Source organism: Hydra vulgaris, chromosome 13, assembly GCF_038396675.1.
Source record: "Hydra vulgaris chromosome 13, alternate assembly HydraT2T_AEP".
In the NCBI taxonomy this organism is placed as follows: Eukaryota; Metazoa; Cnidaria; class Hydrozoa; order Anthoathecata; family Hydridae; genus Hydra; species Hydra vulgaris.
This window is the reverse complement of record NC_088932.1, coordinates 20,256,939-20,322,710: the sequence shown is the minus strand read 5'-3', so window position 1 is coordinate 20,322,710 and position 65,772 is coordinate 20,256,939. Positions and strand designations below refer to the sequence as shown.

Genomic DNA, 65,772 nt, shown 5'->3' with positions numbered 1-65,772 from the left:
TATGTTAGGTGATGAAGTTGGAAAACGGACAATCAGTGTGGTACCTGAAAGAAATGCAATTGTTGGTGGGTTTAAATTAACTTTTATAATTTTGCCTACCCCCACATATTATTCCAGAAATAAATAATATACCTGTAATGTAAATAGAGGATATACTGTTGAAGTTAGTAATAAAGTTAGACAATGGTCAACACTAATTTACGATATAAAGTTAAAAAGAGCTAGATTTAGATCAAATTATAATGATATAGATAATGATACTAAATTTAGAAAAGATGACCATGGTGATATCTATTTTAAGTATGAAGTTGGTCTTACACTCAAAAGAAATTATTTGACATGGCAAAATGGTGCATAATGGACACGACCGTCAAAATTAACAGTAGAATATTTTAAAGCTTTAGGTATAACTTTTTTAGGAAATAAACCGTTTATAGCACCAAAAGAAATAAATGCTTTTGAAGCGTTAAAAGAATTATTTAATAATATTTTTTGAAATGTGGACGGGAGAAAAGTTACATCAAAGGATTTAACAGACACTACCAAAAATTTGCAGGCAATTAGCAAAGAGACAGCTATTTAGGTTGAAAAACAAGCACAGGAAGTATTAAATTTTAAGGAAAAACTTTTTGATGCTGAAGCGATAAATAATTTAGCATTTAATACTGTAAAAAAACTTGAAAAAACTGTGATATACCTTAATGAACAGCATTCTACTAAATGAGCTTAATAACTTTTTTAATGATTATATGAAAGAAAAGTTGAATTGGGAAAAAATATTTTAGACACATCAAGATCTTTTAGAAGAAGAAAAAAATGCTGGTGCAATGAGTACTGAAGCGGCAAGAGATTTAGAAATAAGGTTAAACAAGTCACAAATGAACAACTTGAAGCAGATGAAAGATTTGAAGACGCAAAAAAGAACTATCAAGATTTAAAAGCGAAAAATGAAGCTAGAACATCAGAAATTGAACCTCAAAAGGAATTACTAAAAAATGCAAGAGCAGGATTATCTAAAACTCAAGAAGACTTTCAAAATATACAAAATAGTTTTGAAAACATTCGTAGCACATTTAAAACATTCGTAGCACATTTTTTAAAATAAAATATGCTTTCATGGATAAAGTTCGATATATATTTAGAACAGAACCATTACCTGTTGCTATGTTACTTTTACTAACTATTTCAATAGGGGGTATAATAGGGGTATAATAGGGGGTATAATAGGGGTATAATAAGGGGTATAATAGGGTTTGTTATAGATTTTTTTTACTGAAAAACCAAAAAGATAACCATACCCAGATAATGGTGGTGAAAAAACAAGACAAAGGAGGTGAAAAGCCAGATAAAGGAGGTCCAGATAATGTTGGTCCAGATAAAGGTGGTGATGAAAAATCAAAAAAAAAATTTATTGACCATCTTGCAAATGCGTTATGGTAGATTGGTGATAAAGCGTTAAAATCAATTCCATATATTCGAAGTTTTATATGGTGGTTATTTGAAAAAGCAGCAACAGCTGTTATCTGGTTTGCTGATAAAGTACGGGCATTAATTATTGCATTTGTAGTTTTTATATATCTCATAGTTAAATGTTATTCACAGCGCAATGTTTGATTTAGAAGAAATTAACTTATATTATAATGACTTATCCAGGAATTTCTGACGCAGAAAATAATTCAACACAATTTGAAACGTTGAATATTAAAAATACTGGAAAGTCAGTATTAGATGTTTTAAAACTAGGTATTATAGCAACTTTTCAAATTCATTACGAACATCCACGCTTAACAAACGAACCTCCATTAGGCAGCAATTGGTCTTACCATGAAATGGGGAAACACTTATATCCCTTAAACTCTTATGATCCTAATTTAATTTACAAGCAAGAAATGCCACTACCTAACGTAATTTTAAGTATTGACGATGTAAAGCTTTCAAGCTCACCTGACCCAAAACTCACAAACGGAATTTCAGCGTGTCCTTTATCAATTTCTGCTTTGGAAAACCCAATAGTTTTTATAAGTAAAAACTTTATGTTTCTTAAACATATTTTGAACTGCAGAGTTTGTTCTTAGAGGTTATGAACCCAGTAATTGGATTGATGGAGATGGACCTACATACATTAACGAATACATTAACGCACTTAGTTTTACAACTAGCATGGCTTCTCCTGGGTGTGGCGAGAGCATACTTATGCTTTACTCTACTGACAGCTAAATGAGAGCTCTTTATAGATTTATATCTATTCACTGTTAAACGAATATTATGGCGCCTTGCGGTGCCGATTCCGAGCACAAACGGTTTAAATCCGTGGAATTTAAACCGTAGAATTTAATATTCCTAAAGAAGTGGGGTTGAAAAGTTGGAAATATTGCTACGACACACACCGAGTTGTGCAAGATTCAAAAACATTTGACTTACATGTAATTAACCTTGATATGGGTCAAGTTCATGAAATTACTTATAAAATTACTCTTACAAATGCAGGACTTGTAAACATTTCAAAGTCAAAAAGGTTTTATGCTGTTTCAGTGCTTTCTGCTCAGTTAGTTGCTCGGTCTTCGATTATCGGCTCATCAGCTTTTGCTCTTGACGCTCAACGCGAGTTTGTTGCTGCATTAGAAAGATACATCACACGTTCTGCAGATTTTGCGGGAGACATTACAAGATATTAGCAAATTCTTGAAAACGCAAACAGCTACTTGGGCTTTGCATCAGCTCCTTTGCTTTACCAAATCTCTAGTAATCTTGCATTAAAAACAACATCATCCACGGCTTGGGATAATAAGTTTTTACAAGCTCCAGAATCATCATTTGAGCTTACGACAAGCTTGAATGGAGTTAAAAAAGAAACAGAAACAACATAACCAACAAAAACAACAAAACCAACAGAACCAACAAAAATAACCGAAACAACAAAACTAAGTGAAAATAATAGTGAATACGTTGATACAAACAACCATAAAGAGGAGTTAACTGCTGTGGTTATATTTGGAGGTGTACTAGCAGTTTTATATTACGGCATACGATATATTATATATTGAAAAAGATGTATTTCTTATAAATACAAGATGGCTCAAACTCACATAGTTTATTGGTCTTCAAATTCTACTATAACATGTACATTAACGATTCTGTTAATGACATTAATCTATTCAGAAATTGCTCTGAAGCGAATGACTTAGCAGGGCGGTCCAAGCCCTTAGGCATTTCTATCGGTTTTATTGATTGTGATAAATTAGCTGGCAACACAGCAACATAGAAATTCAAAAAGAATATTTGAGACTTTACGTTTTGAAATCGAAAGAATAAGCACTTATCAAGTTTAAGAACCTCAAAATTTAAACTAGCATTTGTTACAACCATTTCAACTTATAGACCAACTTCAATTTAAGTTTTATAAACCTAATGGAACACTGATCTCTTATTCCGAAACTTTTCTTGTATTTGAAACTCGAGAAAAATGTTACTGCCAATTAAACAATAAAAATAAGTAATATAATATTAATAATGGAAAAACTTGAACAAAGGCTGTACCCAATTCTTATTAACGGAGGAGCGTCAGCTCCTCTATTAGAAGAAGTTCCGCTATTAGTTATAAACAAGATTTACATTTTTAAAATTAAAAATACAAGAGTTTTACTTTTATTTTATTTTTTTGCTAATTTTGTCTTTGATTCTTCTTCTTTAATATTCAAAACTTTTTCTTTTTGCATACTTAGTTCAGAGAGCAAAGCTTGTTGTTTTTCTTTCCGTTTAGCGACTTGTCCTGCTAGTATTCTTTTTCAGATTTTATTTTAGGTTAAGGTGTTTCTTCCATTATTATTTATAATATCATTGTTTACTTTCAATTGATAATTGCAAGCTATTTGCTCAGAATTGTTAACTATTTGCTTAAGATTATAAATTTTATTTATAATCTTAAGCAAATAGTTATTTATTGTTATAAATTTATTGTTATAAATTTCTTGAGGTTGTCGTTTAATAGTCCAATATGCAGGGGTAACGTCAAACATGAGTTACAGTTGATAACATAACAGTAAGAGGTGCAAGACCCATACCAAATTTATGGTGAAGCTCACCAGCTAAAATACATAAAGCTTGCTTAAGCACTGGATTGTTATCAAGATAAACTTTTAAACCTTCTTTTTTTTTTTTTTTTTTGTGCCAAATAAATTTATTGAAGTCGTAAACCATAATATAAATACAAATAGCAAGGGCAAGAAGAAGACATTATTGTTCTTATCACCAAGCCCCTTCGTCTATACCGTAAATATAAGACAATAAAAATCAAAAAACGTAACACTATATAGTATAAAACGTTTTTCTAAAGGCTTAATAAAATAAAAATCATCGGTCCTAAAGTCCTACATATACCTTTTGTTTTTGCATTGGTTAAGAAAAATTAAAAAAAAATTAGTAAAAAGAAACTGTATTACTAAAAAGCATGCAAGCAAATACGCATAATCCTGAAGCTTTCCTTTTACACCAGCATATACCTTGAAATATGTGAATAATTCCTATAAACCATAGTTTTTATATATACTTTAATAAAAAAAAGGAAGAAGAATTTAAGCAACAACAAGTGGCACAATCATGATCCCCAACGGGAAAAGATTTTTTTACAAGCTTTGTATAGGTTATTGTGGCCTTTTTGAAACTCCTGTACCCATGTGTTTACCCATCCGCATTGTATATTCACTATATAGTGAAACTATTTCATCTGCAGTCATATTATTTATTTCTTGCTGAGTTGATCCTCTTTCAAGAAGTTTTAAACTGTTTTCTTCTGAAACAAATACTGCTTGCCTTGACCTCTGCAAACTAACAGAGCTGTCCTCTTTTTCATGTTCAAGAGTTTTTTTTTCAACACCAACTCGGTCTTCAAAAATTGACTCTATGATACAATTTATATTTGAAACTTAAATTATTTATATATTTAAAAACTACCTTCCTCCATATAAATGTCAACTTATAAGTTACTCTACTTGAGTAACTTATAAGTTGACCTTTTTTTTTATAATCATTCTGAATCTTGATCGATCTTTTAGTGGTAATATACCAATACTGCTAAGCTGGTCTTGGACGACTCGAGGTATCCCTGTATACCTTTGAGCTAAAAGCCACCATAAATGCTTTATGTAGCAACTTGATATAGCAAGCTTAGCTAGTGGTGATCTTAGCTTACCCATACCATTTCCGAAAATCCAATCGTCGACAATAAAATGCATTCATCTCCTTCCATAACTTTACTAATATGTTCTAAAACACACTCAACGTCACATCAATTGATCCAAAACGAAGGTACAACGTGACACCTTTGGTTGTGAACAATTTTTTCATTATTTTTGTATGTTTCATTGTATCCAATGGTTTGACATATTAAATATATTATTGCATCTGGCCGTTGGTTGAGCAGGTTGACCACAAGCTCCGTTTTTCCTGAATTTGTTGCTCCTACAATAAGGAGATGTCCTTCAATAGTATTTTCCATCTATTAAAAATAAATTTGTATATATATATAGGTGAAGCTATTCTCTATGTGAAACTATTCTCAAAATGTAAAATTCAAGCCCATCACCTGCTCCTATACTAAATATTTATCAAGCAATTGAGTTTGCTGAAAATGAAAGAATAAATAATTTGAATTTTTCCGACATTTCCGTATTAACTTTACAGTAACAGAAAAGTGGCTTAAGAGCAATAACTTTTTTAAACCAAGCTGTGGTGTTACCATTGACCAACATCAAATGCTTGAAAAAATTCTTGGAGTAACATTTAGCTCTTATTTAGAGAAATGATAATAATAATATACGACAATTAAAACATGTCAACAACACCTGGAACAAAAACTGGAATAACAACTGATACAGTTTCCAAAACTAGTACTGAAAACCCTAATCATTTTAAAAAATAAGCTGCAGATGTATTATATCACAGCGTTGTTGTATGAGCTGCAACACTAGCAGTTTCTGTTATCTTTAAAAAGTTAAAGATTGCAAAACGGACTGAACTTGATTTCGAAATGCGTAATATTGGAAATTTATCTGCCTTTCTCGTTTTCAGAGAAGTTGTTAGACAAAAGTTAGTAGATTATGAATAGTCCAGTAACTTGATGAAAAATCCAAAGTTATTTAAAATGGCTGGTATAGGGATGGTTATCTTTGGAGGTGTTGCCAACGCAGTAGCATTCACTGGGTCTGGACTTATAGCACAGTCTTTAGCAAGAGATATATCTTCAAAAGCAGTTGAAAAACAAAAAAAGACATGATGAAGCTGTTGAAAAATTGCAAAAATCAACAGTAGATTAGAATCAAAAACGATCTGAAGTTATTGATAAAAATTAATGCTAGGCTCCAAGTTGAAGGAGAAAGTCGAGCTTGATTAAAAGACTATGGTGAAGCAAGCCGTCTCTATTGCAAAATGATTGTTGAGAAAGGCTTAACTGATAATGACGAAATTTCTTAAATTACTTCCACAACCAGAATTAAAGATTTTTATCAACCTAGCAATGAGCAATAAACAAATGAGTATTTATTTGTTGCAGGAGCTGCAGTTATGGGTGGGTTAGTAGGCTGGTATGTTACAAAAAAATAAGTGTTTTTTAAAATAAAACACTAAAGTCGATCTTACGCAACCCAGCCGGATTTTACGTAAAGTTAAAAGTTTTTTAATTTTTTTTATTTTTAAAATTTTTTTGCGCTTTTTTTTATTTTTTTAATGACCACAGCTTAGTTTTGCTGGTTAACAATAGAGTTGCAATTATCTATTTGAGCATAGATGTAGTTAGACCACAAATTTCTAAGCTTGAAACAAAAGCATATCTCTTGCTAAGGCGATAAGTTCAGGAACAACATAGTTAAATTGAGGTTCTTAGAGGGAGGATACCAAAGCAGGATCAGCGTTTACACCTAATGCATTCCTATAAAAGACAATTGATCAGCAAGATTAGTTTGATTGTCAGGATGTCCTACAGCAACAAGAGCTGCATTGATCAGTCCAAGGCGGGTGTTTATTGCTGATAGCCATGCTTGATGAGTTTGATCAAATGCATGCTTAAGACCATCTTTTTTGTTGAACTCAGCTTCGACTAGATTAAGGAAACGCAATTGCAAGTTTATTACTGCTTGAGCCATTTTGATTATTTTCAGATCTTTAATTGAAAGTTTATGGCATTATTAATAAAATGGGTATAACTCTTACTAGAGAAAACAATATAATAACCGTTGGTCCTCGAGAAGATATTTGCCGACTCGCTTGTTGAAAAGGAGTGCTTAGCACTGTTAAAATGATGCGGAAGATTATCTTCTCGTAATGCATCCAAACTTTCTTGTTAAAGTAATTGAATTTAACCAGTTTGAAATTGTAAAGTATCTTTACTATAGCTGCCCTCCAAGCAGAAAATTTGATTATACTTGGCAAGTTGAAGCTTTTCAAAAAGCTCTGTATATTGGGTCAGTAAAAATTATAAAATTTCTGACTGATGAAGAATGTAAGCGGGATTATGGCATTATTGCTTTAGCTGTAAGAAAAAAACAAAAAAAAATTAGGTAGCTTCACGCTAACGCTGGTCACCCGTAGGATAGATATACATACCTCGCTGTTAATGTTGGTGATCATACTGACATTACTGAGCGGACAACTAAATATGAATGTCTCTTTGAAATAGTAGAAAAATATTCTGACACTGTAAAATCACTTATTGAACAAGGGTATCTTTGTAGATAAAAGTGGATTATAAAGAAGCTAAAAATGATGTGGAAAAAAATGATGTGAACATTATAAAAAGAAATGCGTAGTATAATTTTTTAAGAGCTGATGCTGCTATTCGGTAAATATCAGCTCCTGACCAAGATATAACAAGAGAATTCATTGAAGGATATACTGAATCTGATATTTTTCGATGCAAATGTTAAAACTCATTTAAAAAAAGCCTTGATAGCTTCATAATTTTTTGCTCTTTCCTCAAAAGGTAATAATTCAGTTGCTAAATTATTTTTATTAGTTAAAAGTTAGTTAATTAAAATAACTAGTCAGTTAATTAAATAATTAGTTAAAAATAAATTAATTAAATAGTTAAAATAATTTTATTAGTATTAGAAATTTTTATTATTTCCGAATCAAGGTCAGGTACATATAAATATATATAACAAGTAACTCGTGCAAAAAAGGGCTTAAAATGTAAGCAATATGGCAAATTTATTTACCTGCCCCCACCTATTTACCAAGAGCAATGATTAACGAAACTCATCCTAATAAAGTACACCAAGCTGATTTGCTTTATCTACCTCGTGACAAAGTTGTTCAATATACTTATAAATATGCATTAATGGTTGTTGACGTAGCAAATCGTTATAAAGACGCTGAACCTAGTACTAACAAAACAGCTGCTAATGTTTCAGGGGCTTTTACAAAGTTATAACTAAGCATTGTTTGTTAAATCTATCAAAGCTATCAATGTATTCATAAGGGTAAAACCCCTTAGGCTTCAGCAGTAATAGCTCGCTATTAGTTAAGCCGACTCAATTTATATTCAATTCACCTAGTTCGAGATTTTTTGCTAAAGCATCGAGAGATGAGCTCAGGAACTGCAAACTGTCAATAAATTGCAATTGACCCAAACCAAACAGTTTTACCGAGAGCCTGAGAATCATAGCCACGCAAATTGTGGAAGACCACAAGGATCATAGTTACACCAGACCTGATTCAAAGCTTAAGATTATTAAGATTATGAGCAGCTCCTCAATATTTCCCTGTTACATGACAGTGATCTCTAAATTTATCATCACAGAGATCTTTATTGAAAATGTAGCAAACTGTTGCTTGCGCAAATAAAGTTTTTTCAGCATTACTTATAACCATTTTTTTCGAGTTCCTAAACACAGCGTTAATTCCTTCCAACTCAGTTTGAAGGCTAACTAGTAAGTGTTCTACTTTATTTTCTCCGCAATATAGTGTTGAAGCTTCTGTAAATCCATCGCTACGAAATTTTACGTAATAAAAACTGCATGGTGTCTGTTCTGAGACTAAGTGAGTAGAGTTTTTAGTCGGGTCGTTTTGTGCTCTATTTACTGGAATATTTATACATTCAAAGTCAGCATAAATAACGTTAGACACTCACATTTGCTTGTGGTAGTTTGTGAATTTAAAAATATTGTCTTTACATTTTTCAGGCGTCACTGTGCGCTGCGCATTTTCATCAATCCCAAGACAATCATCATGACGAGCTTTCATTAAGTCAGCAGTACTGAATACATGAAGACATCGACGACAAGGGTGTTTTGCGGCTTCATGTTTGCTATTATAGTATACCATACCAGCAATGATTTTAAGCTACACATTGTGAGATTTTGAATCTTCTTGGATAAGCAAAAGTTCAATATTAGTCTTACTCTTTTCATTACTAACATAAAGAGGGTGCAACCCTTTATTTCATGCAAAACATTAGCTGAAGGCGTTGGATTTCTACGCTCAAATTTTGCAATATCGCTTAATTTGACTGCAAAATCAATTCTACCAAAATCAAGCTCGCCGAGATGTTCACTATATTTTATTGTGCGGTCTGCATGCTTTTTCACATGCTTTTTCCCAGGAAGATCTAGAGGGTATAGTGCGCTAAGAATGGCCCACTCAAAGCAGCGGTTGTCTGTGTTTTTAACAGGTACAACACAGCGTTTCGGAATGCAACTTGGTGTTTTATTGTAAGACTTACCTTTAAATGAGCTGTATTTTGTAAATCCAATGCGTAGCAATTCACAACGACTAAGTTGCCAACCTAAACCATCGGAAATAAATTGTTCGAGAAGTTCATTAATTTTTGCTTGAGGTGTGTCAAGTAAATTCTTAATATTATCTTTATTAAGAATAGGTGCAACATCTGGTAAACAGTTGGTAAACAGCATTGGTAAACAGTTTGTTTTTTTGTTCTAGAATCTCCATCGTAAACATTTTCAATGAGAAATGATGCTTTTTCTAGTTCAGCAACTAAAATCATTGCTACTTTTTGTCCATTTTTTCCAATTTTAGTTTCTATCAACTCTTCAATTTTAGTTTTTATTTCGTTTATAAAAACAAGTGCGTCAGATTCAAGTCTGTGGCCTTGTGGTAGTTTAGCTATATAATTTGCAAGCTGGCTAGTTTGTTTGCTAATACAATAACAACACTCCGTTGTAAAATATAATTTTTTAGCCAATCATTACGCTTTTTAGTAGAATATTTTAGTTTAGGAGGCTCTTCAATTTTAGGTATAAGAAGAGGAACTGATAGTGTTGGTATTGGTTAGGCGGCTATTGGTTTAGACGCCTTAGGTGGTCTTGGAGCTGGTATAGGTTTAAAGAACTCCTTTATAGTAGTTTGACCCTTTGCTAATTTCTTTTTTGGTCACTTAACTAGTTTAGTAGATGCTGATAGCGCTTTAACTTGTTCTCTCCATTTATTGAGAGTAATCGCTTTATAAGGTAAAAGCTTAGATAGATCTTCGATTGCTTTATTTTTTAGAGCATCCATTTCATAATATATTATATAATCTTTTGTCTAATTGAAATTTTTTAACAGTTGTCTTTTTTAGCTCTCATAATAATCAAGTAATAATCAAGAATTTCGTTAGTTAATGTCATAATTGGCTCTGGTGTTATTTGAAGTTCTTCTAGTTTTACTTGATGAATGTCAATTTGTGTTTTTTCTTTAACTTTTTCTCTAATCCTTACGTTTATATGTTTAAATAATCCATTAGTATAAAGCTCTTTTTTTATATTTCTGCGTGAAATATATTTCCGCCTAATTCTAAGTAAAATATATTTTAATATACTACAAGATATTTATATATTTTAAGAAATTCATGTTTCACCCACAAAACTGCGAAAACGACTTCAAATTCCACCTCGTTTAATACCACTTAAAGTTTCCACATACTTGTCAAACTCTTCTCTATTAAACTTTTCGATTTTTACTAATTCTTTCGGTTTTTTATTTTGTAAAGAATTTTTAATAAATGTTTTTTGAACTCATTATCATATCTCATATATTTCCCTAATTAAAAAATTTACCAGTGTCTTTTTTTTTTTACTCAAGGTCTGAGAATAAATACTCTTCATCGTCTGCTATTTTTTCTACAATAACTGCTTTCGCATAAAGTGGAAATGAAATTCCTATAGGGCTTATGCAAATATTACCAAAATTCACGATTGTATCAATCTTACATCCTTTCTCATAAAAATTGTCAATATTGTCAATATTGACACCCTTTCTCATAAAAATTGTCAATTTGAAATTTTCTCCTCATTCTTTTTGCTAACTTATTTCTTGGTTAGTAAAATCTTTGTCATTGCGTCCTTGATACTGTTTAACCATGTTAACAATTTTAGGATTATGAACAACTATTCCTCCTTTTAATAAAAGGTTGTGATCTGATGGAAAACATTTTACTATTTCTTCACCCACTTTCTTATGGTAAGTAATATCTTTTACATGATTATTTTTTCTTACCCTTTCTAAATACCCCTCACCACGCTTAAAGCGTTGCTTTGTTTCACCTATAAATGCATTATTCAAAAGAGAAATAGATGAATAATAGTTACTCATTATATCATTATTACTTTTTCGAATAAGAATCATTGGTCTCTTTTTTTCATTTTTACAAATAACACATCCTATATGAGTCAACATCATTTTTACAAATAACACGTCCTATATGAGTCTCATCATACATTGAAATCAAATTTCCTGAAACATAGGGCCTGTATATGTAACATTTATCCAAATAATGGCATTATTACCTTTTTTTTAGCATAATTCCATTTAAATTTTAATTCTTGAGCCCACCAGTCCTCTGTACTATTATTTTTTAGTTCAGATAAATGGCTAACAATGCCTTTTGCGTTAAAAATCATTTTTGCATATGATAAGCTTTCTCCCTCTAATTAAAATTTTAAATACAAATAGCTTCCTAAAACTAAAAGTAGGCTACTTAGTAGACAAAACAAACTTGAAGGAACTTACGAGTGGGTATTGTGGTTTGTCCTCCTCCGGCTAGTTGCCATATACAGGCATAATTTCTCCGGCTAATTGCCATATTGATAGTACTAAACCATGGAGGGGAAAATTTTTCTGAAAAGTTATCATAAAAACAGCGTTAAAGCTGAGTGCCACAGAAGTAAAACCGTCAAGTGAAGTAAAATCGTCAAATCGTCTGCCTTTGTCTACCACTTGACGATTTTTTTTAGGCTGTCAAAAATTTTTCGGAGAGTGAAATCGCAGAGTGGTGTCGAAAAAATTTTCCGAAAGTTCGCGTAACAGTGAGTGCGTGTGACGGTGTGAAATCAAAGCGCGAGCGTGCGTGTGTAGTAGTAGTAGTAGCAATGTGAGCTCGACTGGCGTCAAGCCCCCATTATACTACTACTCTTTACTATTACTTTACATTATTACTACTACTCTTACAACGAAGTTCTACTTCCAAGTTTCCGGTTGGCAGGTATGTTTCACCTGAACTATTTTTAACTTATGAAAAATAGTTGTGAATTTATAACTTATTTAAATTTTTAGATTGCGTTTATCCCTAAAAAAAACCATCAATATATAAACACTTGTCCTTGAAATAATCGCAAAAGAATTAAAAAGGCCCGCCTCCAACAAAAAATTTTCATGGGTGTACATAACGGCGGAATCCAAATTAGTTATAAATTTCTAACCTGCTTTTATAAATCTCAGACTGTTATTTTCTATTTTCGGGCATATCAAAAAAAATAGGAAATTTCTTTTAAAAATCTAAGCCTTTTTCATTCTGTCCTACTACCTCTGTGATCTTGATATTGGTCTTTACTCCTGTATAGCTTTGCAAATACAGTTATCATAAAGCAAGTCCAGGTAATCGATTCGGCTGATAAGCAAATAAAAGTATTTTCGAAGCAGACATACAGCCTTTGTTTATGTTGTTTATTATGCTTAAGTAACTGCAACTAAACAGTATAAAACTATTTAAAATAATAATATTTTTACTATAATATACTATAAAATTATTAGTATTATTAATATTTGTATAGTTAATAGTTAAATTTTTAAAACTATAAATAAAATTTCATAAACTTTATTTTAAACTTTAAAGTATTATTATGTTTTTTAATTGATTAAGATTATTTATATTTAATTCTAGTAAATCTAGTAAAATTCAGGAAATGTTTTGTATTATGGCATTTTATCTATGAACTGTGTGTGTGTCTGAATGTGTGTTTGTGTGTGATGATGATGTAAATCTTTTACTTGTTTTCTAATCAAATTATGAACATTTGTCCAAAAAAACAAAGAATATTTTACAACATTAACAATCTGTCTAAGTTTTCATCATTCTTTGTTAAAAAATTAGGCAGAATCTTTAAAGTATAACCGAATTAAAAATAAAATAGATTATTGTAAAATTCTGAAATTATCAGTTTGTCATGATACCTAAAAAAATTCCTAATACCTAAGTAAATTAAAATTAAACAGCCTAAAATTCTAATTTTTCTGAACCAAGCATTTACTCAAATTAATTTAAATTTTAAGGGATACTATAGTAGACATTTTTACATGTAATGTTTTGATTTGAATATTAGGCATATTTATCTATTTTTAAATCATTTTTTTAATGCAAAACCTTTTCTAAGAAAAATTTGCAAAGCTCTCTATATCCTATCATGGTTCAATTAGTTGTTTTTTCTGAATCTTACTGTTCTCTTAGAATTCTTGAAATGTGTTACCTTGTCTAGTAGGGGTAAGTTGAGCAGCTTTGAAATAAATAATAAAACTGAACTATTGAACACAAAGAAACAGCTTTGGTAAGAAAGAATTTTGCAGTACATTATTTATATGCGTTTTTAAAATTAGTAATTTTTAAATCAGGCCTCAAAGTTCAATTTAGTTGTACAAAATAATATTTTTATATTTTATGACACTTTCTTACTATTTAATTTTTTTTCTCCTCTTACTTACATTGTTATATTTACATTATTTATAGTGTTTAAAATAAACGTTTTATAAATTATAGACTGGCTAACAATAGTAATAATGTTATTGTTAACGATAGCTTTATTGACACTTTATTCAAATTCCATATTATGCATACTCAATTATGTGTTGATTGTTTGTTTATTTAATTTTTTTATTGTTGCATGTTTTACATTTTTTAAATTTCTTTTTTTTGTAAATTGTTTAGTTTTTATTATTATTTGTCATAATTATTTTTAAATATAATTAATTCAATAATAATTTAGATTAAAAACAAGATGAGCTTAGGTTTTCACATATTTTTTTTGATGTTATGGCTATTTCTTATGTACACCTGTGCTTTGCTACTATTTACAAAAGGTTTTTTATTAAACCGCATAGTTATGAGTAACATAAGCACATGCGAAGAAGAGAATTGGTATATAAACAATTTATGGAGCGGAATTACAACAAATGTTGTTTTCGAAAGGGAAAGCATATCTGCTAAAGATACATGCAACAGGTTAATTTTCCCAAAATTCCACAAAGCTCTACTCATTGTAATTGATGGGCTGCGTTATGATTTTATGCAGTATAGAGAAGAAATTAATTTGACTTCTGCATTGCCCTATCAAAATAAAATGAAAAAGCTACATTCATTAATGCTTAAAGAGCCTTCAAATGGTAAATTGTATAAATTTGAGGCTGATCCACCTACAACAACAATGCAAAGAATCAAAGGTTTAACAACAGGTTATATATAATGTTATTGTAGTTAATTTAAATTTTTTTTTTGATGATTATAATTAGAGATTTTAATTTTATTCTCTTTCTCTCTCTCTCTCACACACACACAAACACACATACACACCCATGCACACATATATAAAAAAAATTATGTCACTTTTAATTACTTTGACTTTCATCCAACTAATCTGTGTTGTCTTAAAGTCAAACACATTAAATTATTTGCGAATGCAGATAAAATGAAATCTTTTTAAAATAAAACTCCAATCACAATATTTCAACAAACCCTAATTTAACCAGTGAGCGATTACACTCAACCAATACATCACTACTAATGCGGTAGTGGTATATTTGTAAAGCGGTTGCCTCATAAGCGAGAAGTTCCAATTTTGATCCCCACCACATTGCTGGTAGTAATGCGCTCAAATTGTTTCTCCACGCAGCGGCCTTGTTTGGCAAGGTTAATGTTTAGGAGTTATAGAGTTGAGAGAAGGTTGTAACCGCAATTATAGTAGCCTATAGCCAACAGCAAAATAGTATGTATTTTAGTTCTTCTAATCTTTGTAACTTGTTTATATTTATAAACTGCCCATTAGTTGGCACAAAAGTTTAATGGTTCAACTATTCCTGCGTTCTGATTAACCCCGACCTGACTAACTTTGTGTTCTAGCTAACCCAATGTTCTGACTAACCCCGGTCTTCCTTACAACCCATGCCTTGTCGCGTTTATATCTTTAAAACAACTATTTGAGAATTATTTCAATCATGATTTTTTTAAACAAAATCTTATATAAATGTACAAAGTTAAAACTCCGATGACAATACTTTTAATTACAATAGTCATTAAAATAATTATTAAACAGTAATTATAAATTAATGCATGAATCAACACATTTATTTACATAACATTTAACACATACAATTAAAATTCACCGACTTTATAGTAGAACAGCAGGTCTACCTATTTAAGTTAATGAATGTATGTACATTTATGTAAATAAAATAAAAGTAAATAAATTAAAAAAAAAAAAATGGATTAAGCAACTTTTAAAAGTTGCTTAAATGTTAAAAGAACTGTACATATATATATATATATATATATATATATATATATATATATATATATATATATATATATATATATATATATATATATATATATATATATATATATATATCAAGCCTTCTCTGGAGACGCGTGGCATTGCACACCTTATATGACCACGCATACAATAATTATTTTTTTTATTGTATATATTAACATGATTTTTTGTATATATTAACATGATTTTTCGCAAATGTTGATAATTTTTAAAAAATTCAGTGAAAAAACTAACCCAATTGAAAGAGAAAATTAAAAATAAACAAATCATATACTGGAAAGAAATTGAACAAATTATAAAATAAATAAAGAGTAAACCACAAAAAAGCTTAAAACTAATATATTTTTTAATTTAGAAGCATCTTAATCAATTGTCCAAGCTTAATTAATTTAAAAACATTTCGATTAATAGTTTAAAGCTAATAATTTTTCCTATATCACCACATTGATGTAGCACATAGGTTGATTAATTGTGTCATTTGTGAGGCGCGACTGTATATCAGCATTGGATGAGGGATGATTGTGTTTTATTTGTTTTATTTGTAGACATTAGAAAATTTCAAAGTCTCAAATTTTTAAATAAATAAGTTTCAAAGTAATTAAGCTCAGATTAAATAAACTTTGAAACTTTGATTTTTTCTAAATTCTATAGTGAAACACTTGATTTATGCTTTTATTTTTTCTGGTTTATTTTTATTCATTTATCATTCTTTAAGATTTTTATTTTTTTAGTTTAGTTTAGTATTTTTTTTTTTAGGTTTTATTTCTCTTTCCAGTTTATCATTTGTTTATTTTTTTTATATTTGTTTATTCAGCACATTTTTTAAATGCACTAACTTAAAAACATGCAAGGAGTTGTGGCCAAGTTCTCAAAGCAAATTAATATATGTGTGGTCATCTAAGGTGTGCGACTGCATACGACTCCTGACAAGCTTGATATATATATATATATATATATATACAACCCTCAGAATCAGAGTCGGCATTAAGCCTATGCCGTAATAATATAATGCCATCCTAACTGCCCACCCCAAAGTGTTTAAGGTCAGCAAAAAATTGCTGACCTCGTTTCAAAGTTTTATGGTAAGACCTTTGTATCAATTGTTTTTTGCCGACCTGATGCCGACCTCCTACAGTTTGAGGTCGGCAATTTTTCCCAATTCCGAGGGTTGTATATATATATACATATATATATATATATATATATATATATATATATATATATATATATATATATATATATATATATATATATATATATATATACATATATACACATATGTATATATATATGTATATATATATACATATATACACATATGTATATATATATGTATATATATATATACATATATACACATATGTATATATATATGTATATATATATATGTGTATATATATATGTGTGTGTGTATATATATATATGTGTATATATATATATATGTATATATATATATATATATATATATATATATATATATATATATATATATATATATATATATACACATATATATATATATATATATATATATATATATATAAAAATATATATATATATATATATATAAATGTTATTAAAGTCTCACCAATAGTTAACTTTTATCTGGTTTGTTTCCTCCTCATTCGGGTTTAGATGTTGAATGAAGTTAGATAGAAATACTCAAAATGTTGATTTATCAGAAAAGGAGTTTTCCAAGTTTGAGTTTTTAAGATCTTGGACATTTCACAAGTGCTTGGGCTATTCAATTTTGCACATTCTCTTCCAACTCATCATCTGCCAGTGCAAAGACAACATCCCGTGTCATTAATTGCACTCAAATCCATACTTGGCAATAAACTCATTAATAATGATTTCAAAAACCATATAAGATGAAGCAATTCGTGTGCCCATGTGCAACTTGGTGGACTGTATACTCTCTTTACTGATCAATTCAGGGACAATATCATCCATCTTGGTGGCTAGCAGTTCCATTGCCACATATGATAAACATTTAGCCAAAAATCTTGCCTCATATACTGCAATAGGTTTGTGAAAACTAATAATCTTTATATTTTCACTTTGCAACCAGGCCAACACAAGCTCTGCCAAATGATTGTAATCATCACTAGTAAACTGTTTTGTAATCAGTATGGCTTCAATATATTTCCTGATATTATGTGCCTGTAAACAATAAGAGTAGAAAATATGGTTGCAATTTAAAAAAATTAGGTAAGATAACGTGTTTAAAATAACACCTTGTTCTCTAGAAATGTTTCATTGTTTACACTCTAGTCAAATTTATTGTGATTTTTCTAAGAAATCTTGGACTTGATGCTTTCAAAATCAAACATTTTAAAATCTTTTGAATGTATGTTCATCAGTTTTCTTTTCAGAGACTTTTTGTGCCACAAGCTGAAATAACAGAACTCATGTAAAACAATCAGACCATAAATTTAAGAAATTTTGTAATATTTAACAAAAAAAACGTATTGATTAAAAATCTAACATCCTTTATGTGGAGTTAATTGACATAATGCCTACATCCAAACCATAGTAATGGTTTTTGCTTAATTGGTAAACCAACAAACTCAATCAAATGATCATTTGAAATAAGGTACCATGTGAGATGTGCACGGAACTGGTTGAATCAGTGCAGCGACAATTCCTTCTTCGCTATCAAGCAGAATGGTGACACTTGAAATATTGAATTTGTTTTCAATTTTCTGTTCTAAATGTGATCTTAATTAACTACACAATCAGAACATGATTTGGGAAATGAGTTTCATTATAAATCATATTCTGATTATTTATTCAGTTTCTTGTAATTAGTTTTTTTTTAACTATTTTATCTTATTATTAATTGTATACCTAATTGTTTTAATTAAAAAGAATCAGAAAAGATTGATTGATATTATTACCTTGATTAAACTTTCATAAATAGCGGTATACTATAGCCATGCAATCCTTGATTGATCTAAATTTGGTTTTGTCTATTAAGGAATTGTGATAGGAAGTAAGTAATAAAAAATGAGTCTGTAGTTTTTTCAGGAAAATAGTAAAGTGAAATTTCATGTGAAAACATCCATTTTTTACAGAAAATATAATCGAAGGTATCAGATTTTGCTAATTTTTACATGACTTAAAAATTTTAATAAATTACTATAACCAAAATTTTATTACTAAAACAGAAATAAAATCCAATTGATTTAATAGAAGATTTTGGAAATATTAATCTAATAAATCACCATAAAAAATATATAAATATTTTTGTTGTCGTTGTTGTTGTAATAGAAGATTTTGGAACTATTTTGTTAAATTGTTTAATTAAGTGAGTGTTTTTGCTATAAGTTTTTTTTTTTTTTTTTTCTTATTGTTTAAAAAATAATTTTGTATAATTTAACTTTGGTTATTTTAATGTAACGCTCAAGTAGGTTTTAATTTTTTTTTCTTTTTTAATAATTGTTATTATGTTACCAGTCTAATGTATGCATTAGGAGCAGGCAATAAAAAGGATAAAACACTTCCATATTTTAAAAATAAAACAGCCATTATCAATCAAAAATAATATACTGCATTTATGTGCAGTTATATCAAGCGCTATATAATAAAAGCACTAGTTTCTAAATAGTCTTTAAAATTAAAATTTTTGTTTTTAAAATTTTTTTTTTCATTTATAATTTAATATAACTTTTTTAAAATAGAATAAAACGCAATTAGTTATTAGCAGATTACCTGCATCAAATATAACAAAAGTATTAATCTCTGTTGGAGTTTTTGTCTAGTGAGCAATCACTACCTTATACTCCAACACAGTCATTTTTTAATGGTGCAAACATATGTATAACATCAAAATACCCTTATGCATAAATAGTCTCAAACATCTTTTAGCAAAATTTTTTTTGAACTGTCTTAATTAAATAACTTTGTAAATAACTCGCCCTTCATATTTTCTATTTATTAATCATTTTTTTTAATATAATAGAACCTATGCTTATAAGAAATTTACATTGTTTTCTACTTTAAATACTATTTATTTACTGTTTACACTTTACATAATTATTATTCAATACAAACTTATATCAATTAAAATATGTAAAAGACAGTGGGGTTTTTTTTCCAAATTTGATTGTAAATAATTGTTTGATTGTAAAAAATACAGAAAAAATGACAAAATATTTTAAGAAATACAACTTTTCACAACGTATTTTTAAATTAACTGTTGGTTTTTTATAAACTATAAAAATAAGATAAGCATTCTCAAAATGTTTTGTGTACAACTTTGCTCTCTCAAAAAAAACCATTATACCATGTGATTCAAATTGCCGCTTAATTACAAAAAGGTCTATTTTTTTATCTTAATTTATAAAAGGTGAGTTTTGAAAAATTGAAAGAAAAAAAATGTGGATAAAAAATTTCTCAGTTATGCAACTTGCAGTTTTGGTCTTATCAAATTATTCCTTTAATTGTTGTTGACTTGCTGTTGGTTTTTCCACTGTAATTTTATAAATCTGATCCTAAAATCTAAATGTTTTTTATATTTTCATTGGCGCAAATTAAAGTATATAAATGCAGATGTATACTTTTTTTCAGAAGTTATCTTAAATAGTTTTGTTAGAGTTATTGCAATAAACTGGAGTGTTGTTTTTCCTAAATCAGAAATAATAATCATTGTTAAATGTACTTAAATTTATTACTTATAAAACATGAGTTGCATTTTTATCAAATTTATCAGCTAAGAAAAGTAAACTAGCAGACTAGCAAAGACTTCGAGACAAATTAAGAACATATTAGAAACTCAAGATTAAAATTAAGATTAAAATTAAGAACATATTAGAAACTCAAGATTAAAATTAAGATTAAAATTAAGATTAAAATTAAGAACATATTAGAAACTCAAGATTAAAATTAAGATTAAAATTAAGATTAAAATTAAGAACATATTAGAAACTCAAGATTAAAATTAAGATTAAAATTAAGAACATATTAGAAACTCAAGATTAAAATTAAGATTAAAATTAAGAACATATTAGAAACTCAAGATTAAAATTAAGATTAAAATTAAGAACATATTAGAAACTCAAGAAACAAAAGTGATAAAAAAATGTTAAAAACTAAAAAAGTAAAATTTATTCTTTACAGTAATAAAATCATTCACTTTAATGTCACAGTTGAACTCATGTAATTTTGTTTGAATTACAAGAGTTTTTGAATTATAGGATTTCAATTCTAAATATAATAGGAGTTATAGGATTTCAATTCTAAATATAATAGGAGTTATAGGATTTCAATTCTAAATATAATAGGAGTTATAGGATTTCAATTCTAAATATAATAGGAGTTATAGGAATTCGGATTACAAGAGTTTAACTCTATATATTTATCATGATCTTGTTGTTGTGATATTGATTACTAGAGATATACAGGGTACCTAAATCAGTTCAAATTTTTTAGTGTTTTTTCGGAATTTAAGCTGGACACCTTACACATCTTTATATTTACTTTATAAACCTGTGGAATAATCCAAGCTAGATACATAGCACTTATTCTGGTTATCCAGAAAAAGCTGCTAGGTACCCCATCAGACCCGGGTACTCCTTATCTCTCTATTCTATCCATTTTCCTGGGTATATTTGACAATGGTATCCAAAAGACATTACTTAACTTAGATATCATTTGTAGTAATATCTATCTCTGTATACACGCCTTCCTGTTGTTTACATGTAATAAAATCATTTAGATTTGGAACAACCATATTATTAGATACTGCTGCTTTTGACAGTAAAACTTTCTCCAGATTGATGCTCACTTGTTTTTTAAAACAATTTCAAAATTTGAAATAGATATATAATGTTTGAACTTATGGCCTCTGTAACAGTTTTGCCCATATCAAATTTTTCATTTAGTTTTTGTTGACTTGTTGCTTTGATAATTTTTAAAAAAGTGATTTATATTGATAGTACAAAACCTAAGTATATCATTAATAGTCCGTATTTGGTTTTCCAATGGTCTTTATAAACTTGCTTTCGCTATTGTCTTCTTAATAGTACAACCCATACCATCACAAGGGGATTTCCCATTACTCACTAAAAATTACCCTTTTAGGTGTCATCTGAAAATTTTCTTTAGGTTGGCTACAGATTATAGTCAGCAGAATATCCATCAGAGAAGTGAAAAAAATTATTGATATTCACTAAACATTTTTAATGTTAGAGTACATTAAAAATATTTATTAAAATCAATAATTTTTTTTTTTTTAAATATTTAGTGAATATCAATAAGTTTTCTATTAAAATTCCTACACAAATTATGTATCATGGTAATTGATATCATTAAAAATAGAAAAACTTATGCTGAATTTTCGGTTTAGAAATTTCCCTGAATTAAAAGACAACTAGATGTCCAACTAGTTTACATTATACTCACTGTATTACATTGTTTATTCCAGTGGTAACTTTGTGTTTTATCTTCTATTAAAAATTAATAATTCTACAATAATCTACAAATATAAAACATTCATTGTAACCTAAACTATTTACAAGGTCTTTCAAATAACGAGTTTAGCAGAGAAATAATTTAAAGTTCAATGTTAAATTAAACGATTAATAACAATTAATGTGAGAAGCAAGTAGTTCATTGTACTCAAATAATATCTGAGTAACTGGGATCTATCTGTACTTTTATTGATTAAATTGAGTTTCTTCATCTCACTTAATTCCTCAATATTTAGTTTTGACAGAAAATACAAACACATACACAGTGTATAGATACTTAATCATATGTTAGTACATTAATTTGGATGCAAACTACAAAACGTTGAAAATCCTGTATTAAAATTAGGGCATTTAATTTCAAAATCAATAAATGTTTATGTAAGTTTCATAACAATAATTTTTGTTGTTGTGCTGAACTACCTTTAACTTTAACACACTCTTTTTTACCTAATAATGTAATATATATCTTCTTAAAAAAAATCTTGCCTTTCCCCACCTTGTATGAGAAAAGGCATCATTTGAAGACCCGCTCTAGATCTGGCAACAATATTCCATATAAAGATGGATTAGAAATTTACAGAGATAAAGAATAAAATTCAGAGTATACAATTGTCAAGCACAATAAAGAGATACAATCTTAGCAGATGGTTATTTTGCAATAGATTTTATATATGGTTTCAAAGTCAGAAGGAAGAGTTAATCATCGAAGGCAAAGGGTAGTTAACTCATCGAGTACATTACTGTTCATAAATATAGAAAGATCTACATTACTGCTATAACGATCAGCTAAAAAAAATTGAGTTTAATCTGAGTTAAAGTTCACCAGCTGCTGAAAGCCTCATGTTGTAGCAGAAGTATGATCCTTTTCAAGCTCAATTACCTCCTCCAAGTAATCAGAGAGTGTTGACTTGTCAAGACGAGAATTAATGGTAATATCATCAGCGAGCATTGCCACATTAGATGTGAAACTTTTTGGTAGATGATTCATACAAATTTAAAAAAGTATCGGACCAAGGGTAGAACCCCAAAGTTACAGGAAAGAAGAAAAGTGCTGTCCATCGAGGGTAACTTTTATCTTACAATTAATAAGGAAGGATATATTGTAAGAAAAGAGCTTATGGAGAAGACCAGCATGCCAAACTTTATCAAAAACTTTATAAATGTAGAGAAGTTATTATTATCAACAAATCAGCTGCAGAATGAGAAGATCAAAATCCATATTGATAATCAGAAAGTAAGTTATTAGATTTAAGATTAGAGATTAAGTGTTTTTTGATTAAAGCCTTGCTTATCGTAGGAAGAGGACTAACAGGACAGAGGTTAGACAAGTCAGATTGCTCTCCAGATTTTTTGAAAACAGGGATAACAAATGCCGTATTTTAGCAGGCTGGAAAAAAAGACTCTGATAAGCACTCCTTAAATAGTTTTGAAGGTATAGATGACAGCTTCTGATAACACTTATGTAAGACTATAACAGGCATGTTGTTATACAAGACTATAACAGGTATGTTGTCCAGACCACAAGCTGTAGAAGAGTCTAAGCAGGAAATCGCTTTAGATACAAAAGCTGAAGTGATATGAATGTCAAGCAATGGATCAACCTGTTTGTCGGCAATATCAGGTAGAATGTGATTAGTTGAATCAAGAGATGAAATTGATGAAAAGTTCTTAGCAAATAATTCAGCTTCAACAGAGAGGTAAAATACCAGATTCAGGATTAGAAAGGTAAAATAACAGATTATTATAGACACTGCTTAAAATTCTCCTGAAGCTTAAAGCTTAACTTCTAAGATAAAATGCGAGATTTTGTGACTTGAGAGATGGATTTTAGCATTGGGCAAAACCTTTTTACAATGGTTTTTAGCAATAGTAAACAAATGTCTGTTTTCTAGAGAATTGTTTTGGTGATGGATATGGAAGTAATGGTTACAATTGGAAATTGCAGCAGCACAATAAAGAGAAACCATAGAGAAGAGTGAGGCTTGACTTGGAATCATCGATAGGGAATAAAAAATTCCATGCCAGCCTAAATCCAAGAAATTACATAAAAAGCACTTTGTCAACAGGAAGACAAAAGACTTCTACCCAAGGGCCATCATTAAGTAAATGAGTCCTAGTCAGTTTTAAGGTAGTTATAAGAGTTACAATGATATGGAATTTCTGATGTTGAAGAAGAATGAGGAAATAGTTTTAGAGAGATCAAAGCGTGATCAAAAGCACGTAAAGGTGAATGTGGTGAAACTTGGTACTGACTAGAATCAGAAACAAGACATAATTCGAGTAGATGAGATTGTCTGGAAAGTGATTTGAAAAGTTGACTATTCGTTTTAGACATTAAGAAAGGCAACAGTTGTGGGTCTTAACGCCTTCAGAGTCACTGACATTAGAGCCAAACCATTTAGTGCGATGAACATTTAAGTCAACAACAACATTGGAGTTTCAGAGCTGAACCCTCATTAGGAGGTAATAGAACTAGTTGCCTAATCATAAAAACAGAGACACAAGCAAAACCCATGCAATATAGTCAAGAAGATCCAGCATTCGACATCTTAAACTGGAAATAATGTATTATAAATACATCTGCACCAGCTTTACAGATTAAGAAGGGGTGTGAGGCTGGTCAACAGATAGAATCGGTTTGTCCCTTAAGTCTTTGCCTTGGAGGTCTTATACAAGACAGTATCCAGATGCATTTAACGTCTGCTCAAGATGAGTATTTTTATCGAGACACCATTTCTAACCTTTACTCAACCATGTCAGAGTTGGCTTCTCCTAGCCTTTGCCTAAAATAGTGTATCCTAAAAGGCAGCAACACATAAAGCAGGTTGTACTGGGTTACAAGTAAACAGTAGCAGGATACCCTGAAATGACAAAAGTTTTATATATATACAAGCTATCCTAAGTAAATAATTTTGCAGTATGGAAATTTAACAGAAACCATGCTGTATATAGGCATTTCTTTGCACAAAAATACTATTTGCCATACATAAAAACAAAAACCAATTGTTGCCCAAATACATTCAATGCTGTTGAAAACGATGTAGATTTCCCCTTATATATATATATATATATATATATATATATATATATATATATATATATATATATATATATATATAGATAGATATATATATATATATATGTGGGCAATTCCATTTTTAATATATAATATATATATATATATATATATATATATATATATATATATATATATGTATATATGTGGGCAATTCCATTTTTAATATATAATATATATATATATATCAGGCCTTGTTAAGAAGCGTTACGCAGCTCGCATTTTGCTTGCGAAAAGGCGATTTGCCTACGCGTTCAGCAGTTTTGCGTTACGCAAAAACTTATATCTTTTAGAATTTTTTTAATTATCTTTTGATATCGTTTATGTGACGTTTATTTTGAAGAAATAAAGTCGTAAGTAAAAGCATCTAACCACAATTGTAAACTAATAGATTTTTTGTTAAAGAAACAGTTTGTTTAATAATTTTTTTTATTGTTGTTAAAAATTAGTTAAAAAAAATAAAGTGTTTTAAGTTTTTTTTAAGTATCTTAAGGAATTAAATATACAAATTCCTTTTAAATGTAAAAATTATTTTTTGTCATAATAGTTTAAAAAATGCACAATTTATTTTAATGTAAATATTTTATTAATAAGATATTTTGTTTATTGTTAATTCAATAACGTAAAGTTTTAATGACGTTCGTTTAATTGATGAAAATAAATTAAAATCACGAATATGTTATGGGTAACTGATAAATAACAAAAAAAAACTCTCTATTGTTTAAAAACATTATTAAAAAGAGTTCACAAATTAAATAAGAAAAAATTTATTAACAGTAATCAAAAACAATAATCAAAAACCAACTGTAAAATCATAAGAAAATAAACAAACATTATTTTACGTTTCATGAAAAAAATATTTTTTTCAAAATAAAATTTAGCTCATATTTGAAAAAAATAATAAAAATGATTTTTTAAATAAGAACTTAGATTTTATTTGTAACTTTTGTTCTAGTGAGAAAAAAACTAACTGTTTGTATGATTTTTAACGCTTTAATAAAATAACTTTAATTACAATGCGGTACTTGAAAAGACGCTAGTGACACTATATAACTTCTAACGATGCAAAATATATTTGCTGAGTTGAGTTACTTAAAAATGCGTTGCGCGTTTTCGCTACGCAGCGAAATCTCGTAACAAGGCCTGATATATATATATGTATGTATGTATGTATGTATGTATGTATGTATTTTATATATGTATTATATATATACATATATATATATATATATATATATATATATATATATATATATATATATATATATATATATATATATATATATATATATATATATATATATATATATATATATATATATATGGGCATTTTTAACTTACGTTACATGTGCAACAACTTTTCAAATATTTAAATTGTAGATTAAACTTTTATTTATTTTTTATGAAAGTTGTTAGTCTAAAGAACAAAATAAGCTAAAAAGTTTTGAGTCTGGCCAAAAGAGGACCAAATTATTACGAGAAATGCCACTTAACTTACATTACACGTAAAATAAGGTAAAAAATTGCTTTAACTTTTAGATCATATTTCTGCAACTCAGTAAAGCGTTTGTATTGGAAACTTTCACAAAATGTTAAGAATTCTATACCAATTTAAAAAATATATAAAAATTTATTAGAGGTGACCAGCTAAGGAAAATAAACTTATTTTTTTGATACTATATATTTAAATTACATTATATCCTTTATGTTACTGAGCAATTATTATCGTGGATTTTTTGTATCAATTATTAAGAGTTAGATTTTTTAGAGTTACGTAACAAAAGAATTGAACTCATTCATTAAAAATAATTAAGAAAGGAAATTTTTAAAAACTGGTGGTCACTCTTCCTGAGTGATTTTTCATAACATTTATTTATATTATTATTATTATATATTTATGACCACTACATGCTGGTCTTCTCCATAAGCTTTCTTCTTATGGTGTATCCGGCAATATCTTTAAGATCATTGAATCCTTCCTCTCCAATCGTAGCATAAAAGTTGTCCTCGATGGACAACATTCTTCTTCTTATTCTGTAACTTCAGGGGTTCCTCAAGGTTCTATCCTTGGCCCTATACTCTTTTTAATTTACATTAACGATCTTCCAGATATTCTCACATCTAAGGTGGCATTGTTTGCTGATGATACTACCATTTATTCTTGTTGTGATAAGAAACCAACACCCTCTGATTGCTTGGAGGGGGCATTTGAGCTTGAAAAGGATCTCACTTCTGCTACAGCATGGGGCTCACAGTGGCTGGTGAACTTTAATTCAGATAAAACTCAATTTTTTTCAGCCAATCGTTATCGCAATAATTTAGATCTTCCTATATTTATGAACGGTGATGTACTTGATGAGTCACCTACTCTTCATCTTCTAGGATTAACTCTTCCAATCTTTCTTGGAAACCATATATCAAATCGGTTGCAAAATTAACATCTGCTAAGGTTGCATCTCTTTATCGAGCTCGCCACTTTCTTACTCTGGATTCTATTCTCTATCTCTATAAATCTCAAATCCGGCCTTGTATGGAATACTGTTGCCATATCTGGGGCGGATCTTCTAATGATGCCCTTTCTCTTTTAGACAAGGTGCAAAAACGCATTGTAAACATAGTTGGACCTGCTCTTGCAGCCAACCTTCAACCATTATCACATCGTCGTAATGTTGCTTCTCTTTCTCTTTTCTACAAATACTATAATGGGCACTGCTCTAAAGAGCTAGCGTCTCTTGTGCCATCTACTTAAATTCATTCTCGTGTTACTCGTCATTCAATTAAGTGTCATCCTTTTTCTGTGACTGTTCCTAAGTGCTCCAAAAACGCTTATTCATCTAGTTTTTTTCCTCGAACATCAGTTCTTTGGAATTCGCTTCCTTCATCTTGCTTTCCTGATTCATATAATTTGCAATCTTTTAAATCGTCTGTCAATCGTTATCTTGCTCTACAAGCTTCATCTTTTCTCTTCCAGTAACTTCCAACTTTAATTAGTGGCTGCTTGCAGCCTTGTTGGAAGCGAAGATGTTTAAAAAAAAAAAAAAAAAAAAAAAATTTAAGTTATCAAATCAAAAAGAGTTTTTCCGCAAGACCGAGAGCAACTTTAGAAATTATTTTAGTTTGACAACTTTATTAATACTTATTTGAGTCATTTATATAAGAAAATCTTTGGTTTTGTTGAAGTTTTTACTTAAACTTTTTACATTTATGGCTATTGCCTTATTTTCATTAGGTTGAATTTTTAAAATGCTGCAATGTATTTTTATTTAAATCTTTTCAAATATTTTTCACGTAAAAACTGCTATCACAGTTTAGGAGGGAAAGGGGGTTTAGATACATGTGATCGTTTTTGACAGGAGGGAAACGGTTAAGTATTGACAAATATAGGGTGACGTACTTTATGGTTGACCCCTTTTAATTGCATTTACAAACGATTAGTTTCACTAAAACAAAAATAAAAAAGGTTCTCACTGATTTTTTTTTGTATATTAGGAGAATAGCAAATCTTTTTTTTTTTTTTTTAATGTCTAAATAAAAATATTTACATAATTCTTATTTTTATTTATTAATGTTTTTATATGTCAACCTATATAAAAATACATAAACAATTAAAAAAACAATAATATGAATAATTTTAATTAAACATAAAAAAATCGATTTATTTTTTAAATTCTCCTAATATAAAAAATAGATTTATTTTTAAATTCTCCTAATATAAAAAATAGATTTATTTTTAAATTCTCCTAATATAAAAAGTTTCAGTTAAAACCTTGTCAAACCAATGTGATGAAATAAGAATTACTTAATAATATAATTCATTTTGTCAACAAAAAAGCGCCAGAACTGTAGTAAATGCAAGTAGTTTTAACTTACATTACAAATTTAAAATAAAATGTGCTTTTCAAAACCTTATATGTAAAAACGTAGCATTTAATATTCTTTCACATATATTATTAAAAAACTTAAGTTTTTTAACTAAATTTTAGAAAAAACAAAACTTTATCTTTTTTTTTTTAACTTACATTACATGAAAATGGCAAAAGTTCTTTCTTTATTTCCTTTAAATATTTACATTTTATAAGGTATAAAATCTGACCAACAACAATTTGAACATGTTAGTTCCATTTTCACGCTAAATTAACTCTGAATATGCCAATAAATTCATGGTTAAAATAACATTTGACTAAAATTTATTTAACTTTTTTATCAGGCAGCAATGAGAAAAACCGTAACCTTCGGAAGCATAAAAATGACTTAAATTAATTAGTTTTAAAATTAAAATCTCATGTGTCTACATCAATATTCATTTGCTAAAATTTGAGGAAAAAGTAAATAAAATTTGACTACTTTTTCATTTTCCACCATGGAATTGCCCATAATTGTATGTTACACATATAATGTTATATAGACCAATCTCTAACTTTATTTTATGTTAACTTGACCATTCAGAAGGATTTCAGAGAAAAAAAAACTATAATTGAGCTTCATTTTCATTTTTGTGATTAAACTTGATGAAAATAGTAATCTTTCAAGAATTTTATTGCGCAAACTTTTCTTTGTATTATGCAATATCTAAAGAAGCTTGAAAAAAATATGAGGACCCATCATTGAAAAAAAACAACAGGTTTTCTGAGACCAAATAAATACCAATTTTTGCATTTTGTAAATCATTCCAAACTTTATGCAATTATAAAACATGTAAAAATAGCAAGTAATGCAAAGTGCAAACTCTGTACATATTTTGTTACACAATATGCAAAAAAATGTATATATTGATGTTACATATATGTTGATATATAAATGATATATTTTTCTTCAACTTTGTTCTCTTATCTCATGAAATATATAGTACCTATCAAATATATTTTTTTGATTACATATATATTTATATATAGGCAGTCTTCCTACATTTGTGGATGCTGGTTCCAATTTTGATAGCTATGAGATTACAGAAGATAATATTCTGGATCATGCTTTACGTTATAATAAAAATATATCATTTATGGGATGTTCAACATGGACTGAATTGTTTCCTAAACAATTTTACCGAAAGACTCCTTATTCAGGTATCCTTTGATAACAGCCAGGTTATACTTTGTATTTATGCTCACTTTTAAAATGCTGTGCTTTTCAATTTTTTCTTATTCTAAATCAATTTTTTACAGTTATACTTGTTTCAAATATTTTCCTAAAACTATTTCTAATAATTTCTCTTTCTCTAACTCTCCTATCACATTTAAAATAAGTTCTACTGCACCTGGAAGTATAATCTTCTAATAGCACTTGGATGTATTTTTAGCTCATATTAAGTTTAAAATGTCTCAGCGCCTCTTTTTATAAATATCTGTGCATAGTATGTTTTTAAACACTTTATTTCAACTTTTAGTTACAAAGAAGATTGCAGAGTAAATATATAAGTAGATAAATACTGTTTGTATATGGAGTAAGTAAATATTGTTTGTGAGCAGACCTTTTTTTTTTGCAGAAAATATTTGAACCATTAGGATCAACTATTGGAATGATTATCAGAAATTATTTTTTCTTTTTTATGAAATGGAATAAAAGGAACAAGAAAGTTTTTCATAATGCTATGCTTCACGCTATATATATATATATATATATATATATATATATATATATATATATATATATATATATATATATATATATATATATATATATATTTATATATATATATATATATATTATTTTTTATTACTTATATAAAATAAGCATATTTATATAATCATATCAAATTATTATTTTTTACTTATATTGAACAAGCATATTTATATTTTTGTGCATGTAATTTTATAATATATAATTTTTATCATTAAATAAATTTTAGAATAAATTTATTTATTGTGTGAAATTTTATATAAACTAATTTAATTTTAATGGGCATAAAATAAATTTGCCTTAAAAAATCATTGGCAAATTAAAAAAAACTAATTCAAACTATCTAACTAATGAAAAGCATTTTTTTAACTTTTTTCACTCTCAATAGTTTGTAAAAAATAAACACATGCAGTTATTTGGAAAAGTAACTTGCTTGCCTAGCCATCACATTTTAAATACAGATAAACATATATATATATATATATATATATATATATATATATATATATATATATATATATATATATATATATATATATATATATATATATATATACTACTGTGATCAAAAAGTAAGGTGAATTTTTTTATAAAATGAAAAATCTTTATTTATTCTTCCAAATCTGTATCGTCCCCCTCAAAAAAATCGCCCCCCCCCGGGCCCCAATGCACTTTTGCCAACGTTTTTTCCAGTCTTCGAAGCATGCCCAAAAGTCCTCGGTAGGGATAGCCTTCAATGCGCGTGTCGATTCACTTTGGATCTCTTCAATGGACTCAAAATGATTTCCCCGGAGTGGTCTCTTGAGCTTTGGGAACAGCTAGAAGTCACACGGTGCTAAGTCGGGCGAATACGGTGGTTGTGGAGCAACATGGGTAGAGTTTTTGGCGAAAAACTCACGAAGAACCAGTGCTGTGTGCGAAGGCGCATTATCGTGGTGCAAAATCCAAGAGTTATTGGCCCATAATTCTGGTCTCTTTTTGCGAATAGCTTCACGCAAACGTCGCATAACGCTTAAATAATATTCCTTGTTGACAGTTTGGCCAGTTGGAAGGAATTCGTAGTGCACAACACCACAATAATCAAAGAAAACAGTCAACATGACCTTGATTTTTGAGCAACTTTGACGCTCGCCTTTTCACGGTATTCACTCGATTGGTCGGTTGTTTCAGGGTCGTATGCGTAGACCCAAGTCTCATCGCCAGTAATAATTTGTTTGTAGACGTCTTGATAGTCAGAAAGCATTGCTTCACACGTTTTAACGCGACGCTCTTTTTCAAAGAAATTGAGAAATTTCGGCACCAAACGTGATTTGAGTCTTCTGAGGCCCAAATGATCCTTCAAAATCGCTTGCACCGACCCAAATGATATTCCAACCATGTCAACAAGGTCTCGAATGGTTAACCGACGATTTGCAAGCACCAATTCTTTGATTTTGTTGATGTGGCAATCATCAATCGAAGTCGATGGTCGTCCGGAGCGCTCCAAGTCATCAACACGTTCTCGGCCTTCTTTGAAGTCTTTGTACCACTTGTAAACATTTTTTTGAGACATAGTCTCTTCACCAAAGGCCTTTTGCAACATTCGATACGTTTCAGCAGCAGAAATATCATTCCGCAAACAAAATTTAATAGCACTTCTTTGCTCAACAAAATTAGACATCGTGAAAATCGCCGAATGCACTTTTGGTACTTCAGAAACAAGCGTAAACAAAAAAAAATAATTATGAGTTTGACATGTAATTTGGCGCAAATGTTAATGACATTCCTACCAACTTAAAAATAAAAAAGATTGGACGATTCGAATAAGGCGGGAAGTTTAAATTAAAAACTCACCTTACTTTTTGATCACAGTAGTATATATATATATATATATATATATATATATATATATATATATATATATATATATATATATATATATATATATATATATATATACATATACTCAGATTTCTTTCAAATTTGAACCAGTGATACCTATTAATATAACAAAAAAAAATGTGAAAAAAAAAGTTTGAGCTCCCAAATCCAAACAGTTCAAAAGTTGTGACATTTTGAAATTCACCTTAAAACGCCCTATTTTTTTTCCACTTTCGCCATTATGAACTTTGTAGTAGTACTTTTAAATAATTTAAGATCTAGTGGAAGAATGTGGCTAAAAATTGGTACCTGACCATTTTTGAGGGTGCTGAATTCAAAAATGTAGATAAAATAGTGAAATTTAAGTTTTTTGACAGTTAATTTTTCATTTTAAAATGGTCAGTCAAATTTTTTGTTCTGTTACCATGGGTTTCATTAATTCCCGGAGTTGCCCAAGTCTCATGGATTCAATTTTTTTTCAAAGGAATTTAGGTGATCCTAGGCTATCTTTTTAAAAAAGATGGTTTTGGTTTCTTTAAGCATAATAAAGATTTGTCATTTTGAAATTTACACAAAAAATTTCTTTGCTTGGCCACTATCCTCTATTATAGATTTCATAGCGATACTTTTGGTGTGAATAATTTAAGTTCTAGGAGAGAAATATGACTGAAAATTTGTACCTGGCCATTTTTAAAGGTATTGAATACAAAGATGAAGAGAAATTAACCCAATTCCTAATATTTTAGAAAAATTTTTGAATTTTAAAATGGTATAATATTATTTAACCATAAAATGGGGTAACATTTTCACAAATTACCTGATTCTCATGGGTTCAATTGTGGTGTGTAAAAACAGTTTGTTAAGGTTGGTTTTGATTTATACATAAAGTTTTGTGAAGTGAATTATCATGAAAAATATAGTTTTGCAACGCCTGCTGTGATGTATAAATATAGTTTTGCAACGCCTGCTGTGATGTATAAATATAGTTTTGCAACGCCTGCTGTGATGTATAAATATAGTTTTGCAACGCCTGCTGTGATGTATAAATATAGTTTTGCAACGCCTGCTGTGATGTATAAATATAGTTTTGCAACACCTGCTGTGATGTATAAATATAGTTTTGCAACACCTGCTGTGATTTATAAATATAGTTTTGGGATGTCAGTTATGTCTCCTAAATATAGTTTTGAAACAACAGTTAACAATTACGAATTTCAATAAGAAAAAATTTTTTAATTTTAGATGAAATAATTATTAAATCTTGTTTGGTAATTCAGTTTCTTAGTCAAGGCAAACAGCCAACAGTGCTTCATTGGAATCAACCTAGAAAGTGAATGTCATCTCACAACATATACGTCGTTGCTGGGAATTGAACGTTTTGAAGATATTTCTGAAAATGAAATAGAAGTATTAATGTGGAGGACTGGGCTCTCAATAATAAATGTCAAACTAACAACTTGTCTCCATCATAAACATGTTTATTTGAAGCGTTATACAACTAAACTAACACGGTTCTGCAATCCATGTAATACTCATAACAAAGTTATAAAAGGTATTTATAGTAATCATAACTTTTAGTTTTGTGAAAATGTTGTGACTTAAATAATGAAATTATTGGCAGCCAAATTCTATTTTAGCTATATTTAACCTTTTAGCTGACTTCTTAAAGTGCACTATTAAATGCCATACAACTTTAAACTTTAAAGTTCTTCCTTTTTTTAGGTAGTCTTCTTGAAATCAACTTTTTTACAGCAAAGTACTTATGCAGTAAAGGCAAATTTGTAGTTCCAGGTGCAAAACTTTGTCCACAATGCAGACATAATTTAGCATCAAGTGAAGAATCAGAAGAGACTGAGTTGGAGAACTGAAGATAATATGGAAAAAGAAATTATACTGGAATCAACAAGATTATTGCTCAACAGTACTTTATGCAAACTTGAAGTGTCTCCTCTAAAAGTTCATTTACCCAAAACCTCTAACAAGCCTTCACTTTGAGAGAGAAAGATAGAGCAAGTTGAAGAAGCACTTATTAAGAAGCTTGCAACTGCTCTGGATGTAACCAAATCCGATCTTGTTGCACCAAAAAATGAAGTTCTAAAGGAAATTCAAACCAAAGCTGGCGATCTAGACTTCCTTGTAGAATGCATGAAAGAAAAACTTAAGGTTTCTAACAGAAGGCAGCAACTTCAAATTTTGACACTACCCCCAAAATCTTGGTCTATCAGAAAAGCAGCAAAAGAGTTTTCAGTTTCCAAACACAAAATTCAAAATGCAAAGTTTTTACGCGACCAAAAAGTCATTATAGTATACCTTATGTGCTCGAACGGCATCGAATCTGTAAAGATGCTATAGAACTTGTAAAGCTTTTTTACTGTGATGATGAGTATTCAAGGCAAATGCCAGGTAAAAAAGACTGTGTAAATGTTGGGGGAAAAAATACAGTTCAAAAAAATTGATTTTGTGTAACTTAAAGGAACTCTATGTGGCATATAAGACAAAGTATCCAGGCCATAAAATTGGATTTTCTAAATTTTGCAGTCTTCGGCCTAAATGGTGCATCCTTCCTGGTCCAAAAGGTACACATTCTGTTTGTGTGTGTTTAGTACACCAAAATGTTAAATTAATGTTAGTGCTATAGGCCTTGAAACATCTTACCATGAAATCATTGAAAAGATAGTCTGCAGCAGAAAATCCTAAGTTTGCAGGATTCACCGATGCAATTGTTGTCCTGTCATACAAGCTGCCCAAAATTATTTCCAGCAATGTTTCATACAAAATGATGATCCAAAAAAGCAATATGACAGTGATGAAAATGAACATTCAGTGGATTTCAAACAGTGGACAACAACAGATAGAACTGAACTATTAACAATAAAACTTCCATTAAATAAATTCATAAAGCTTCTGTGTGAAAAACTTGATAATGTTACTTCTCATTCATTTATAGCAAAATCACAATCTAGCTATCAAAAAAGTTTGCATTTTAGTTTCTTATTTTTTAACACAACATTTGAGCATGTAACCTAAAATTTTAGCATGCAACTAATATTTTGAAGTAATACCTAATTATTAGAATAATAATAAAAGAAATTATTATTTCAATGTGTTGTATAATAAATAATATTTCAATGTATACTTTTGAAAATATTGATCATAAATATGCAAGTTATGCAAAGCAATATAATCTTTTATTTTCTTTCAGAGACCTAAACTTTCCAAAACATTTTATTTCACAATGAGAGTAAGGCAACTCCGGAAATAAGTGAAATGCAAATTATGATTACAAGAAGAAAAAAAAAGGACTGTTGACATTTTAAAATTCAAAAATTATTCTAAAATATTAGGAATTGAGTTAATTTCTCTTCATCTTTGTATTTAACACCACTAAAAATTTTCAGTCATATTTCTCTACTTATTCACACAAAAAATATCGTTATCTATAATAGAAAATAGAGGCCAAATAAAGAAATTTTTTGTCTAAATTTTAAAATGACATATCTTTATTATGCTTTAAGAAACCAAAACCATCTTTTTTTTAAAGATAGCCTAGAATCACCTACTTCATTTGAAAAAAATATTGAATCCATGAGACTTAGGCAACTCCGGGAATTAATGAAAGCACAACCCATGGCAAGAGAACTAAAAATTTGACTGACCATTTTAAAATAAAAAAATAACTATCAAAAAATTAAAATTTCACTATTTTATCTACATTTTTAAATTCAGCAAAAAACAGTATATTATTTGTTCCATCTCAAACTTTTGGGCAAGTGTGATTTTATACTCTTGTTATAAGCTGAATGAGTAGTCACTGTTCTCCAAATTGACCACCAGGTTGAAACTCTCCCCACTCCCAATTTTTTTGCATTATATCAATCATATGCAATAGTAAACACAATTTATGTTGCCAAAAAAATCTGAACTAAGTGCTAAGTATGTAAATTTTAAAAATTAAAACATATCATTTTTTGCTTTTTTTTTACTATATTTTAAATATAGTCAGCCATTATGGCATTCAAAGTAAATTATTTACGGCTTCTTTCCAGATATAATTATTATTTTCCAACATGGCGACAGAATTTAAAATGTGTACTTGTGCAGTTTGCTTGACAAATAAAGGTATCAGATCAAAATGTCTAACGTTTATCACACCCTCAGTATGCAAAAATATTCAAGAATACATTTGGCTAAACTTTGATATTGATGTTTGTCCTTCAGTAGTTTGTTCCAACTGCAGAAGAAATTTGTTTAGTCTAAACAAATGAGAAACTGCATATCTTTCCAACTGGTTAGAGAGTATATCAAAGGTACTTTTGTATGAGTTAATTATTACTTATATATATGTATATATATATATATATATATATATATATATATATATATATGTATATATATATATATATATATATATATATATATATATATATATATATATATATATATATATATATATATATATATATATATATATATTAATTAATTAAATTAGTAAAAAACACTTATCTAACTTTTTCTTCTACTTGAAGTTTCATCATTGCTGGATCATCAGGAAGAGTTCCTTCCTGATACTCTTCCTGTACTTTTCCTGATGATCCAGCAATGGTGAAACTTCAAGTAGAATAAAAAGTTAGATAAGTGTTTTTTACTAATTTATTATTGCTCTGAGATACATGTTGATACAGAGCCAAATACAACTGAGAAAATCTGTAGTCTTTGCTATTTAAATCTTGATATGAATAATAAATATTACGGTTTTATAATTGAAATAAATTTTATTGAAATGTATTTTTCCTTTATTTTTTATCAATCAAATCTGTTATATAAAAAAGTTTATAATGTAGAAATAATCCACAACTATTTAGATTCTTTTAACAAGTGCAAATATTTTGCACTTGTAGATATTGTTAACTTGTTTGTTCAAATAAATTTTTAAAAATTTATATTGTTTTTAATAACTTTAAAATTCTATATTGTTTAATAAATTTTAAAATCAAACTGTAAAGTTTGATTTAATAGTTTTATTGTTTTATTTCTTATTCAATTATTAGTTATTTTAAAATACTTGTTAAATTATCACTGTTAATTTTAGGCAGAGGAGTTCCTCATACTTGTTGCAAAAGTAGCGCTGTTAGCAATATCATAGATATCAGTGAGTCGCTTGGAGAGAAAAATGCAGAACAAATAGTTTCTGGATTGTTAAAACGCAAAATGGAATGTGAAAACATTGTAAGCGGACAGCAGTTCATGTTGTCTTCAGGTGGACTTCTTCTCTCGGTTACAGTTGGAGTTAATAAAATTAAGTCAAAAAGAAAGAAAGTAAATCAGATCTCATTCCAAACTATTATGGAGCTAGCGAATGAATTAGAACTTTTTAAAAACAAAACAAAAATTATGTTCTACTTTACGGAGGAACGTAACTGGTGTTGTAGAATCAAGTATTAATATTAAAATGACTGAATTAGAGGAAACTCTTGATTCTTTATATGAATGCAAAACAGAGGAACTGGTTGACGGAAATCAGACAGTTTTTAGAGATATAGTTTATGTAAAAAATACAACAGAATTTATTAAATTTACAACAGAAAAAAGAGGTATCGATAACCTTAATGCAATGGTAAGAATTTCTATAGATGGTGGTCAAAACTTTTTAAAAGTTATCATTAATGTTTTTGATCCAAAAAATCACTATTCTTCATCTGAAATATATAAAGAATCTGGCATAAAACGTTGTTATATTCTTGCCATTATGGAGTTGGTTTCAGAGGACAATGGCAATCTCCAAAAATTATTGGCTCCTCTAAAACTTGAAGAAGTAAATTTTAGTCTTGCATTTGATTTAAAGTGTGCAAACAGTATTTTTAGACATTCAGGTTACTCTGTTAAATGCGCCTGTTTGTATTGTGAAGGAGAATGCTCGCTAGAAACAGGAAAACTTAGAACTTTAGGCTCCATAGACCTGTGTTATGATCAATATGTATGTGATGGGAAAAAAAGATTGAAAATGCAGGAATACAAAAATGTTATGAATCCTCGTTTAATTTACTTACAAGAAAAACAAGAAACTCTTCTTGAACACATTGTTCCTCCACCTGAGCTCCACATTTTGATGGGAGTTGTAGATAAATTTTGTACTTTACTTTTGTGTGTTTGGCCACCTTTTGAAAATTGGTTGAAAACACATTACATACTAATGAGAGGGTATCATGGTGTAGGTTTAGATGGAAACAATGCAAATAGAATAATGTCCTTGTTAGATGTTTTAGAGAGAGATGTCACCTTTACTGCAGCAATTAATATTTTACCGATAGTTAATTGTTTGCATAAATTTTTATTAATAAAATCAGCAGTGTTTGATTTGGAACTGGGTATAGATATTTCTGTTAAAATTGAAGACTTCAAAAGTTCATTATTTAATCTTCAACTGTATACCAAAGATATTTTTGACTACAATTTAACAGTTTCATGGAAAATTCATATTTTAGTGTGTCACATTCTCCCTTTTGTAGACCACAATAATACTAGCTTAGGTAACTATGCAGAACAATGTGGTTAAGCTGTTCATCACAAATTTAAAAAAACTTGGGTGAATTATAAAAGAACTATTGGACACAAAAATTATGGAAAAAAGCTAAAATCTGCTGTAGTGAATTTCAATTTAAACAAACAATAGTGAAAATATCATTTGTGTTATAAATATATTTGTTGAGTGTTTTTTTTTTAAATATAATAGATAAATATTATTGTGTTATTTTGACAACCATAATGGCTGACTTTATTTTAACTTTAAAAGAAAAAAAGAAATGATGTGTTTTAATTTTTAAATTTTACTTAGTTCAGATTTTTTTGGCAACATAAATTGTGTTTACTATTGCATATGATTGATATAATGTAAAAAAATTCGGAGTGGGGAGAGTTTCAACCTGGTGGTCAATTTGGAGAACAGTGTAGTGTTTATCGCGCCTAGAAGATTTAAAAATACGGGTTTCACGAGCAAGGCATGATCGCGCCTTGATCACTTCATCACAAGCCCTGTATGTATATGTATGTATGTATATATTTATATATATATATATATATATATATATATATATATATATATATATATATATATATAATTTCACAAACAAAAAAAATACAACTTTTTATGGTACTAATATTTTCATGCCTAAATGCAATCATCAGCCATATAATACAAAACAAGAAACAAAAAACTGTTAAATCAAAAAGTTACAGTAGAGTGTGCTCTGTTTTCAAAACAAAACAAAAAACAAAAAGATAAGAAAAAATCTAAATATAAAAATGGCTAATTACCTATATCAAATTTAAAATTAGCTTTAAAATGCTAAGAGGGTGATTGGAATGAAGATGTATATAACTTTTTGTCATTTGGTTTACAAAACAGTCTAAAAGATTGGTCATTGAGGTAAAAGTGATACATTAAGAAAGTTCACAACTTTTATAATACATTTTATAGAGATAAAAAGGCTGTTATTTTAAAAAATTTGATTATTATGTTTTTTTATTGTATCCATGAGGTGGCTACTAGCATTTTTACAAACTACTAACCCATTGTCTTGGTATAAGCCAAAATTTGTTTTGTTATAATGCTGGGATAGCTGAAAAATAAGAAAAATTCAGACAAGCTCACGTACCTCTGCGCCGTCAAAAGCACCCGTTGCAACATTAAACAAACTACTGTTCTTTTTTATCAAAGGTTGCTTATTAAACAGCAAATGATTTTCGGGCTTGTTTAATTATTAGTTTATTTTTTTATTTTTAATGGTTACGTAATTTTCTACAAATTTATTTGTGTCTTTCAAAATATATGTATATATATATATATATATATATATATATATATATATATATATATATATATATATATATATATATATATATGTATATATATATATTGTTTCATTATTCTTCATTTTTTTAATTCTTGCTCTGAAAATGCCGTATAAATTAAAGTAACAAAAATGGGGGTAACAATTTGTTATCTAAACACTCTATAGTAGATATGTTTATTGTATCTGCTTCTGCTGACATTGTTATCTCCATTCAAATTTCTCCATTGTTATCTCCATTCCAATCTCATTGTCCATAAGTAGATTTTATGCTTTGTTTTATAAAGCAAAAAATTTGATTTAATTTATGGAGGTATTATGTTTAAGGATTATTTGAAGGTTTCTAAAAGAGCGAATAGAATTAAGAATAAAAAAGAGCAAATAGAATTAGTGTATATAAACTGTTGGAACTTGCTGTAAAGAAATGCTGCAGAAGACATCAAATAAGAATCCATACATTTTATCATGAAATAAAAATCACATTTTTGGAAGGAGTTTCTAGAAATGTCAATTTAGTATTTATTATTAGTCAATTATATAAGTCAATTTAGTTTAAATTTGTTTTGATATTTTATTAATTTTTTCTCTACTTTATATACTTTTTTTAGTTATGATCAATATGATCATAACTAAAAAAAATTTGACTTTATAAATTAAAAAAAATGCATCATTGTTTGTTGTAAATATTTTGTTGCATCAAAAACAATCCATCAGGATACATGTTTCAGAAGATTTTAACCATTTTTATGCTGTATGTTTGTTTCCATTTTTTGACTTTGAGAAAGAAGCAAAGCAAGGCATATAAAGCAAGTTAAATATCAGCAGAGTTATGCATCAAAGAGCAAGCATCAAAGTTAAATACCTGCAGAGTTGTGCAAGAATGATTTACATTATCTAAGTTTTTCAAGTTATTTAAAATTATTGGATTTGGTTTTAAAGAGCTTTCTCTAGTTCAAAATTATGCTCTTCTACCTCAAATTTAAATCAAACATCAATATACTGTTTGTATAGCAACAGTCTTAACACCTAACATTTAGTCTTGATTGATTGTTATTGTCATGGTTAGTTGTCATGGTTTTTCAAAAGTTGTTTTATTTTTATAAATCATGTTTTTGATCTATTTTATAATTCGCACTTAAGATGCATCTCCTTGTTCTATAGCATTTACATATTTTATGATTATAAAGCAATCAGTTTTATACCAGTAAGTCATACCATGTGCCTTATTTGCATGCTAGAAATATACAGTTGATTTGCATCTGTTTTTCTAAAAATTATTAATTTACTGTATTATGGGTAATCTTTTGTTTTTTACAAAAAAGTGGTATTACCCAAGATGGGCTTCAAATATGCATAAATATCCACACAAAAATTTTTTTATAAACTTATAGTTGAATTGCTATAACAATCATTATCATTCATAAGCTTTTCCAAAAACTTTTTTTTGTGTTGTAAGCTGTAAATCATAGCTATAGCACCAAAAATATTAAACATTAAAAAACCCACAGATACCATCAATAAATTTTAATCTTACCTCTTGTGAAGTTTATTAAACTTACTTGCTCTTTTTAAGACTAATTTAAGTTGTGCTGTTTCATCTTCATAATCCGTGGCTTTACTGATTTGCAAAGGTTTTAATACTCTTTATGTAGAAAAATAGTCTTCTTACTATTGTTAGTACGATAAGTTTAGTCGTAACTCTTTGACTAAACTTATCGTTATATTCTGATATTTTTTTCATGTGACAGCTTTGCAGTGGCTGGTGAATTTTTATTGCAAAAATAACTTGCTATTTGCTTTTGTTATTGCAATAATGGTGATAAAATGATGAATGACAAACTCATAATACTGATAAATGGCAAACTCTTTCTAAGTTCTCTACTTGACGTTTTAATGGATTATATTTCACTACTGACTTTTTATAAGTCAAATATCCATTGCAAAGTTGGCATCTGCTATGGTTATCTTTATTTATTATGGTTGGCATAAATTCTTAGAGGCAATGTGATATGGTAGTCCAGAAAACAGATTAAACCTAAATACAACTTTATAGAAACTTATTTTCACTAGGTAAGTAATTGAATCCATTATATGATGTTTTTGTTTATGTATGATGAAAATAAAGTTATCTAGTTGTTGTTGGATTAACTTATCAGATTTAAGTATACTTCAATTGCAAAAGATCATGATGTGAATTATTAGATTTAAGCATACTTCAATGGCAAAAGGTTTTGGCAGTTACAATTATTGATGCAATATTGTTGTAAAGTTATAATATAATACATTTAGTAATGATTTCCAACACTAGAAAAATGAGTTACTCTCACTTGCTTCTCACAAGTTTGATGTCTTGATTAAAAAACTTTATTTAAAAAATTATATTGTTATACCTTTATTGTAGGTTTACTTTGTAATTTCATATTAGGCACATTTCAGTTTGTAATTTCATATTAGACACATCCATAAAGTACATACGCAGTAAAACCGCTGATTTAGGACCTCATCTCCTCTTGTACATATCTGCATGCTTTTAACAACCTCCTCCCTTCCCCTCCTTCCCTTATGCATATGAAAGCATTATTAGCAACACAATCACTTCCTTCCCTTCCCCCTTCCCCCACCCTTCCTTACCCAATCTTATATTTTCAAAACATAAAAAACAAAAAAACTTTTAGTTAGTTTGACATTTTTTTGTTACTCAGCGTAATATTGGTTTTTTTAAACTCATGAAATTCAATGCTTATGTTAAAATAAAAAGAAATCAAGATAGGAGAGATGTAGAACGAGAAATATACAAACTGCATACTTACTTGCTGTCTTTAACAACCCCCCTTTTGTACCCATTCGTATGTTTTTGAATTACCCCCTCTCCCTATACCTGCATACAGACTTTATAAAAGACTTTATAACATACACAAAAAAAACGCAAAAGTAAAATAATATACAAAAAGATTTTGCATTCTGTAATTTTGTAATTTTGATTTGATCAAGACTAGCAATAAATAACAAATTATCAATAACACTGCGGCTTTAGTGCTAACTTTTTGTTTTGTTTAGTTTAAATTCAAATTTTTATTACTATGGATTATTCAAACAATCATTCTTTTTTGTACTTCTAAATCTATCTATTATCTTAATCTTTATCTATTATCTAAAGACTTGTAAATCTATCTATTTTGTTTTCATCTGTTTTGTTGCCCCATCTCTTTTCAAAGAGGAGGCTGACATAATGTTTGCTATTTCATCTTGTCTTTTTTTATTTGTTTGTTTAGAAAATTATATGTAGAAAGTTTATTTTTCTTTAAAGTATTTTTCTTTTAGTATTTCTATAAATAGAACCTTTAAATATTTTTTTGTGTGTGCAAAATATAGCTCTTAATGTGAAGGATTTGGATACAATTGATTATGGCATAATGAAAAGTATTGGTGCTGAAGTAAAGCGATCCGATTGGTCTATTATAATTGCTCATTTTCTTGGAGTAGATCATTGTGGGCATCGTTATGGTACTAACCATCCAGAGATGACAAGAAAATTAAGTGAAATGGATTCAGTGATAAGGTTGGCAACTAATATATTAGTAAATCCAGTGGAGTTATTGTAAAATTTAAATCATTCTACTGAAGTGTATATGGAGTATGTGGAGTAGTTCAATGCATATTTTTTTGACTTTATTCTAGCGATTTGACTGGTAATATTGATAATGACACAATTTTATTTGTAATGGGAGACCATGGGATGACAATAACCGGTGATCATGGTGGTGATAGTGGAGATGAAGTTATGGCTGGTTTGTTTGCTTACAGTAAAAGGTCAATTTTCAAACCATCCCAGGTGAATTGCATTTAATAGAGTAAATAATCTAATAAATCTATTAACAATCTATTAACTATTAAAACTATAAACAATCTATTAATCTAATAATATCGAGGGGGAGGGGGCAGAGAGCCAAAATTAACTTTACTTTAGTAGTTTAATAACTTTTTCATAATTTTTTATGCTGATTCCAAATTAATTAATACTTTTTTTTTTATTATTATAAATATTTCTTTTAATTGAATTTGAATAAAAGTGATTATTTTGACAATACAATTAATTGTTAAATTGAATGGAAAATAATTATTATTTAATATAAGCAAAGTAGAATCAATGATAAATATTTTTCTTTACATTTTATTAATAAAATACGTAATCATTATGTGTGGTTAGAAATAAATCAAAAAATTAGGCATTTCACATGAAATTAGTCCATGTAAGTAACAATTGGTAACGATTATTATTAACGATTATTAGCGAGAAAATGCAAAATAACTTCATAGCACTGTGGCCCAGTGGTTTGAGTTCTTGCATAGAGCAAGGTCTTAGGTCAATGCTGGCTCTGGCTAGATGTGCAACATTGGTAAGGAAGGAGGCATGAATTTCTTAGTTAAGTTGCTCTTCAATGGTGCTTTGTAAGTGCTTTCGTACCCTTAGTTCTTCTTCGAGCATTTAATAAGAAAAATTCGTCTTAGGTGATATTGGGTTGTTGTGAAGACTTTCCAAGTACTCAGCGTAGCTAAGGAGAGATCTGAAGAAAAATATTGCATTTAGGCCTTTTCGTTTTCAAAAAATGCCGTTTTATATGTGTGCGTTTTTATTTATTTTTTTTTTAAATCACGAAGCTCGTTGTTTTATTTTGTTTACAAATATTCAGTGATTTTATTATCTACAAGTTTAAAGGTTTAGCTTAATACTATGGGGCAGAAGTTATATAAAAGCTGAAACGTTTTTCTGTTTCTGTTTAGTAATTTATTCAAACGGCTATAAAGAGATTATGGAAGTTAATTTGAAAACTAATGTGAAAACTTTGATTTTAATTTTTTTACTGTTTACAGAAAGATAAAATAAGAAGTTTTTAGTCATTTATTTAATATTTTAATGCTGTTAACTAGAACACTTTTTACTTTCGAATAAGAGACATTTTTGGAATGTAAATATTTATTACATTTACTTCAGCTGTTTTTATGATGCTGCACCATCGTGTTTTATGTATTTTAGTGGTAGTTTTGTTTTGCTTTATGCTTTGGTTAAAAAAAAATTTATAAAAGAGCAATACATTATATACAAAAAGCTTAAATTATACTTTTCAAAAATATATAACAGTAATAGTCGAAAATGAGCGGAAAAGACAAAAAATTGAAGTTTAAAAATTTTTGTTTTTAAGAAATGCAAATCGATCAGATCTCTCCTTAACTACGCTGTGTAGAAATTTTTTAACATTAAGACATATTTACAAAAATATTTCTAAGTTATCTAAATTTTCATTTCTTAAATGGTGTGGATATTTAAGTTTATTACCACAATGAATTGTTGTAATTAAGGGCATTTCAGAAGCTGATTGCAATGAGTGCCTGATGTTCAAGGTCAATGTTGTTTGTAATTTTTTTATCAACTCAGAAAACTTGATTAAAAACATAATACTCAATAGTTATTCCATTTCTGTATCTTTTTCTAAACCCATAATACTTTTATCTTTTCTGTTGAAAAAATATAGCTAAATTTTGCCAAACTATATTTGCTAAAATGACACAATCAAAAATATGTTATTTAAAGCTACACATTAAAAATTTATTTTATTGGATAAAACAAAAAAGTTTGTTTAATACCACATTTTATTTGTATATATAATTTATACACACAAAAATATACAAATAATGTTTGTATATATTTGTTTTGCATGATGTTTCAATTTTGCAGATTACTGTCAACGTGGGTGACTATGAACGCTTTTTAAACATTTTTGCCTCATAGAAGAAAACTGTTAGCCTAATCGCTAATTTTTTTTAACAGAACATTATACTGTCCAGCTTCCTGCAAAAACCTAGGCCTGATTAACACTGCAGTAAATACATTAATCTAATTTTGTATTTTAAAATAAGATGAGAATGAACAGATGATTTGCAGTGACAATGAACACTGCATGTTTTTATTTTTTTAGATTATGCATTGATTTGTTTTGCTTTTGGATATGTGCCTAAGCTTAGATTATTTTTTAGAATATCTAAAATGGATTTGTTAAAAACCACTAGAGCGTCGTCACAACCTGGGTCCTAATTATTTTCTGGAAGGCATTTTATCACCTCTGTTTTGTTCCTCCAGTTGATAATATAAGTAATTGCTTAACAAAATTAATTTTCTGTTGAACTACCAAGTGTGATTTGCCCACCTTGCTTTGATCCACAAGTTTTACTTTTTATGTAGTGTTCCTAATAGAATCTTATAAGTTTTAGAAGCCTTTCTTATAATAAATTCGTGGTTTTTCACTTTATTTATAGCTGTTTTAAGGTCTTCTTAAGTGTAACTTGTTTTATAACATAATTTCTTTTCTAATTTTAAGCCATAGTTCCTTTAATTAGAGAAAAAAAATAATTAGATACAGACAAGCTCTACTCTTAATTTTGATTTTATTAGAACATTGTACCTGAACTTAATGTTTAGCAACTTATATGGTGTTTTGATATGCAGTGCTTGTGATGTAGCTTGATAAGTCACTTAACTACCCAAACCACATAACTCTTGCTGTTTATATGCAATTAAGAAAAGCTAAAAAAGGCAAATTTTTTGTGCAGCCAAAAATTAACTTCTATATATTTTATTTAAAGCCATTGAATTAAAATAACACAACTTGTTTCTGCGAGTAGCGGCCTTGGTCGTCAAGGTTCATGTTTTAGAGTTATAGAGTTGAGAGAAGGTTATAACCGCAATTAAGTAGCCTCCTTGTTTGTAGTGGCCTTCTCAGCCTTGGGGAGGTGAAATAACAACAACAAAAAATTTAGCTATATCGTGTCTTTTTTCACCTTTTAGTAAACTTGGTACTAATATTCGTTTTGACAGTACATGTTGTAGTTGATATAAAATTTTAAAAGCCTGTAGAATAGACAGATAAGCATGAGTATTATTTTTAACAAAAAAATTGTACTCGTGAAGTACATACAAGTTTCCAACATGTTCTCTCATCAAATGAGCAAATATTTTGCAAACTTTTATGCACATGGTATTGCATGTTTTAAGCTTACATGCGTTTCACAAGTACAAGGCCACACCCATAACAGGGTTAGTCATGAAAAAGGTACATATTTTTTTTGTCTGACAAATTTCCACCGTGAATAGAGTATAACAGTTTTTATACATAGTTTACTGCTTGTGGCCTTGTGTTGAGTACCTACATAATTTTGCAGTTTTTTTAAGTATAACAAACTTTATGTAATAAAGATCTTATGTGAGTATCAAATTATATATCTAAAATGTTTAGACATTTGAGAGGAAAGATTAAATAACTAGCAATTTCTTGCATTTTGAAATTTTGTTAATTAAATGATATTTATTTCCTTTATGAGCATTTGAACTAATTTGCCCTAATATTTTAATATATATTACAATAATATTATTCCAACTTGCTATCTAGTTTAAATTAATAAATTACTAACTTGCTACAAAAAATGGTTGATCAGATTTTGTATTATTCTGAAAATAGTTCAAGCTAAAGAGTATATTCACTGTAAATACATATAAAAACCATTTTATATATAAATACAGTCTAAACAAGTTTATTTACAGTATAAGAATTACAGTTTGTTAATAAATTTAAAAATTAATAAAGGAGTTATAGAAACTAAAATTTGATTTATCAGTTGTAAAATAGAACATTTTTTTAAAAAAAATCTAAATTTATTTGGATTTTTTTAAAGTGGGTTTTTTTGGGTTTGGTTTTTTTGCCAACCTTGGGTGGTTGAACTGGTTACTTCAATTTGGTTTGTTGCAAACCTTTGTTTAACAAGTTTAGGTGTGTTTTAGGTCTTTGTCTTGTTGAAATATCCCTAGAAAATGTATCTTTCAACATGAGGAACCATCTTTTCCTCAAGAATATAGTGAAGTGAATATAGTGAGTGAATCCTCAAGAATATAGTGAAGTGAAGAGTATAGTGAAATTGGTCTATAATGCTATTTATTTGATAAATAGACCCAACCCTACTAAAACTAGAAAAACAGTTCCAAATTATTTTCCACCACCATGCCAGACCATTTCTCTTGTGTATTAAGGATCCAAACCTTTACCTTTAGATCTATGTATCTTCAAATTGTCATCAGGACCTTTCATATTGTACTTTGATTGATTGCTCCACTCTGTTTCTATCATTAATAGTAAATGTTTAAGAAAATTTAGAAATTCAAGGCTTTTTTCACTGCTTTGAAGCTCAGAAGTCCTAAGAGTTGTTGTTGTCCACCAAGTGTTTTTTTGAACAACTAAAGTTTCAGTTTTTGAATGGTGTCATCAGCGCTTTTCTTTTTGAAGTAACAAAGTATGTTGAAGTAACAAAATATGATTCTTTGTGAAGTAACAAAGTATGTTGCTTCATTGGCAGAAAAATCTGTCAGTGAAGTAACATTTTTTCCGTGGTTTTCCACCATTATGTCCCATTTATAAAAGACTGCCTTTATTAAATTGTTTGAGTATTCAACATATATAAATGACTTGTTAATAGAGTCCTTGATAGTAATATCTTTTTGTTTGACTCCTTTCTTATAATCTTTGATAATACTTTCTCAAAATACTAAATCATACTTGTTTCTTGCCATTATAAAAGACCCCAAAATGCCCCAAAATTTAATGGTAAGACTGAAATCTTTAATATTTTAAAGTTTTCTCACCAAAATAGCACAAAGCTGTGATCTCAAGTCCATATCATTCCTTATAATATGACACGGTCTGCAAAAATTAACACTCAGTCAACCTTTAGAATTAGGGTCGACATTCGGTAATGTCGAATATTTTTCCTGATTCCGAGGGTTACTTAATTGTTTTTTATTAGTGGTTTTAAAAAAGTTTTCTATATATATATAAACAACATTCTTACATTAAAATACCAATACATGCAAAACAACAAATTTATTCATTTTCAGATAATCGTATTTTGTAAAACTCTTTTTCTTATATGTAATATTAAAGATTTGATTCCATTTAAAGATTTTTTTTGAGAAAGGAAATCCTTTATTTAGTAATTGAAGTTAAAAAAAATATTTTTTCATAAAACCAAATAAAATAATTTTTTTTTTGGTTGTTTATGTTTTGGAAGACATATATTTAATAAAACTGTAAAGATTTAATTTTATAGCTTACAATTCTAAGCTTTAAAAATCATTTTTCATTTTACTATTATAACCAATAGGTTTATTTCAGTTTTCTCTTGAAAAAAACTATTCAGCTTATTTTCCGTTTCTTTTTTTATTCTCACGTGTAGCGTTTTATACTAAGTTTCTTTAAGCTGGTTTAGAAGATTTTGCAGCCGTGGCGCAGTGTTTAGAGCGCTTGCTTTATAAGCAGGATATCCAGGTTCGAAACGAGCTCTGGACATATTTTCGCGTCACAGTAAGGAAGGAGGTGTGAACTTCCTGGTTAAATGCACTTTCGCTCTGTGACAAGACCATTAGGACTTCTTGGGGGACCTAAAAAAAATAAAATAATAAAATAAAATAAAAAGATGTTGAAAAAGGCTGTGTCATTGACACATTAGATTTGAAAACGTTTAATTAAATGGTTCTGAAATAGCTCATGCTTGTTGATGAATGAGATGACCCAGGATACTGAAATCTAGCAATACCAATTATAGCATATAACACTCACCACTCCTATAGATTAGTCTTACAAAAAAAAGTTTTTTTACTTTTTGTCTAATTTTTAACTAAAAAAATTATTCAATTAGAATACGAATTCAATTTTTGACAAAATGGTAACAAGATGGTAATAAAACTATTTTTAAATAAGATTTGGTTCCTGAGTTATCACAATTCTGAATGAAATAAAAAACCATAAACTCGCAACTTTTTCAAACGTTTATAAAAAAAAATTTGACTATAAATAGACTATTTGACTATTTGTTTTATAAATAGACTATTTGGCTATTTGTTTTATAAATAGACTATTTGACTATTTGTTTTATAAATAGACTATTTGGCTATTTGTTTTATAAATAGACTATTTGACTATTTGTTTTGTCATATTCAAATAAAGGAGAAAGAAAATTTTCATTTATGAAATATTCATTTGGGTTTCCATTTCAATATTTTAATCATTGATTGAAAAGATAGTTTCATTGGTTTGCACTAGTTTACTTATAATATAGTTTATTTTTTTTAAACTTAATAATTATCAAATAAAATCTATTATACATATTATTGCTATTTTAATTTAATATTAATTTTATTTTTAAAAAATTTTATATAACATGATTATGCTCAAAATTAGTATATATTATTTAAATTTGATACTATAAATACTTTTTTTTTTTTTCTAGATATTTTTTAATTTAATACTATAAATACTTTTATTTTTCCAAAAAAAAAGTTTTTTGTACTGTATGCAATTTTGAAAAATTTAAAAAAAACTGCATTATATTTATTTTATGACTAAATAAAATAAATTTGATGCAGTCATGTTGCACATTATGTTGCACTTGCACCCATGGTGCATGTTATATTATTGATGATTTTTATTTATTTTAAATTAGTTAAATGGTCAACATCTGCCCACTGTTTCTCAAATTGATCTTGTACCAACATTATCACTGCTTCTTGACCAACCAATTCCATTTTCCAACCTTGGTTCAATAATTCCTGACTTTTTTGACGGAGATGTCGAAATGTTTATACCTGAAAATTTAAAGCAAAGAATAAAAGGAAAAACATCTGTCAATGTTTTTAAACAAATTAACAAAGTTTATTCAGCTCAAATTAACTGCAAGCAAATCCTTGCATATATAGATCAATACCAAACTTTCTCTGATGAGCTTCCTTCAGATAGAATTGAAATGGCAAGAGCAAGTTATGAGTACAGTGTAGATAAATTTAATGAGTTGTTACAGATTATAGTCACTATTGACTGGGAAAACAAGACACTGATTACACTTCAGTCTAAAGATATTAGCGAATATGTTAAAGAAATGCAAGTTTTAGATCAGTCATTTCAAGATGTGCTTCAATCAATAAAAAAGTTATGTAGAAATGCCTGGGCACAGTTTGACTTGTTTTCAATGTGTTTAGGGTTGTCACTAATGGGATTTATATCTGCTACTTTATTTATCATGTTTTATTCAACTAACGTAAATTTGAAAATGGAGACTGGAATTTTTAATACATCAATATGCATCATTGGTCTTATTTTTACCTTAGTTGGGGTAGCGTATTTAATTGTACCGATGCATCTAAGTAATGACACATCAGCATTTATAGTTTTCGGAGCTATTTCTTTCTCATTTAGTTTATGGCTTACAGTATGTGGTAGTTTCAGCTTGTGGCTTACAGTATTTGGTAATATACTTTTATTTAGAAATTTAAATCATGTTTTTAACTTTCAAGTTTTAATTCAGCAACTCAGTAGTAAAGGATGGATATTTTTAGTTGCTTTTCTGGCATATTTAGGATCCCTTTTTTCTAATAGTTTTATTATTTATGAAGATGTCAGCACAATGTTCTTACTTCAATCCTTGGTTTTGTTTTATGCATTTTCATGTTTTGTCAACTCTCTAAAGTGTTATAAAATTCAAGCTGCAAAAGATCTGAGATCAAAGTGTTACATGCAGTTAAAAACTGTCGTGCTTAACTTTTGCTTTAATAGTGAAGCATTAAAGATTACTGCTATTTTTTTGGTATTACTGGTTTGTATTCGATTAACTAAAAACTTTTGGTTTTGTAGAGAGATGCAATTAACTTGTGTTGTTTCAACATACTCTCTGCCATTATCAGCTTTAATAACAGACTTTACAGATCATTATGCTCAGGAAAGAATTTTTTTAGCTATTGCATCACTTTTTTCATTATTGTTAATAACACGATGGTATTTACAGAAGCGTGGTAATTTGTATGGCTTTAGTTCTATTGCTTTTGTTATGAAAATTTTAGCCGTTTTATGTTTCTCTTTCATGGTTTTACATTGGATTTTTCTTTTGATATTGAGTCATCCTATAGCCTCAGTGTTTAATGTACTTTATTGGCAGCAAATTATTTTCCCTCGGATTGTTTACACTTGTTTTATTTTATCTGTTATTTTGCTTACTATAAGTCCGCTTGGTTTGGCAGTTGTTTTTCAAAATCAAAAGAACCTTTATCGAAACATTTCTGTACCAGAGTTACTTCGAGTTCTTAAAGACAACATCTCTAAAAGGTTATCAAAAGAAGCTTCAGAACCTCCTTTGGTATATGGACTTCAGACTGTGTATTCTTCTGCGTTTATTGTATTAGCTTTTAAATTAACAGTTGTTATATGTTTAGTTTTAAGTGATGGAATGATTTTTTCTGTATTGTTACTATGGGTAGCAGCATATTGTGTGTTAGGAATTTTCGGCTTTGGTTCATCTGAGAAGCCATGGGAGTATGGTAAGATATTTATTTTTGATATTAAAAAAATTTTGTAATGGCAGTTTTATAATGACTTTTTATTATTTTATTTTAACTTGTTATAATATTTTTTCTTTAAGTTTGTTTTGATTTGTTGATTAATTTGATTCTTGTTTTGCATAATAGCAGTAGTAACAATCTATTTTTAAAATTTTAGGAGATATGTTTTGCAGTGTTCTTGTTTGGAGCTTCTTTTCAGTTTATGGATTTTTTGGAACTGGTCATCAGACAACAATTCCTGCAATACGTTTTCCTGCTGCTTATATTGGCTTCGAAGGCTCTTCTACAGAGATAGTTCCACAAGGTAAGCTTAAACATATGTATGATTGTGTAATTGGGAAAATATAAACTTTAATATCAATTTTATATGTATATATATATATAAATATATATATATATATATATATATATATATATATATATTATATATATATATTTATTTATATAAATATATATATATATATATATTTATATAAATAAATATATATATATAAATATATATATATTTATATATATATATTTATTTATATAAATATATATATATATATATATATATTTATATAAATAAATATATATATATAAATATATATATATTTATATATATATATATTTATTTATATAAATATATATATATATATATATATATATATATATATATATATATATATATATATATATATATATGTATATATATATATATATGTATATATATATATGTGTGTGTTTTATATGTATATATATATGTGTGTGTTTAATATGTATATATATATGTGTGTGTTTAATATTTTTTTATCGTGATTTCTTTCACTAGTAATGGTTATATTGTTGAATACATTTGCTTCTCAAATTGTTTGTTCGTTGGCTCTGCCTTTGCTTTTTTTAAGTCATAAAAATAATTTCTTTCGCGTTGATGAAAAAGATAAAGTGGCGGAAGTTCATCTTATTGACAATGGGCACAGTTCTCGAATAAATCTTTTTCGATTGTCACTTCTCTACATGGCTATATTTATGTGTAAAGTAGGTTGTTTTTTTTAAAAAAAATTTTCTTCGTTTAAAATAGTTATGATGCTGGCAATATGGTGATAGAACTTTAATTAGGGAAGTAGGAGAAATGCTAAAATGTTTTAATAAGTTTTTCAACTTAATCAAATTGATTTGTTTAGGTTTTTATCACGGCATCTTCAGCTACTCTTCACCGCAGGCATCTCATGGTTTGGAAAATTTTCGCTCCAAGATTTTTATTTGAAGCTGTGTCATTTCTTATCAGTGTTCCAATATTGCTTCTGGGTTATTGTTTTTATCTTCGCATTGATAGCTGTTTATGCACACGACTTGAAAAATTAGAAATTGAAGTCGAACAAAACAGAGATTTCTAAATTTGTTAGAATATTTTAGTTTTCTTTCATTCCTTGTATTTTCGAATGATTGTTTTTCACGTATTTTATTTTGTAAACCGACATTTTTATCATATTTATTCAATTTGTAGTCATGATTAAATAACTTCATATATATATATATATATATATATATATATATATATATATATATATATATATATATATATATATATATTATATAGATTACTTGCTAAATAAGTTTTATATGGTATATATTGCTGGTTCTACGTGATGTGTCTGTTAGTTTTACATCTTGTTGCTGAATCTCGTTTTTTTTTGCATAAATCAGCTCAATGATATCATACTACTTTATTTTTAGTTAACTAATATTTAGAATGACGCAGAAGCGGGAAACACAAGTAAAACAAAAAATTAATCAACGGTTGACTGAGACCGGTGAAAAAGAACGTCTACAGGACATGTTACGAGCTCGTCTAATTGAGAGTGGCTGGCGAGAAGAGTTAAAAGAATATGCTCGTCAAATAGTGAAAGAAAAAGGAATTGACAATGTTACGGTTGACGAACTAGTAGCCGAGTTAACGCCAAGAGCAAGAGCCCGAGTTCCAGATGAAGTGAAAAAAGAATTGTTACATAGTATTAGAGAATTTCTTGCAGACAAATGATTTCTTTAAATCCAATTTTTTTAATGTATACTCTGCTATTTTAAATTCATCGCGTTTGGCTGATGTTGATGTAACAGTTAAATTTACTCGTTTCCGTATTGGACTGGTTATATTTAAACTATGGTATTGCAGATTGTGTAGAGTTATAAAAGCTCGCGTTATATATTTTTGTGAGCATGGCTGTAATATAAATAACAGAAAGAAGCCATCAATAAAGATTTAAGCAGTAGGAAATAATGATTTAGCTGAAACTGCTCCGAGACTTAAGATTCTGTTTATTACAGTAATGTCTGTGTGTTTAAATATATGCATGTATGTGTGTTTATATATATATATATATATATATATATATATATATATATATATATATATATATATATATATATATATATATATATATATATATACACACTTATACTTTCTGTTTAAAGTTGTTTTTTTCCACCCTAACAGTTCCGTGTAAAATTGTATTAACATCCTGAACATCATCCCAATTTTAAATATAATATATAGCTATTTTTCCGATATAAAAATGCAAAATTATTATTTTATAAATAAAATTTTCTTACCACGAGTCATGTTAGCTTGGCCGAGTGGATTCCGCTTCCGGCTAGTACACCGAGGGTTTCAGGTTCCTCTCTCATTGACGAATTTTTTTTTTTTTTTAGTTAGTACACAAAGGTTATTTTTTGTTAGACCATATAAAATCAAAGCGCAGAACGTGCACTGCACATAGACTGTTACACGTAGATGCAATGCGCCTACGGCTGTAACACTGCTTATTAACGGACTGTTAACAGGCATTGACTAAGTAAGATTTAGGTGCAGTTGAGTTTACAATCAACATGTAGATTATTAAATTTAAGCTTAAGAAAAAATTGTTGCGTCGCAAAATCGGAAACACCCATCCTCCCTTCGTAACAAATCGTCACAAAATCGTCTAGACCCCCTAATACCCACTCACCAACCCCCTTCCCTAAAGCGTGGCGTAATTTATGGGCGACCCTTAAACAGTTATTAAGAAAACTTCTATTATTTGGGTAGAGTGTGAGTTTTGATTGTTACTGTTTTATTGCTTCATTTGTTAAACTTACATCGTCAGAAAGTCGTAAGTCAAGAAATTTTATTTTAGTCAGAGAAAAGAAATTAAAATTATCTGGTTTATTTCTTTTCTCTGATTAAAATGAAATTTCCCTTTATTTCTGATTACCCGGTTTATTTTAAATTATACTATACCCGGTTATTATTTAAAAATTAATCACAAACTAAAATCACTTCAGAAACTACTTTAACAAAATTCACCATTTAATATATCAAAACCTTATTAAACGGTATTTTCATAAAAATCTATAATGGTCCTTAGCTACACGAACCAATTACTAAAAGCAAACAACAACTTCGGGTACAAAACAATCCCATCAAAGGTAGTGAGATTCGATTTCGAGTCATTTAACAAAACCAAGTTCGTAATCAATTCCGACCAAGCTGTCACGAAAAGATTTTCAGTAACAGTAGCTTCCACTACGTCAGACAACTTTTTATCCAGCATATCGTATGGCTTTAAGTTTACTTACTTAATTGCTGCAGTAAGCATATGCTCACTGAGTATTAAATCACTAAGCAGCAAGTTTGATAACTACTTAAATTTAACCATTAAAAATCTTTTTATTTTTAAAGCTGCAAAACGAATGGTTAATTTTCTTGTTAATTCTAATCATACTTTTTAAAAAGTTCTAAGAATTGTTTATATCGATTCAATAGTATATATGTATTTTAGTATCAACAGTGTATATGTATTTTAGGACCATTGTTGTTCATAATTTTCTTGAATGTCTTAGCACACTCAGTCATTCGAGTATCATAAAGTATGCGAACGATACGGTAATAAACTTTCCAGCAAGGAATACAGTTGTATTAGACAGTAGGCTTTCAGAAGACTTAGAAAACATTTCTCATTATTTTGACACCAACAAAATTGTTATCTAAGTAAAGGAAAAACTGAAATCAAACTGTTTAAAAATCAAAGATAAAAACATCAAAAATTAAAAATCATGTATTGAAGTAGCGATACAAAAGTGTACGGATAAATTTTATGTGATTTTATAAATATTAGGGCAATATCTTAGACAATGTCCTCACATTAGATATATATTTTGTATCTTCGTACAAGAAAGTTAGTGCGCGTCTAAGATTATTAGCCAATTTAAGACCAAATATAAGTCAAGAAGCTACCAGAAAAACTTATATTAGTATAATAGTACCTTTACTTACTTACTCTGGATCAATTCAATTACTCTATACCAAAACGCAAATGCAACAAAATTCCATCAAAAAAAGAGCAAGCAAAACTGTTGTAACAAATCTTCCTCTACCAAAAATAACCCAAGAAGCATGTGTACTTGTTAGAAAATGTCTAGATGGCAATGTATTCAATAGTATAAAGAGTTATTTAAAATTAATTCAACATAATAAAAGCACCAAAAGTGCCCAAGTCTCTTTTAAAATACCAAGTTTGACCTTGGCATATGCGAAGAAGTCATTTTACTTTACCGGTGCATCTTTATCCAATGTAATCCCAATAATGTTTAGACAATCAAAATATTTCAGAATATATAAAAAAAAACATTTAAATGATTATTTTGTTTAATATTTTATATAAAATTGTATTCCTTTTTAATATTATTTCGCAGGAAAAACATTGACAACAGATGAATTTCTTTTACCTAAAGTTTTACTATCCTATACAAATATTTTAAATAAACTAATAAGTTGCTCTGCCTCAATATCACGTTTTGAGCCGTTAGGCCGGGTAAATAAAAATGAGCAATTACTTTTACTCAGCAATTGATCAGCTTTACGTGAATAAAAACTAAGGAGTTTTGCTTAAATTTTTAGTCACGTAAAGTTTAACAATTTACTCAGTAACTGTTCAGCTTGACGTGAATAAAAAGTTAATTAATATTGCTAAAGTTTTTATTCACGTAAAGCTGACCAATTACTGAGTAAAAGTAATTGCTCATTTTTATTTACCCGGCCTGTATTTTGAAAGTACATTTTGAAGGACGTGCCATCACATAAAATGGTGATTATTTAGATCTGTTTAAATTGTTCCAAAAAGTTTTAGGTGCACACCTATTTCAAACACTTTATTCAAGATATACAACGGTAAAAAGTCAACGCTTCGGATATTAATATTAACTCCGAAGCCAATATTTAATCTCAGAGAAGGTATATCAACTATTGCATTCATGAACGGGTTCTGAAGGAATTCAAGGATTCCATAATAAAAAAAGTTTTCACAAAGTCAGATAATGCTGATTCTAATCAGTAACTATATATTTGAGGAAATTCAGAAAATCTGCAAAGATGAAAATTTTCAATAATTGAACACAGATAACAACGAAGTTTTCAAAATTAAGAATCAATTATATTGAGAGAATGCGATAGCAATAAGTATTGTTAACTGTTTCATTTATACAGATAACGACTTGACTACTGCAGAAAACATTTATACAGGACTACCACAATATAAATATAGATATTGATATTTTAAGTTATTAACTTATCTTAATAACTCAAAAATATCAATATCTATATTTATATCTATATATATTTATACCGCTTTTTAAATGCTCATTCGTGCGTGTTTGCACAGAACTCACAGCCATTACACACGAGCTAAGGGCGAGAGGTTGCAGCACTTTTTTTTATAAGAAAATGTTAACAAAAGTGTATGCAAATATCTAATTTATGTAAACCTCAAACTATGTAAAAAAGTTAAATTGCATTGCGACAAGATCTTAAATAAATGTTATAAATCTTTTGATTTATAGCATTCATTTGCCGTTTTACAAAGTTTCATATTGTCTTTTGCTTGGAAAATAGTGCTAAACTTATATATGTATAGTATGTCTTAGTGGTCAAGGTGGTTATAAATCTCTATTAAACAAGAATAACCTAAAAACGGCGATAGCAAAAGAAGACAGACGACTATACAGTTTTACTTTTTATTTACTGATAAGATTGACCTTGACACGCACATGCTGGGAGGTAATATTTGCAAATGAAATCAACATTGGATAAAATTAAAAAATTATATAAATAAGAAATAAAACCATTTTCACAACTGTATTTAGCAACATCAAAAGGCATACTTTCTTTATCTTTGACACTAAAAATTATATGTGAACGATTTCCCATCATATCTTGAAATTTACAAGTAAAAAGCACACTTAAATTTATTTAGGGTCAAAGCATCTTGGTGTATAGTTTTTTCATAGAAGATGAACTAGAGGTAAAAAAAAATGAGTCCAGACCAGACAAAAAAATAACTTTGTAAAGATTTTGATCCCCACCAATATGCTACTTAATTCTGCTCTAGACTTATTTTTCATTATCAGTGATTTGTTTCTATTTTAAAGCACTTGATTATTAAAGTACAATTTTATTATCGGTGAGCTAACTGCATATAAATGTGACAGTTAAGTGGCACCAAGAAAAACTGCTGAACGGTAATTGCGCAGCCAATGCAATATAAAAATATTTGGAACCAAGTATCAAATAGCTACAAAGGTACATTTTAGTCTTTTGCATATTCTAAAATGCCGATTGAAATTTCTGAAATTTTGCATTCTGAAATTGCCGAATAACAATTGGGAAATATTGTGCCTTTGTAAGAGAAAAACTGTTTTATTCAACTTTAAATAATTATGCAATATAAGAGTTTGTTTCACTATTCAAATTAATACAACTTTGTAATACAAATTAATACAAAATTGTTTTTTCAAATTAATTCAAATTAATACAACTTTGATAAAGTAATCGTTAGTTATAAAAAAAAAAAAGTTTTAAAGAATATACAAACAGAGTTGGCAAACTAAACATAGTAAACATAGATAAATGATTTTTTATAGTAAAAATTAATGAAAAAAATCGGGAGTTTTTCCTTTTTTAAAATAAACTTGCCAAAGCGTAACTTAAGATCCCAGTTAATTTTTGTAAAAAAACAGTCTATACCATTATAAACATATTACAAGTTAATATTTATTAAAAATCGTTTTTCTTCAGAATTTATTGCGGTCTAAATTTGAAATGGTTTTCACTAAAACTAGATCCTAGCTCATTTCCTACCGATTGTAATGATAAAGTTAACTTTTGCTGAACACCCAGTTATTTAAATGGTACAAATAGTTTTAGATTTTAAAAATAATACATTAAATCTTATAACCATTATATAACCATTATATAAATCTTATAACCAATATATTTCTAATATATATCAACGACTTAAGTAAATCTTGTAATATATTAGACTCAATCTTGTTTGCAGATGATACTAATCTATTTTATGCTCACAATGACATAAAAATCTTATTTAAAACTGTAAACATAGAACTTCAATATCTTTCTAAATGGTTTAGAGCAAACAAATTATCTCTAAATGTAATAAAAACAAAATATACTTTTTTCCATCAAAGAGACAAAATTCCATTAAAACTTCCAAATCTTTGTATTAACAATTATGAAATAAAAGGAGAGGTATCATTAAAATTTCTAGGCGTACTCCTGGACGAAAATGTAACTTGGAGATGTCAGATAAAATATATTGAAGGTAAAATATCAAGGAACATCGGCATGCTATATAGGGCAAAACCATTTTTAAATCTAAGTTGTTTAAAACTCTTATATTTCTCCTTTATTCATTCCTATCTTAATTACGCTAGCATTGCATGGTGTAGTACCAATAAAAATAAATTGAAAAAACTCTTTAATATGCAAAAACATGCTATCAGAATTATATCCAATAAAAGCCGCTATACACCTTCTCGACCCTTATTTATTAACTTAAATATACTAAATATCTACCAAATAAATATTTATCATCTCCTAATTTTTATGTTCAAAATTAATAAAAGTATCATTCCAAAAATATTTAACCCGTTATTCAAAATAAAGGAAAACAAATATCTAACTAGATATTCAAATAACAGATATATACAGCCCAAAAGTTATTATGCAGCAACTGATTTTTCAATTTCAATAAGAGGACCAAAGGCATGGAATAAAATACTTTCAACTGAACTTAAAACTCTAACAATGCTTAATGAGTTTAAGACAAAAATAAGACAGCTATTAATAAAGAATCATTTACCACAAAACTATTTTTGAAATTACATTATGATTTATCTATCAAATACATGAAAAGTATATTAAATTTAGAAAAAGACTGAGTTAAATTTATTTATATCCTAATATATATATTTTTATTGTTTTTGTTTTTTGCTAAGCCTATAGCGCTTCTAGCTAATTTTTCACTTTTCATTTTTTTTTCTTTTCTTTTTACCACTTTTGTACATTTGTTTATTTTATAAAATTAACGAAGTTTCTTATTTTAAAATTAACCTTTATATTTACGGAATTTATAAAGGGGCTTGGTGATAAGATATATTAGTCTTCTTCTCGCCCCTGCTATATTTATATTTTGTTAGTAAATTACGGAATGTATATTTTTAAACGGCAAAAAAAAAAAAAAAAAAAAAAAAAAATTATTTGATTAAAAAGTTTGAATAAAAAGTTAATGAATAAAAAATAACTTAAAAAATTATCATACAAATTAAAATATTTATCCAAAAGTTACCTACAAGTTGTATTTTATATCAACTGATTAGGACAAATAAATTGCTTTCTGCGTATAATAAATAAACAACCGATAACTGACATAATGACAACGTAAATAATCAAACATAAACGCGGAACAACTCAATGCTAATAAAACTCCCGTAGAATCCATTAAGATCGAATACTGTTTGCAAATGTTAGAACCAGAGTTGATAATGCCGCCCGGCGGCAAAGTAACTTTCTGTCGAAAGGCCGACTTTTTAAGGAGGCGAAAGCTGTTAGGGGCGGCCTCCCAATCAATTTTTAGCGGTAAAATGTTCTTTCTTCCGCCTTTAGTAGCTTCTGCCCTTCTATTGGTGGCCGCAGCCAGAGTTATTTTTTAGAGACAAAATGTTTTGGAGGCCGACGCCATTAGGGAGGTGGAAGCCTCCAGGAAAAATTGTGGAGGCAGAATCATTTGGAGGCCGCCTCCAATGGCCTCTACCTCCCAACTGCATGCGGCCGCCAAATTGGAGGCGGAAATATTTGCCTCCCACCAGCGGATGTAATGAAAAATAATTGCTCGTTTGCTTTAAAGCAATTAAATATTAACCAGAAACAAATGTTAAATATTTGACATCAAGTTTTATTTTATGTGATTATTTGCAAAAGTTTTGAGTATTTAAAAAAATTCTAATTTTTTTTTTAAACTAATAAATTCCTGAACATAAAAATATAAAAAAGTTTTTTTAACTTTTTAATCGAATTCCTTTGATACATTTTGCACCATTGCTATTGTTATTATTTCCATAAAAAGACATAAAAAACCCATAAAAAACGCCTGGGAAAATGATGTATCGGAGCTGCAAGCCGCCTATTAAAAAGTTTATGTTTTTAAAAATTAAATTAAAATCTGGGCCAATTCTAAATCCTAAATTAAGCATAACTGATAAAATTGACAGTTTTGAGTAAATTCGAATTGTTTCACTGTAAACTACAGATTTCAACGAACCACCAAAGCCGGCTATAATTCTCCCTCGAATTAAAAAGAAAGAGGAAAAAGGAAGACAGTAAAGAAAACAAGGACACAACACCATAATAAATTTTTGGCGTGTTTGTGTTAATCATTTTTTTAATATACAATCATATGTCAAAAAAGTCATACTGTATTCCATTCCAATTACAAATATTTGCAATAAAAATCCAATAAGTGTACATTTTTTTAAGGAGCCATCTGTCATGGTGTTTCATACTCAAATTAAGTAAAAAAATAATGTTGTTAAGGAAAGCTATTATCATAATTATTCTTGTCTTTTGTTTTGTGTTTATTATCATATCTATTAGCGTTCTCGTAAAGTAACTTAATTGTTGTCAACAATGACGACGACGACGTTATTTGTTTATATATCAGTCTGCATAATTTTTTTTTTTTTTGATTACAAAATTTTAATATAAACCTTCAGTTATTTATTTATTCTATTATCTTAAAACGTTATTTTTCAAATATAATCCATCACATTACGTACTTACTATTACGAACCTTATCATCATTTAAAAAAATGAACTTGGCTGCTTTATATCAATTGGTTTAAGGCAAAACAGTATATGCCCATTTTTACAAAATGTGACCTTTTCCCACAAACTAACCTGTTACTAAGTTGCCGACGTAAGGTAAAATCCTGTGTGTCCAATTGATCTATATCCATCAAGACTAGAGACAGCCATTATCTTTTATTCAGTAGGACTTCATTAATAAACTTACGTTCCAAACCAATATTGAACTGTATTATTTTTTACAAGTATATTTGCATAAGTTATATTTACATAATAGTAATGTTTAAATAATGTAATTAATGTTTTAATGTCTAAATTAAAACATTAATTACATTAATGTCTATATTAAAAAAAACTTTAATGTCTAAATTAAAAAAACTTTAAAGCATAAAATGCTATATCCACCATTTTGAAAATCGTGATGTTGGTATCCATGAATTAGTGAAAATCAGAATTAATTGCAAACAAATGCAAACGATGACACGCATGACACTAATGTTGCTAAAATTGCAAAATTTGCAAAACTAGATGACACAGTTTTGACTCGATTTAGCGGTTTTATCTAAAAGTAGCAAAGTTGTAAAACACTCTTCTTAGAACAGACAAATTCACCTTACACTTCGGGAAAGACTTCGTTCAACATGTTTGACAAATCTAGTCAGAAAAGTTCGTGATTTAGAGTTATTGGTTAAAATTTGCAAAAAACAAATTACAGCTAGACTTTTATGGTTTGAAGGTTTCATAACAAGTAAATTAACGTTTTAATATATTAACGTCAATTACTTTGTTGTTGTTTGATTTATAACTCGTTTATTCATTACAATCTCGCCTACATTTTTATGAGAAATATGATTGAGTAATAAAAAATAAATACAATTTTTTAAAAAGAGCAGTTTCCTTAACTGCAATCGTCCCTCAGGTCACAGGTGATTAACTTGGCATTGTAGTTTCCATCAAAGTCTTAACAGTATTTTTGCTACTATGGTTTTTTTTTGAGCACTATACCTTTTGGACACCAATTGCTTTATTAATTTTTTTTGAATTGGTTAAAAAATAAAATTTAATTGGTTAAATGGGGAATTGCTTTCCCCATTTAACCTGTCATAACAGCCCAAGTTCTTACATAAAAGTTTAACAAAAATGCTTTGAATTGTTTCTTCTGCAACATAAAATCGGAATATTTTTTATACCGTAATTTTTGTTTTTGAAAATATTTGCAGCGTAATCACACAAAAATTCATTACATTTTTTCAATATTTAAAAATGTTTTAAAAAAGTAAAAAGAGAAATAATTTTTGTTTTTATTAAGCTTCGGCATACCGGTTCAAAAAAATAACGTTACGTGACGTCACGTGACAGCAACTTTTGTCCCGATTGAACCAAGACGTTACCGCACTTTTAAAAAAATTGTCCCGATTGAAACGTTACGTTCCGGGAATAACGTGACGTTCTGATTGAATAACCGCACTCGAGAATTTGGTGCGGTTATGAACCAAGACGAACCAAGAATAATGTGACAAACCGTGACATTTCGGGACTTAACGTAATTCTCGGTTTATAACTTACCAAGAATAACGCGACAAACCGTGACGTTCCGGGACAAACCGTTACTTCTTGGTTTTTCACATTTTTAAGCGCCTTTTATGACTTAAAGTTACTACTCAGAGCTTTTATAGGTTAATGGGACTCGTCTAAAGCGACAAGCCCGGTCAAAAACTAAGAATACTTAGTTAAAATCTTATGGGCCAATGATGAACGTGATGTACCAACCTATAGAAGGAAAAAAATTTAGATTAGCACCTCAGTCCACTCTTAGGACCGAAGCTAAACTTTTTGACTTTGGCAAAGCAGGTCATTAAAAAAAAAAAAACGCCATTGATTGTTTTTTCAAACAACCATAACGCCATCTGTTGATTAAGTTTCTTTGTAATGAAAAAAGTTCCAAAAATATTAAAAAGTTCCGATATTTTATTATTTTTTCAAGATTTTTTAACTAAAAAAAGGAGTAATACATTACAAAACAATGTTATTCTTATAAAATGACCCTATTACATATTATCACAATACATAGTAGTATATTTATATTTTTATAGAAATTTTGCTTTTCCAAGAAGCGTCTTGCTGTGTATAAATTAACCATAAATTTTCAATTCTGATAATTCTTTAAAACATTTGCTTAATACTCTTAAACTTTAAAATTGCGCTTGATATATAAAATGCTTTTAGGTAGAAGTAGTGTTTGTCAAAGTATGTCATTTTTTGCTGTCTACTAAACAAAAAGTATAGAATACTTCAAGTATTTTTTATAATTAGTTTTATAACACCCTTCTTTTTTTAGATAAGTTAGTGGGTAAATTTTTTTGGCTTCAGTCGCCAAAGGCAGACACGTCACCCCCCTTTAAAATCTTTTCGGGATAGCCCTGGCTACTGGGTATTTGATAACTCATCATAAGCTGTAAATGAATTCCAATCGCAGACTTTTTTAGTGTTTTAAAC

The 65,772-nt window shown here is 28.5% G+C and overlaps 1 protein-coding gene across 1 annotated transcript; it reads left to right on the top strand.

Annotated features, from left to right (window-relative positions):
- Positions 1-12,420: 12,420 nt before the first annotated feature.
- LOC100213836 (GPI ethanolamine phosphate transferase 3) lies at positions 12,421-54,562 on the top strand. The gene is made up of 9 exons (XM_065816368.1): positions 12,421-12,469; positions 14,244-14,709; positions 30,248-30,418; positions 44,051-44,237; positions 44,357-44,510; positions 51,221-53,084; positions 53,263-53,409; positions 53,917-54,122; positions 54,269-54,562. Exons 2-9 carry the CDS (start codon positions 14,256-14,258, stop codon positions 54,479-54,481), a joined length of 3,396 nt encoding a protein of 1,131 aa, XP_065672440.1. The 5' UTR covers positions 12,421-12,469; positions 14,244-14,255; the 3' UTR covers positions 54,482-54,562.
- Positions 54,563-65,772: the final 11,210 nt, after the last annotated feature.

Excerpts from the sequence above, each read along its gene's own strand:
- LOC100213836 (XM_065816368.1), top strand. The coding sequence starts at position 14,256 with ATGAGCTTAGGTTTTCACATATTTTTTTTGATGTTATGGCTATTTCTT. Across the intron at positions 44,511-51,220 it reads CAATTTTCAAACCATCCCAG|TTAAATGGTCAACATCTGCC; the intron begins GTGAATTGCATT and ends ATTTTAAATTAG. Across the intron at positions 53,085-53,262 it reads TGAGAAGCCATGGGAGTATG|GAGATATGTTTTGCAGTGTT; the intron begins GTAAGATATTTA and ends TTAAAATTTTAG.